Source organism: Rhodamnia argentea, chromosome 2 (assembly GCF_020921035.1).
Source record: "Rhodamnia argentea isolate NSW1041297 chromosome 2, ASM2092103v1, whole genome shotgun sequence".
In the NCBI taxonomy this organism is placed as follows: domain Eukaryota; kingdom Viridiplantae; phylum Streptophyta; class Magnoliopsida; order Myrtales; family Myrtaceae; genus Rhodamnia; species Rhodamnia argentea.
The window spans coordinates 31,536,724-31,597,671 of record NC_063151.1 but is presented as its reverse complement, the minus strand read 5'-3'; the positions used below and the strand labels follow the sequence as shown (position 1 = coordinate 31,597,671).

Here is a 60,948-nt window from a genome sequence, read left to right as displayed (position 1 = left end):
TCAAAAAGAATAAAACATATGTTTAGCGATACAAAAGTCATTAAACATAAAAAAAAATTAATTGGATCATTGATTTTAAATGTAATTTGAAGTAAACTTATTCGTATTTTTGTATGCATTAACATACTTTTATAAACAGGTTACCATATTCTGTCATGTCAAAACCCTGACCAGTTAGTTATGCATGTTGTGTGGTTCGCTCTATTAAAGTGTGCTTATATTGAGGAATTCGTTAGATGCTTTGTGTTTGAAGAAGAAACAAATGAGAGGAATGGAACATTTTCAAATGCTTTGTCAAAGAAAATTGACCAAGAGATAGATCCTTAGAAAGAAATTCTCTCTAATTGCTCGAAGATGAGAGAAAGGATGCGATCAAGCCGAAAAGGAATAAGGCAAGATGGATGAGAAAACAACTGCAAAATGCTCGTTGTGGACCTATCGTCTTCCTTTGGAATTTTCTCAAGATGCCACTTAATGAACTTTGCAGTGATGGAGATCGATCGAGAGAAAGAGAGGAAAAATATGGCTTCCACTTGAGGTAGTACCAGAGCAATTCTGATTCCATGGTATTAGATTCATTCACAGGAGTTAAAACAAAGATAAGACATCACCAGCTCGTTAAGTTCATTGGCAGATTAAAACAAAGAAAAGACATCACCAGCTTGTTAAGTTTATTGGTAGATCTATGGCTCAAGTTTTTGTTTAGATCATGAGAAAAGTTTATTTTACAACAGAGTGAGTTTTGTGGCAAAAAAAAAAAAAAAACAGAGTGAGTTTATTTGCATAAGTAATTCGACGTATGTATGACCAAATTTGCATTTTGGATTTTGACAAATTCACGTTGCAAATAACAACATACTTCTGTTTTGCCCATTCCTTTGGCCAGAAAATTCAATTGTTCCGTTAGTATTTTTCTCTGTGCTGGTAGATTTCTAAATCAGTTGACAAGCCTAAAAAAATTGCAGATATATCGATCACCTGATTAACGGATAATTTTTTTGGTTATTCATCAAGACTTTTATGCAATTATTAATCTTTTTGATAGTTTGCAAATTATCAAATTTTCTTGTCTTTAATAAATATTCGTTTTTCTTTTACCAGCGCCTTAAGTTTGCCAACTTCTATAAGAACGTACTGTCTTTATATGAGTGACTCACCAACTCTTTTCTGATAAAATTTTGAACTAGTTTTAGGGTACTACTGCTTGTTTGAGATACTTATTAGCGTTTTTTTACTACTTTTAATTTCTCAGCCTTTTTTACTTTTATTTACCAACTTATAGTTTTCTTTCTTATGAATGCCATACATTTATCAACTCTTGTATGAATTTTTTCAACTTGTATTTGTTTGACTTACCATTTTCTCTCCCATTAGGTTACAAATTAGTTCTTGTTTACCAAGTCTCATTCAAATTGCTTACCAATTAAAAAAACTCATTGGGAATTATAACATCAATGAATTTAAAAAAAAATCGGATGACTATCGATAATGAACTCAAATGAAAGTTAGTAACTCAAAATTAATTAATAACTTAATTGTTGGCAAGTTAATAAATTACTAAATTACATTTAGCTTTTTAATATAAGAGTTGATAAACTTTAGGTGTAATTAAAAAAGGTAAATCAAAATTGATAAAAGATAAATAGTAACTTCAATAAAATTGAATTTGGTTAGTAGCTTAAGCGAGAATTGGTTAACCCAAATTGGTTGGTAACATAATCAAATAAAACTTAGTAATTCAATTAAATCAAGGTTGGGAATTTCTTTAAAAAGTTGGTGAATTTAATTAAGGTGTTGCTAAAGAATGCGAATAAAAGTTTGTAAATGATGGAAAGCTTGAGAAATCAAGACAAAAAATAAATAAATAAATGGCAATAAGTAACTCCAATTAGAATTGGTAATTTAATATTAGGGAGTTATTCAATGGGAAGAAAATTGACGAGTCATGCTAATTTAGGTTGATAATCCTAAGAAAGACCTAGTAACCCGTAACGGGTTGCTAACCGAGGCAAATAAAAATTAGCAAATCAATAGAAAAGTTGGTAAATTAGGAAAAATATATTAACGGTTGGTAAGTAATACAGATGAGAATTGACAATAAAAAATAATTAGTAATTTAATCTCATTTAGATTATGTAAATTTATTCGAGAATACTTAGGTAAATTTGATTAAAATATTGATAATTTAACAATATGTTACCTGTAGACAAGCCACTGGTAATTTTCACCAACGATTTTTTGACGCTAGTGGAAACATGCCGACATGGAAAAAATGCATACTTGCTTTTTTTGTTTTCGTGGAACAATCTTTGGCTTTACACTTCTTCATTAAAGATAATCTATTATATCGTATCCTAACTATGCCTCCTAGATATAACCCGAACTATGTCTAAACCTGAAAATGATACACTATGTATCACACTATCAACATATTGAGCTCATTTTTGTCAAAATGAACATTGATTTCCAAACCTAATTTTATATGCACAACATAGTCATCCACGAATCCTCTTCTTTTATTCAGCTCCACCGAGTCAATTTGAAACCTAAACCCTAAACCCATAAAATTTCTAAAGCGTGACATCTTAAGTTGTGAAATTTTCTACAGCACGATACCTCAAGTTGCGAAATGTTTCATGATGGATTTGTGGAAAAGAATAATATATACAAAATTTGCAGAAAGCAAGCTTTGGCTTAATGGGTTGGTGGTGAACTTTTTTTTCTAGAATTTTTTAATGTGTATTTTTGGTCTGAAAATTGAAGGTATGTATGCTTGGAATGAGAGCCGTTCGTTCATCTTGTCTCATTAGAGTTGGGCCAAAAAGGAATCAAAAGCTTTCCTTTGCACCATGATGGTAGGCTATTTCCAGAAACTTTTAAATTAAATTATAATTAGTAGCTATTTTCTGCACCTTTCAACTTGTCTTAACGCCACGACAGTGGCCTTTTTTAGGTATTGGTTGTCCACCATTGTCTTTCTGCTGAAAACGATAACGAACATAAATTTTGTACCCACCACGAGTTTGTTCATATCTATGAACCCCATTGGATAGCAAAGGAGAAAACTAAAGTTATTTTCTAGTTGATGCATAAGCACGAGTTGATCCTCATGAGCCTCACGTGTCGTCCTACGTGATGTCCAAGTCAGCCTCGAGTGGAGAGTCTTGCTGGTCGATTTCATAAAGCGACTGTTTAATTTGATTTATTTTGGGAAAATAACTAGTTTATAATGCAAGAGGGTGAAAGAGGAGTAGAGAAGCGTCGCGATGTGTCGGGGATTGAAAGCGTCTGAACATCTGAATTACTTTGAAAGGCACGACATGTTCAATCTTTAGAATTGGAAGACATAAAAGGCCGAGAAAATTATAAGAAAAAAAAAAGCCATGGGATTAGAAGATGCTATTAGCAGCCACGGCTTAATGCATTGCATTAATTATGCTGCTTCTTTTCGTAAGATTCATTTTATTCTGTTGATAACTGTGAAGGGCTTTCAATTTTTTTTCCCTTTTTTTTTTTTTATTTTTTGCAGAGATTTCATTTTTCTAGCTTTCGACCATTTTTCCCTTGATGGTTTCTATTTCTAGAAACGGCAAGTAAATGTCCTGTTGATATTATCAGGGAACAATGCTTACCGTTGCACCAGTTGTGAGAACGACCGATGGTCATTGGGTCCCACTACAAGAAAATCAAGTCAACCTTTCTCCCCCCATTGAACGGTGGAGGCAAGGTCAACGCTACAGTTGTTGACCCCACCGTCAGAAAATCACGTGAGACACAGGTCGACTATGTCAGTTCCTCAGTGCGTTTTCCGCCTTTCATCACGGCGGGCAGATTGACCAACCCCAAGGAAAAATCAGGATGATTACATTTCACATTGTTCACTAAACGAATGCCCCGTGGCATCGCGTGCTAATAATATGCTAATCCATCCCATTACTCGTTTTAGTGCTCCATGAAGCATTCCCTCCTCACGTATAAGTCAGTAGGCTCGTAGATGAGACGTAAAATAATTGTAAGTTGACCATTTTTTTAGTCTCCCTCACCAAAGAGGTTACAGCTTATCTTATGCATTTAAATACCCCACTCGTCTTTTAGATTAATGGGAGAATGCTTTAGGTTTGCAAGCTCGATTACGTACTAATAGATATAATTGAGACTAGTAATGTCTACAAAAGGAAAAACCAATAACGCGGGTGGCAGAAATTAAGGCGTTAAGAATTTAGGCCAAAGCCATCATCAAAGATGGGAAAAAACGCATGTAGACTCTCGAAAAAGAACGTGTGGAATCGAGCTTACGGCCTTCTGAATTTAATGTGATCATAGAGTTGATGGTGGCAAAATGTTTCTTCTGAATTAATTCTTACACTATTGGAAAAAAGACAGAATGTTTTCCGCGTATATGTACCGCGATCATCGAGTTAAAAAGATTAGATTTTTGGAGACCGGCATGTGTTATATTTATATGTTAATAATATCATTAATTAGTCCTCGGTAACTCGTCGGTAGTTTAACAGGCCGACCACAGTAACAGGTTTGTTCCTTTTTAAACCTGTTTGCCGGTTCTGAACGGAAGGCAAAAACCCACTTGCAAAGTGGGCACCGCCAAGTGCCAACATCTCCAAATTACAGTCGTCACACGTGCGGAGGTCGTCGGTAGGCGGTGGCATTTCAGACTCCGCGTTGACTCACGCGGCGGATCGGCGGTGGTGGCGGTCACTGGGGAACTCAGTCTCGCGTGTCCGTGGACTTGTTTTTTGTTTTTGGTCGTAGTCTGTGGACTTGTTGAGTGTGTGTGACTCGTGTTGTCTTTTGAAGTCTTTCCTGCCGCCACATTTTTTTTTCCCTAATTCCTCCGGATTTAAATGTACGAAACATCTTATAATTAGACCCGTCAAACGGATGGGCCGAATCGAATTTGGGTCGAGTCAAATGGTTCTATCCAAAGAAACCTATTTAATTCGTTTATTATCCATTTATTGCATAGCAAATCTATGACCATACACAATTCGTATTCTTAAAATACTTCCGTATTTAATCCAATTTAGAATAACTCTTATTCAAACCGAGGTGAGAATACAGAGTCGGTGAATCGAGATTGAATGAGGGCGAGAGAAAATGAAGCTAGAGCCATAAAGGTGGGCCTAGTTTAAGTAAGTTATAACCCAATTTATGACTAATTTAACACTCGTATTATGTTTACACCTATTTATAACTCATTTATTGAATATAACTAACCATTTAACAACTCAGCTCATATATATGAATTAAGATATGAGTTAATGATCAATTTATTGAATATAACTAATTCATATAACAAATCAAGACTTGTGAAACGATTGGTCGGGTCGGATCGTAAATGTCTTGCCCAAATCGACCCATATAACCTATTTATAGCCCATTTATTGCAATACAAATTCATTGCCATATTGCTAAAGTACTTTCATATTCAATTCAATCTAAGGAAAACTTAATTTTTTTAAAAAAATATATATTGCTAAAACACTATGGACAATTTTTAAAAAGTAAAAAAATAAAAAATTATTTTATTTTATTTTTTTCCTTCTTTTCTTGTCTTTTTTTTCTTCTTCTAAGTCTAGCAAGGGCCGCTTGACCATTGCCGACCACAACCGAGGGCCGGCGCGAAACCCTTACGGGCCGTGGGCGAGGGCCGCAACCCTCACCCGTTGCCGACAAGGGTCGTCAGACCTCGCCATATTTCTTTGAAAAAAGAGAAAAAAATGAAGTACATATTATGACTCACTGAAAACACAGTTAGATGACTCATTTAAAATCAATTTACGGCCTATTAAGTTGGTATTTAACTTATTTATAACCCATTTAAGCTTATTTTTAAAATTTAAGACAATTCATTTACGACATACACCATCATATATGGGTTAAAATATACGTTCTAGATCCATTTTACCACCTCTACCCATCATATATGTGTTAAGAAATGGGTTTATGACACATTTCGATAGGTTTAGCTATAATGTAGGCAACAAAAAACAAGGACACATATACTCTTGGATCAAGCCGAAAATTTTCCCCCAAGTTTATAGTAAAATCTTTTTGGAATCGGCGTCCCCATAGTGAAAATACGAGTATATGGTAGAAACGTATAATTTGCTCTCAAAATTTGCATGCAAGTGGTAATTAAGGCCCACCGCATTCTCGCCAGGCTTGCTTATTTTTGAATTAGCGGGAAATAAAATGAATGGAACTGTTTGGGCTCTTGTACATTGGAAATTGATTATGTAACAGTCTATTTTTTGCCACAAAATATAAAAAATTATTAATTAAAAATTATTTTATGGTCCATTGTTTTAAGAATTTTATGGTTTACAAAATATTGTTATTCTTCCAGCCACCCAAAGACTGTTATACTAGCAAAATCCTTATACATTTAGTCCTCTATGTACGATCAACGGCTATTTTGCATGGACTAGCCCAACCCACAGCCCACGGCGGCATTAGGTGGTGACCTTGGTTTGACTCAAGGCGGCAACCAGGGGGTGGTGATGCAGACAGGTGTTAGAAGGTAGTCGAGTATGGTGAGATCACACTGTTGCAAAATTCTCCGCTCATTTTCATGACTTCACGAGACGGCATTTTTATTTTTACAACGAGCATTATCAGGTGACACGTTAATGAATGATTTGTAAATGCCATTGGCGATAAGATAACTTATATACATGAGATGATGACACAAATGGTTCATAAACTTTGGCCCAATGTATAATGTGATCCTTTCACTTCATTGAATATTTTCATAGAGTTCAGAAAATAAATTGAACATTTACTAAAATTTTATGGATCAGATTGAATAAATCAAAAAATCATGAATGACATTACACTTTAAGCTAAAGTTTAGAGACTTATTAATTAAATTTAAATTTAGGGATCACATTATATATTGGGGCAAAATTCAAAGAGAATTTGTGTCATTTACTCTATACAAGTTGGAAAAATCTTTTGGGCCCCCCCTTATTAGGCCCAACTCATCACGAGACAATTAATCTACTTTATACACACACACATATATAATCAGTTCTAATAAGAACTTTTGAAGTGTGTCTCAAGCTCCTACGTTCAGTTTAATGGACTTGCTCGAACACTATGGGATTTTTTTTTTTTTTTGGACAACGAACACAACTTATTAGGATTGAGCGATTCTAAGTTCCGTTCATGTTTCATTTGAAACATGAAATATACTGGTCGGAACACGTTTTTCATTTTTTGGAAACTGAAACCTACTATCATATATTATAACCTAAAACCTACCTTGTTATACGTTTCAAGGTCGGTGCCAGGGTCTATACAAGTTCCACCTATATTTTTAATTGAGCAATTGTAATAATACATCACATTTAATGACCATCATTTACTAATTCAATTCATCGACTACTACTCATATTTAGACACATGAGCAAATATGAAATATTAAAGAAGTAAAAGTTTTAGTTATAAATATAGCCGAAAATGAAAGTTCGGACTAGTAATTCTAGATTACACACTCATCATCAGACGTCATGGAATACCGTATGATCGCGTGAAGAGATATACCAGGAAAATACAAAAATTGTTACAGGCTACAAACCTAGAACCTAGAACTTACTTGTCAAAACAGGTTTTGCAATTTTAGGAATTTGGAATCTATCCTCCATACCGTGAAATGTGGAACCAGGCAGGCTCTTCACCAGGCCTATTCCAAGTTCCAGATTCTGCCATGAAACCATACTTGTCTCTACAGCTTATTCACAGGCAAGCTTCCAAATCCTACTTGTGGTACTTTATAATAATCGTATCGTATTGCATAAAATATTGATCATATATTTACAAATAACACTGATTTATTTTAAGAACAATATATAACTATCTACAGCTTTAGCTAACAGAGGATAGACTTTCATTCATTTTAGTTTTAAATTGGTCTAAAAAATTAAGATCGAACCGAGTACAAAGTAAGTCGGTCCGTATTCATTTCCGGTTCCAATTATCAGTGGCCTTACAAGATAGAACCAAATCTTGCGGTTCGATTAGCGATCGGAAATGATGGTTATCTTATCCTTTTTTATTAGTGAACTCATACAAGTTGAGAAACACTTCCAGATACTAAATATCAAATGAAGACCACTGAGCACGATTACTACCTAAACTTTTGGAGAAAATTACAAAAAAGTCCTAAACCAATTGCATTTATATCAATTTAGTGCTAAACCTTTTAATTTTGCCAATTTAGTTATAAAATTTTTTACAATTTGCCAATTTAGTCTTATTGACCGAAAATCACTTATATGTATATATTTTTTTTTGTAAATTGGATTTACTATTATTAATTGTTAATATGACCTGAATCAAGTTTTTGGTTCGGATTATATTTAGTTCGGTTCAGTTCAAGCATTCATCCCAACAGCCCGGTTTGGTTTGGGTTTCCAAGAAATCCGAAATGACACCCTACCAATTATAGAACCTAATTCTACTCAGGAGATAAAGATTCAAGTGAAGCACGATAATTTGTGATTTTCGAAGGAGCATGGTGGATAAATAAATCTTATGATTCTCGTTTTTAATTTTCTAAGTTTCTTGAATTATAGTTAATCTGTTCGTCATTGGATTTTTCCTTTATCAGATGTTGCAGTGATGGTATCGCGGTCCTCACCTCATCAATTTTCTCTGTTAATATTATCTGTCCTAATTTTTCTTCTCACGTTTGGAAGTGAAAATCGATATGTTTCTGAGGGATTAATAAAGTCCATGCTAACTAATGTAATAGCAATTTCGATTGTTACTCTGATTCTAACATGTAAACTGGAGCTTTTTAACAAGTGAAATAGTGGCACACAGTTATACAGGTGCAGAAGTTCTAGGTACAAATTAAGGACATTCTTCATATTGTGCAGTCAGCAACTTTAGCCCGCAAATTAAGCATAAAGACCACGCTTTTTTCTTCACTTAAATGAGGTACTAATTTCGATTATATTCTCAAATTAAAGCGTGCACATAAAGAGAAAAACATACCGAACCTTAATGCTTTCGTGAAAGCTTATATAGGCCGCGCTATCCCTAATCAAATCGCATCGTTTGCTGTTGACTAACAGGATCAGTAGGCATGGGAAAACGGCACAGTGGGCACATATGACTCGTGCTAAGCCATCGGCTGATACAGTCATAGTGAAACACGTGCCTGCATGGCATGCGTGCAACTTCCACGTCGAGCGCGTTCATCTCTTCCAAGCATATCGAACAGGGCTCTGCCATGTCACCTTCGCTTGGACTCTTGTCCGGTCTCGTCTTCTCGAGCAGGTCGATAGCTTCTCGAGTCGCCGGTATCGCCCCAAAGTCGGCGTTGTCCATCGACTCTTGTAGCGCCTCGGCCAATTCCAGCTGCTCGGTCCACCATATCTCAATCCGGAGACTCATACAGATTGGTATCTTCGTGAGGTGAGAGTAGTTGTTGCTCGCCAACACTTCCTCTAGGTACAGGGCTGCGTTTGCAATGCCGATGTCTATGTCCGACTCCGTCATCCTGACGAATTCACCGGTCTCATATGCCACGACCCAAGAACCCTCGCCGAACAACCTCTGCCTCATCAACGAGAGATTGTCGGCGGTGCGCGGCATGTTGTCTCGCTCGAGCATGAAGGAGCGGGCTCTTGTGACCCGGTCGAAGCAATCGCGACTTTCCATTCCGTCGAAGTCGTCCGGTACCGCATCCGCGTCTTCTCGTGGACAATGAGCATGGATTTTTACACTTTTTGCTCCGAGTCTCATGGTGAATTGATATTTGGAGAGAGAGAAAGAGAGAGGAGGGGACCGCCTTTTGCGATGCAGCAAACGAAGACGCTAACGGATGAAGAGTTTCGTCGCAAAAACTCTTCTGGGTCACGATCACGACAACGTTTTGGGAATCGACGGATTGCTATGGTATTGTCGCAAGACAAACACAAAGTTATATACAAGATGTACTCCCGAATTCGACTTAGTTTCTTACTTAATTTGCTTTACCGAAGCCTTTCCTAGTTAGGAAAGTATACAATCTGAGTAATCAGTTATTGAATTATGAAGCTTGTAGTGATACCCTGTATTTTGTATCACATGATTTGGATAATATCATCCGTTTGGAAGACAAATCTACTCATGAAGATATCTTCTCCAGATTGATAACCATGGTTTGAATTTCAATTCCCTACGCGCCCTCAAAAATCAACATCTACAATAGCAAAAGATGTGAAAATAATGATGTAGATGAGTAGTCTCAACTCAAATTAGGAAAACTAGTCATTCATTGGATTATAAGATTGTTACGCCTTGTCTTTTGTATCAGTTGATAGTTCTGATATCATTAATTTATTCTCTCAAGATATTCTCAAATTATTCTGACTATTTCAATTTGCGAAAATAAATTAATTAGATTTTGGAAAAAAAAAAAAACATTACAAGCATGCCATAAATTGGATATAGTCATTTTGACTTGATAGTGTTGGGAAATTTCATCAAGAATGAGATGAACAATAGAATCAGATTTTGAGGTGTGATAAATCTTTAAGGGATATATTTGCCCCACAACGTTGCTAATGATTTTCAACAAATATCCTCTAGGATACTACAAAGTCTCAATGAGAATTGCAAATGACAATTCTGATATTTCTCCAGGATCTCAGGGGAAACAATTGGAGAAGAAGGTTGCATTTCCTTTAGAAAAAAGAAATTGAAAGTTCTGAAAATTGAAATACTGAATTGAACAGAATTGCTCAATATATAATGGTCGAAAGAATAAGCTGTCTCGTCTGAAAAATTGCAACTCTTGGACATAAATAATTAATTAAAATTCAAAAATAAATTTAATAAAAATACACGCAACTCTCACGTGAACAGTCGCATCGTTTCGTTAGGAATCAATAGTTTATTTTTATTATAATTAAAAAAAATTCAAATAAAAAATAAAATGATTGTTGATTAGTGCCAATAATTATTCATGACCACGTAAGTGTGTAAAGTGCGTTTGATAATCGCGCAACTACATGCGGGTATAGTATGGTCTAGCCCACTAGCCCATTTCTTTATTTTGGAAGATCATAGTGTCCTAACTAATAAAGAGACTTACACTCTTTATTTCATCCTAAATAGGATTAGAAAACGGCACATTTTGTTTGTTTTGCAAATAAACTTGAAGATATTTTGTCAATTTAAGACCACATTTTTCATGGGAAGAGATGGACGCCTATCTATTGTAGTTTACATGTGGGAATATTCAATTCGAGACATTACAGTTTTAGTAATAGAGAAAATAAAAATAGATGAATTTCTGCTTCCTGGTTAAGCAGGCGGTGTTAAGGAACATGGGAAGATTAGGTGATGAGTAATTAGGATTTTGAAACTCGCATCTTTTATGAAAGGAATGTGCAAGTAACTGCAAATATTGTCACATCGATCTGTGATGGTATGTCTCAGAACCTTAATCAAGTAGTGTAACGAAATTTTTTGAAATTTAGCTTCGTACTCGTGAGTCGTGACGTTTGAAGTAAATTCTACGCAGAAAATTTTTATTCGATTTTGAAGCACCTTGACCACTAGAATTCAAACTTACAAGATTGCCATAAAAAGGGAATTCAAAATTGAGTCGTGAATCCCATGAAAATATTCACGAGCCTATTGAAAAAATAAATTCGCAAAACCTAATCTTCAATATCTTACGTGGACCATGATTATATTTAGAGGAAATGCTTTCTTGATAGTATTAGAGACGGTACAATCTCGACCATAAATCCACACACCATCAATACGTATTTTGCTTAAAGCATTCATTGATTAGAAGATCATGTGGTAAAAAATAACTGTCAATACGATCAAATTGTCATGCTAGTAGTTCCCTAAATTTAGTCAACATCACTCAACCTCGCGGGAATTGCGAAACGGCACAAGGGACACAAATTGCTGATCTTTAGCCATCGAGCGAGGCAGTCTTCATGGAACTCGTGCTTGCATGGCGTGCATGCAACTTCCACTTCACATAGATTCATGTCTTCCAAGCATATCGCGCAGCAATCTCCGGCGCCACCATCCTCTCGCGATCCATTGTCTTGAGCCGCCGAGCCCACCCTGGAATTGCCGGGATATTCCATCGATCCTTGTATTGCCACCTCCCGTAACAATTTCAAGTTGTCTCTCCTCCACATGAAGGCTTCGCAGGTCATCTCGACTGGCATCTTCTGGAGGTGCGAATACTGCTCGCTCCTCAACACGTTTTGCAAGTGCAAGGCCGAGTCCATGAAGATGCTGTCTATCGATTGCCGGTGCAGCGTCATGTAGGGGTTGGCCGTACGATCGGCGATCACACTAAAGGCCTCGCGGAGCAATATCTCCTTCACCAAGAGGAGGTCGTCCAGGCCGCGTCGGAAATTTCCTCGCTGGAGCATGAAGAAGCGGGTTCGCGTGAACTTGTCCAGGAGAAAGCTGCTTCGCCAGCTCTCGCGGTCCTCCGGCAATGTGCTCGCGTCCTCTCGAGGACAAAGCACTCGAAGGGTTATGGTGACGTCTCCAAGGGCATCCATGGCGAATCGAGAACCAGTAGTCGTGGTGAGGAAAAGAAGGAACTTTCTGTGGATTTCTTGAGAATGGAGGGGTTCTGTGAATCAGACGAAGTGCCGAAGGTTTGTTGAATTTCACACGTCGTACGTCCAAATTTATATTACTCTTTATCCTACGTAGATTCGGAATTCTCTTTTCCTTGGCCGACTAGGATTGTACTTAACCCAGAGCACGGGGAGGACTACTTCCCAACACAAGCGCAGAAAAGTCGGCCCATCAACAGACCACCACAGCGTTTTTATATCCTTAAAAAGTTGTGGTAGTTTCTAAAATTGTCATCCGACATTAGAGGGCAGCCACTCCGTAACGAATCACCGAATACGAACATAGATAGAATACAATCCAATTTAGAAACTTCCAATGGAGAATGCAAGGCAAATTATTTACATCTGCACATTTTAAATCTCCGAGTAGGCGACACTATATATTTCTTGACTCGACTTGTTGCTAGTCGCTCCTTTTAGCATGCCCTCGATACTTTCCATCCATTCATGAAGCCTCATCTCCAGCTTCGAGTTATCATCCTCAAACCTTTGTCGCGTTTCGTCTTCTCGATCACATCAATGCCCGCTTCAATTTAGAAGCTTCCAATAGTGAATGATGTTTCTTAATTGAAAATGGTGCTTGGCGACGCCAAATAAAAAGTGCTTATTTAAGAGCATTTTCAATAAACAACATTTGTCAAGTTATAATATTTAAGGTGCCATTGTCTTTCTTTTTATTTTATTGCCCCATAGTAAATTTGCACTCTTAAGATATAATATTACGGTACCGTTTTAATTTATTTACTTTTAGTTTTGTTCATGATAAAAAAAAAAGGATCTATTTAGTTATATAGATTTTGAGTCATAAACCTTTTGAAAGTATAATCAAGTCATAAAAATTGTTAAATTGATGCAATTAAATCTCTCCACTAATTTCGCCAATTTGGTTAACCAAAAATGCTAGCGTGATTTTTTTGTTTTTTGTTTTTCTCAAAACAAGTTTTGGCGATGTGGCGCACATCAAGTGCTAAAAATAACTAAAGGGGGAAAAAAAAAGAGCGTCGTTATCCGAATCTTCAATTTTCAACCAAGACATGACCCCATCACAGAGAGTAGAATACCTATTTACCTACTCACAAACCGCACTCTGCATGGCGATGGTGATGAGGACGTCAAAGTAGACGCATACCGCAAGCTGTCGTAAATGGAGTGGGAGATCTCAACGTCTACTAATCACTGAATCTAGTGATTGACCACCCAAATTTTACAGTGACAAATTTGTTATGAAGGGATGAGAATGTGTTTCTAACTGTAGATTGTGCATTGTTATTTGCATTTTAACTTTTGTTTTGTTTAGAAGTTGTTTGGAATTTGTTAGACTTGGAAAATGTAACTGTCGAACTATTATTATGATATGAATTGCATCTTTCTTTCGATCCAAAAAAAAAAAAAAAAAAGAGCAACTCATTACACTTGTGGTCAATGTGATAAATAAATTTCTGCTTGAATTGAATGAATTCTAAATGAATTCAAGAGGATGAATCTAATCAAAGTACAATATGACTTCATGTGTGTCGATCCGCTTAAGCTAATCTGTTACTGTTGATCGTAATCAAGACTATCAAAAGGTACTTAATCATTTGTAGAACAATTCCTTTTTCCGGGAAAAAATAATTCTCCAACATCTAATCAAATAAAAAATATATAAAAAAATTATAAAGTATTCTCTAAATGTTACCTCTAAGTGTGCCACCTATGATTATAAATTGCTGGAATTGAACTCTCCTCATTGAAAAGGTTTTGGTGCTTTCTTTGCAAATTGGCAAAATTTATGTACACTAATTTATCGTCCCTCGTTCTTATCCCCTCTCTTCATTATTTTACCATTCAATTGTAACTCATTTGCACTGAAGATATACGATTATTCTTGCATAATAGCAAAATTTTAAGTTTTTCCCATAATAGTTACCTGACGAAAGCTTCTATTGTTTATATGGATTTCAAAGATGGCGCAATATTGTGATCCAAAATACTTATGTAGTAGTTGTGAATTTTTTATTTTTATACCAATCATCTGTTTTATATTTTGATAATTTAATTGCGTGTGGTTTTGATAATATGACGTTAAATATATGCTAAGATTATGTTCTATCCAATCGCAACTTCCATATTTTGTTGGCACAAGAAAACAGCATAGCGGACACCAGGGTCCCGTGCTCCGCCACAGGAATTCAAACTAACAGTAAAATATGTTGTGCACAATAGGTTCCATATCATGCTCAACTTTTTGAATCGATCGCTTCTCTAAATTGTGTAATGGGTGTTAATATCTTCTCCCGAGCAAATAATATTTATCCTTCACAATACATACTAGGAAACTTACATTATACAACTTGGGTGCCTATTCTGGTGCGGTCGTTTCCAGTAGGAAAAAAAAATCTTTTTCAATTAAATGTTCACTTTTCTATAAATTTTTGGGGCATACTTCATTATTCTCAATTTGCAGAGCCTTGTGGGTTTTCTATAAAGAAAAAGTTTCAATGAATGACACTATTACTTTGCCGACTCTAGTTTGAAAACAGTGGAAAACACTACTTTGCTCCTTCTTTAGACCCTTAAAAGTCGTCGTAATTTCTAGAGTTGTCATCCGGCAGCATAGACAGCTATTCTATAACGAAGGATCCCATACAAAAATAGAGAGAATCGAATTCATTCAGAAACTTCAAATAAAAAAGGAAGGGGATTTATTTAAATTACTATCCCTAATCACTCCTTTTAGACATATTTTCTGTTAGATATTTGTTTTGCAATTTTAATTATATTTCTAACTTTGATGTAACATTATCTATATATTATGCTTAATTTCCTTATAGAAAATTGGAATATAATTAACAGTATGTAGGCAGGTTATAATTTCTTGAAAATTTACGTAACTTTTATAAAACGAATTGAATTACTTGAATGTAGATAGTAATAGCATAGACAACAATTTGTTCGATTCTTTCGGTTCTAAATTAAGTTAAATCAAAGTATCTTTGGCTAAGATTGCACAAAGCCATGTCTCTTTATCAATTTTCTAAGATTTGTTCGAAATGTTACATTGAAGGAGAAAGTTGTAGCCCAACACACTAAAACTCATGAAGTTTATCATTATCATATCTTTAAAAACTTTGAAGTCAAAGGGAATTTACGAACTAAATTATTTCGATTATTGTTTTAAACTCCAAATAAAATGTTAATGCATACTGCTTTTAAATGAAGTTTGTCATTGGTTTTGTTAAATATGTCTTGAATTTTATGTACCCGGTCCGGTTCATCACCCGACTCGACATATTTTTGTGCGGCCCAAAAGTGGAGAAAAAATTGAGATTTAGTTCGTGACGCAGAGAGTTGAGCCGATAGGCCCAACTCGGAGCAAGTGAACAAATCTCCATTGCGGTGCGAATAGATCTCTATGGGGGTTCGGGGGCAACGCCCTCGAGAAATTTTTTTTGGGCTCTATTTATACTGCGGCTAGGGTTTTTTCGTTGGGTATTGAGAATTTTCTTTACATGAGAGACTTGTGAGTTGTGTGCTTTTGTTCGATCGATAAGACCGACTTCCGTAATCTGTACTCTCTTTGATTATAGTGGAATCTTGTTTTGCCTCGCCCGTGGACGTAGATCACCTTGATCGAACCACCTAAACCCTTATGTTCTGTGTTCGCTTTCGCATTTGTTACAACAGGTTTTGTAATTTTGAAGATATATTGCAAATTGAAAAGTTTAATGGATGGATTATATGTGCTATTCAATTTTCATATAATTGAAAGCAAGAAATTGATTCACCGAATTGCACTACTATAAAGTAGATCATACCTTAAATTAACAAAAGTATATTGAATAATAAGTAATTTTAATTTAAGAAAATATCTTCCTTGGAATAGTTTTCTGCATTTGAGGAAGACGATACTTCTTTTTATGTATGTTGGGACATTCAAACCGGTAAATATAGAAGTTTGTGACTGGCAATTGGCAAATAAACTAAATCTCTGAGAATAAAATTGAAAATTGTCTCCTAATCCATATCATGGTATTTTAAACTAAATAAGAAGTAGAAGTATGGAAATAAGAAATCAAGAAGCGAATGTTATTACTCGTACGTGGACCATGAGGCAAAACTATGCCATGTGCCTTGCCACGTGGCAACCACAGAAGCAAAATCAAGTGTCACATGCTGGACATAGGAGAGAACATTTTTCATTTCTGCTTTAACCATAAATAGTGCATTTGATTTCATCTATAAGGTAAAATGAAACTGGCACACTTGCTTTTAACTTATTTGATAAGGTCAAAGTGCTAAGTACACCTTCTTCTTGAGCACAAGCGTAGCACGTGTAAAATTAAATTGATATGTAAAAAATCGATTTGAGAGTAATTACGAAAAAGGGAAAATGATAGTTATCTTGTAAGTGGAGATATTATTCTTTCAGTGGAAGAAGTGGCGTGTGAGTGGTGAATGGAGTTTATTTGGTTGGAATGTCATATTCACATGATAATTTGCATAACAGTCGAGTAATCGTCCGGTGCTTAATTCGATCACAATCTTCAAATTTTGTTGAGCATAGAAGAATTGCATAGCGGACACAAGTGGTTCGTGCTCAGCCACTGGACTATACACTCACAGTGAACATGTTTGCACGAAATTGCATCAAAATCATGCTCAACTTTCACTCGATGGATTGATTGCTTCTTTGACTTGTATAAGACGGCGGGTTAAATTGATTAGTTTTTTCCCCAAAGATATAATAGTGACCTTTTCACAGTAATTTATAGGGAAGACGTTATATATCTTGGGGGACTATTGTTCTGTGATTGTTTCCAGGAGAAAATAAAGCAATTTTAAATTTTTTGCATTGATTCTTTTGTATAACCTATGGTTTTTAATATTTGTTTTGTCGTCCCTAGTACTATTAGAAGAGAATATTTTTCGATAAATGGCGGTGTTATTTTGCTGACTCTAGTTTGAAAACAGTGGAAGCCTATTTTCCTGCTTGTTTATACCCTTTAAAAGTTGTCCCTAATTCATAAAATTATATAATTCAGCAGCAGACACAGCGATTCTATAACGAAGCACCGCATGCGAAAAATAGACAGAATTCAATGTAATTCGGAAATTTTAAATTGAGAAATTAAAGGAAATTATGTAAAGAAGAATGCCGATCGACTTGTCTTACATGTTGACTCGACGTTCGCTAATCTCTAATCACGAATTACTCGAGCTCCATCTCCAATTTCATGTCATCATGGTCCAAATCCTCACTGCGTTTCCTTTTCTCGGTCACATCAACGGCCGCTTCAGTCTTGTGAACAGGACCAAAGTCTGAGAAAACCGCAGACCCCGTCGTCGCTTCCCTCTGCCACGGCTGCCCGTACCTTGCCAGAATCACCTCACAAGTCGCGACAAAGGGAATCTTCTCACGGTGCGAGTTCTGCATCATCATCCTCTCTACACGCCCGGCTATGGTTTGGATGACGTTCTCAATCTGGGGCGGATCAAGCGAGACATAGCAATCCATACTGCAATCGGCAACGAGACGTGAGCCGTGACGACACAACCTATGCTTCAGCGAGAGGAGATCCTCAAGGTAACGCCGGTGGTTGCCTCGCTCGACCACGAAGAAGCACATCCGAGTGAACTTAAGATAGCCATCGCCGCTTTGAATGAACTCTTGATCATCGTATGACACATTGCTCGTGTCTTTGGAAGATGCAAATACGTTCACGCACAACATAACTTGACGAGCCATGATCAGATTGGATTTTGACTAGACAGAATTGTGTGATGACAAGAGAGACAGAGAGAGAAAGAGAGAGATTTTGAGGAAGTAAGCAGCTTCTTGGATCGTATTGAAGTGGGCGTCTTACTGTCTTGGTGAACAAGCGAATTATTTATATATGGTTCTTGAGAATTACTTGCTGTTCCACATTGGGAAGATTTTCTAGAATCAAAGTAGGAACCGCCTCAATGACGAACACGCTTTTAAGTAAAATACCATAATGATGATATGTTTCATGATTCTTGGAAATATAGCTGAAAACATATTCTGAAAGATGTTGTGGACAATATTTAACTAGGAATACGAAGAAAATAACGGAGTGATAGATGTGAAAAATCAATTCAAGAACATCTTTTCAGTATTTGTGGATGTCAAGTTGAATAATTTGCTCACGTTTTGTATTTCGATCTGTTGCATGCATGGATCACTTCCAGCATAGAAAATCAAAAGCAAATCTACTAAACTTGATATTTAGTTGACTTGTGAGATAAAAATGAAAAGGTTGTACCACAAAAGACTACATAAACTTGGTCCTCATCAATATATTGGAAAAATTGTTAAATTAAGTGAATCTTCTAATTATATTATTATAGTTATTATTCCAGATAGTAATTCAATGTAGATATGATGGTCTAAAATAAGTTTTAAATTTTAAAAAAAATAAAAACTGTTTTGAAACGCGGCCGCTTCCCCCCACCACCACCACCGCCACTGCCATCGCCACTGCAGCGCACTACTGCACCGTTATCATGTACGCACACATATGTCACTGACATACAAAACAGTCTGTTTCTTTTGGTTTAGCTCTAAATTAAGCCAAAGAATCTTTGACCAAGCTCATGCACAAAACCGTAAATCTTTGTCGATTATTTAGATTTTTTTTTTTTTTTGAAATGTTAAATTGAAGAAGAGCGTTGCAGCCCAACAAACTAAAACTAATGAAGTCTATCATTATCCACATCTTTGAAAAACTTTGAAGTCAAAGTAAAGGAATTTACAAATTAGATAATTTCATTTATTTTTCTAAACTCCGAATAATATGTAAAATCCGTTATGCATTAATGAAGGTTTTGATTGTTTTCTATTTTTCAATTTTATAAATTTATTGCAAGTTAAAAATTTGATGGTAATGTTGAGGTAAAAGGATTGTATGCACCGTTTGAATAACTTATAATTGAAAGCAAGAATTTTTTTTACCGAAAAAAGCAAGAAATGGATTTACTAACTTGCACTGCTTAAATAAGCCACATTATGATTTGGATTAACAATCATTTGCCGAATACTTAAATATGTAATTAGCTTGGGAATGTCAATTGGCAAGAAAACTGTATCTTCGAGAATAAATTTGAAAATTTCATGTCTTTATTTTGACCTATAATCTCAATAAGAGATAGAACTATGACAATAGCAAATCAATAAGTGAACGCTTATTAATTGAACGCGGGCACGTGACAATCAAGTAAAATCAAGTGCCTCATGATAAATATTCGAGCACATTTCTCAGTTATGGCTTTAACTATATTCAATGGATTTGATTTCATCAATAAGCTAAAATTAAATTGATTCACTTGTTTTTGGCTTACTTAAACATTTCTTAGTAAAAACTAATATATTAGTATGAATGGTTAGTTAACCTCGTCTTTATTAAGCAATGTTTTGTCAAGTCCAATTGCCCATTGTTTATTTTATTTTATTGCCCCTGGAAACCTTTCGCTCTTAAGTTATGCTACTGAAGATGTCATTTAGAGATATTTGTTATTAGATTTAGTTTATAATTAGAAAGGTTAATAACTTACTTTTGATTTATCTAAACGTTTCCTAAAAATAATATTTGATTATACCAATTCATGATTGTTTTGAAGATCACCATTACAAACAATGTTAGAATAATGTCTCAGTGCAAAATATCTCATTTTATCGGGCACGCATTAGGCACGTGTACAAAATTAAATAAATGCGTAAGAAATTGATTTGAGAGTTATTACAAAATTAAGTTTCTCATTTTCAAAAATAGGAAGATTAAATGAAACTAAATGCCTTCTAGGTTTATTTCTCCTTTTTAGTATGTGGTACGTAAAAGAAAATTGTTACGTCAAAAGTTATATAAAGAAATCTCTTGAATAATTTAGTTTACTTTCTGTTTGAAAATTTGCTCAAAGGATCATAACCACGAAAAGATTTACATCGATTTTCATATTAGCTAACTATCCCCTAATTTCGAAAAAAAAAAACCATCCCCTAATTTCGAAAAACATAACTTTATATGGATAATTAGAGATTGGTAGCTTACGATCAAGTACCAATTAATCGTGTTAAGATATGGAAGTCTAGCAGGGAAAGAATAATCATACGCTTTGGTATCAAAATTAGAGGGATGAATCCAATTTCTTGCCGTTGATTGACTATAACTGTCATCCATACAATCATTCCGAATATTTGTGGGGAAACATTAAACCGTTGACCATGAACCTAATCAAATGTACTAGTCAATCACAATCATCTCATCATGTGGGCATCTGAAAACGACATAGCGGACACAAATTACTCGCGCTGAGCCACCGAACGATACACTCATGGTGAAACATATGCTTGCAGGGCATGCGCGCAACTTCTCCATCGCTCGAAGTCTCATCCTTGCAAATCACGCACCCATCATAGCCGGAATCCAAAACCTCGCGGAGCTTTGTTTTCTCAAGTGCGTCAATGGCCGCTCGACTCGTCGGGACTGTTCCGAAGGCATCGGAAACTTCCATCGATTCCCTGAGGGCCACCTCCATCTCCTGTCGCTCTCTCCGGTGGACAGAAACCTCCAAGACCATACGGATCGGTATCTTCCTCAAGTGCGAGTAGAGCTTGGTCCTCAGCAATCTCTCGGCTTCCACGGCCGCTCTTATCACGAGGCGGTCCACCTCGTGCCGCTCCATGGTAACGCGATGACGGGTTTCGCCATCGCTGAAGATAACATGATAACGTCGGCGGAGCAATCTCTGTTTCAATTGATGTTCGAGGTTGCTTCGAAAGTTGAATCGATCGAGAGTGAGGTAACAAACTCGGGTGAACTTATCAACGGTGTCGCCTCTTTGCATGAGCTCGTGCCCTCCGATTAATGCTTCCCCGTTTGCCCTCCGACGGCAGATCTCGGCATGGACGTGAATATCTGTGGCCATTGGTTGAACGGAGCGGAAACTTGCAGATTTTCTTGGTTCTTGACGATGGAAGGGTTAGTCAGAGGAGTTCCAGCGTTTGGGTTCTGTTCTTATATTACTTATAGTCTCACATTGATCGGTGATTTGTTTTTTGTCCAAGGCCGAGTAGGATTCTCACCAAAATATTTTAAGACTTGATGACCACACTTCTAACTGCTTTCCTTTTTGAACTTCTTGATGTGCCACTATCCTACTACGAGTCCCAGGACTTGAAGAATTACATCCTGCATTAAAAAAAAATTTATATGGCGATATGTTTGAATCCTTTTTGAATTTTTTTCTGTCTATCGTTGTGTTCTAAGTAGGATGACCTTCGGATATTTTTATTTTTTTTTGGGTTGGTTGATTTCATCTTAAATGCGCAAAAAATGAATTGGTTTGCTTTAGCTTAATTAAAGGCTTCTTAATTGAATATGGTGTTTGGCTATACCAAATGAAAAATGCTTATTTAAGATCATTTTCAATAAATAACATTTGTCAAGTGTAAATATTAGTTACACCGGTGCGGCGGTGTCATTTATTTTATTGTATTGCCGCATAGTACATTCGAACTCTTAAATTATGATATTGAAGGTACCGCTAACAAGATTATCAATTTATTTATATAGATTTCTCGGTAGAAAAATTAATGTTTGATAATTCTTTTGTAAATATCACCATTACAATCAATGATAACTACGTAGTTTTCATTGAAATAGAAATATCATCCAATGCAGCTAAAATAAAACTAATAGGTAATTCAACCAGAAGTCTTAAAACTTATTGAGAAAGTGCAACTAAGTCATAAAACTTTCAAAAGTATAATCAAGTTCTAAGAATTGTTAAATTGGAGTAATTAAACCGCTCCATTAATTTCTCTCAATCTGCCTAATAGAAAATGCTGATGTGGCTTTTTTGTTTATTTTTTTTAAAACGCCTCTCGCCGATGTGGCGCACATCAAGCGCTAATAAAAACAAAAATAAAAAATAAAGAGTATAGTCAACCAAATCATCAATCTTCAACCAAGACACGACCCCATCACAAAGAGTAGAATAGACGTGTTTGCCTACTCAAACACCGCAAGTTTATAGTATTTCAAAGAAGAGCAATCACACTCAAATAACACAAATACTTTTAGTATTTCACAACTCCAATAACATTCAATAACTTACGCAGTGTTCAGCCCAACAATTCCTCACGAAATAATCTATCTATCTCACGAAGGAATTAAACGCAAAACTTATGACAAGATTTAATATACTTCAACACTTGAATTTTTTATGTAATTCTATGCACAAAACCAACGAAAGTAAACCCTCTCAAGCACTCGATGGTCAGATCGCGCTTCAAGACGTAAAAGTCTAAATTTCGGAAAAACACACACATATATATGAACTCTAAGTCTGATCGAACCACAAGGTTAAATTCGATGTCCATGTTTACATTCCCATTCTGAACGTGACTTTCACAAGAAGAAAAGAATATTTGTATTAGGCACAGCTGAAGGAATCCAATAACAATCGAAAAATTTCCATATCTTTTAATTCTTCTTTTCCTTTCTCTAAAAGTAAACTTTCCTCTTCTTGTCCTTTTTCATGGTCAAAGTCCAACACATCTCTGGACCCCACCGTGTAAATATCATTAACCGACTGCAACCCGGAACAACTTCCGTTCTCGAGACTTTGGATTACACCGAAAGGGAAATATGATTTTCATGGTGAACGTCCATAAATATTCAACTTTATCTTGAGTCGGATTTGAGTTCAAATTTGAAACATATTTTCAACATTAATACTACCCTGAAGGAGATTTTCTTTGTTTTCCATTTTGCTAACTTTGCTCTAATTTAAAAAAAATAAATTTATATGATTAATTATAAATTGGTAGCTTACGATCAAGGACCAATTTATCATATTAAAATACGAAAGTCGAAAATCATACACTTTGGTCTCGTAGTCAGTAAGATGAATCCAATTTATGCCCACTGATTGACTGTAACTGTCATCCATTATGGGGGTAAAAGCAAATCATTGACAGTCAACTTAATAAAATGTTTAATTCAATTACAATTCTCCCGATCTTATGGACGTCTGAATACAGCATAGCGCGGACACAAGATGTTCTCAGCTTAGCCACCAGACGATGCACTCCTGATGAAATATACGCTTGCAGGGCACGAGCACAACTTCTGCGTAGCGCAAAATCTAACATTTGCAAATCACGCACCCGTCATCGCCAAAATCCAAAATCTCGTGGCGCTTTGTCTTCTCAAGGGAGTCAATGGCCGCTTGACTCGCCGGAACCACTTCAAAGACCTCGGAAACTTCCATTGACTCCCCGAGGGCCGCCTCCATCTTCCGTTGCTCCCTCCTATGGACAAAAACCTCCAAGACCATACGGATCAATATCTTCCGCAAGTGCGAGTAGCGCTTGGTCCTCAGCAATCTCTCGACTTCTGCGGCCACTCTTAGCATGAGGCGGTCTGCCGCATGCCGTTCCATGGTAACCTGATGACGGGTTTCACCGTCACCGAAGATAATGCGATAACTTCGGCGGAGCAATCTTTGTTTCATTTGATGTTTAAGGTTGCCTTGAAAGTTGAATCGATCAAGAGTGACGTAACAAACTCGGGTGAACTTATCAACGGTGTGGCCTCTTTGCATGAGTTCGTGCTCTTCAAGTAACGCATCCCCGTTTGCCCTCGGACGGCATATCTGGGAATGGATGCGAATGTGTGTGGCCATTGGTGAATGAAGTGGAAACTTAGAGATTTTCTTGGTTCTTGATGGTGGAAGGGTCGTGGACTAAGAGGAGTTTCATTGTTTGGGTTCTGTGGAATTTTGGAGGGTTTTACGAGGATGGACTTGGGTCTTATGTGCACAGACTTATGTTACTTATAGTCTTACATCAATCGGTTATTTGTTGTTGTAGGAGGCCAAGTAGGATTCTCACTGATTCTTTTTTTTCTACATTTAAGAGTTGATGATCACATTTGGATTGGTTCTAACTACTTTCCTTTTTTGAAACTTCTTGATGTGTCGCTAATCGCTATCTTACTAGTACTAGGAGTCCGAGGACTCGTAGAACTATAGCCTGCATTTCGAATCAGTCGAGATTGTCCTTAGCTTCTTTACAAATAACCCTGTTGGTTATTTTGGCTTTAAATAAAAGATTTTATTTTCCACCTATCATAGAGGAATTTAATATATGGCGACCTGTGTGCATTTTTTTTAAAATTTTTTGTGACTTTGATTATTTTGTAAGTAGGGTGTCCTTCGGATTTTTTTTCTTCTTGACTTCATCTTAGATACAGAAAGAAAAGAATTGATTTGTTTTAGCTTGCTTAAACAATTCTTACTTAAGAATGGTGTTTAATTACACCAAAGGGAAATTGCTTATTCGTGATCATTTCAATTAACATCATTTATCAAGTGTAAATGTTAGTATAACTTTTGTTTTTATATATTGCTCCATATTACTTTTTAGGTCATAAGTTATGATATTTAAGGTGCCGTTTGAATTTACTTATTTCTGCTCAATTTTGTAATCTACCTACGTTAATGTTTGTTCAGAAAATTAATGCTCGACTATACCAAATTATAGCTTTATTTAGATATTGCTATTACAAACAATTACATGGATGTGTCAATTATGCTCGGCATAACTCTAATTGATGTCATTTTCATATCTCGGAGTAGTCGATGCCTTCTTTTTGAGAAAAATCCTTTACCACAAGTCTCACCTTGTATCCGATGCTTCATTTTTTATCTTGTAGAGCCACTTGTTTAACAAAGCCTTGTTACCAATGGGCAACTCGGTTAACTTCCAAGTTTTGTTTCAAAAAAACGAGTCCATCTCGTCTTTCGTAGCATGCTCCGATAGCATGTGACATGTAACTTTCTTTGTCTCATCATAAGTCTCCGACTCAAATTTGTATATAAGACATGGTTTAAAACAGTATTTGTTGATGGATCAAAAATTACCTTTGTCATTCTCACATGTGTAGACCTCCTTAAAATAAATACTTCTGGGTTGTTAGAATGATTTTCCCTAATAGGATACGATTTTCCTTATATTTATAGACTAGGTTTTCGGAACACCACATTCTATTGAACCGCGTGCTTATTAATAATAGGTTCATCTCGCACTTCTCCTTCAGGTGCAGTTTGATCTAATGGAACTATCTTCACGGGCATTGTGTCTAATTCAACATATTTTGGTTCTATTGCCTTCTCATGTTCTGTCAAATGATCCTGGTGCATATTTTCTTCATGGAATAACACATTGCGATTGTGGATGACTTTATTATTCTCATAATTCTAAAACCTATAGGCATACTCATCGCCACCATATCCGATAAAGACACACTTCTTGGACTGAGCATCAAGCTTCTTCCTATCCTCTCTATCAAATCAAAGCACATGTAATGCAACAACCAAAAAATTAAATATGAATAAGTTACATTTTTACTTGACCACTGTTCTTGTGGTGCTTCTTTATCTAGAGCGCTAGATGGAAACTTGTTGATCAAATAAACAGCTACATCAATTGTAACAGTCCACAAGTGTAGTGGGGAGACCCACACATAGCCTCACGCATCTCTTTGCCTCCAAAATGGTCGTGTTCATTTCTCAGCTACACGGTTCTCTTGAGAATTTCTAGGAAAAGTCTTCAATCTGTGTATGCCTTACCGGCTCAAATAGTATGCAAATTTCTTACTTGTGTATTCACCACCATTATTAGACTTCAAAGCTTTAATTTGATAACTTGTCTCTTTTTCTACCATGGTCTTCCATATTTTGAACATCTTAAATACTTCTGATTTTTCTCTGAGAGTATAGACCCAAGTCTTCCTTGTTGCATCAGCAATAAAAGTGATAAAATATCTCTTACCACTATAAGAGAGTTCTTAAGGCGGTCCCCGCATATCGGTATGAGCCAACTCTCGCTTTCGACCTTTATTCTGCCGTCCATTTAGTTGAAAACTAACCTCTTTTGATTTTCCATAATACAACTCTCACAAAAACCCAACTTAACTTTTTGCAAACTTGGAAACAACTTCGTGAATGTAATTGCTTTATACCCTTTTCACTAAGATGTCCCAAACAATAATACTAAAGAGTAGACAAATTACCTACAGCCACATCTAATCATCCCTTAAATGTGGGGATGTCAAGAATCAATTAGTCGAGAATTTGGTAGCCGGTTGTTTCCCAACAAAGACAAACAAACGATTATTTCCGGCAAACATAAATGACGAACCCTAAATTTGCCCAAAGTCAAACTTCAGCAACAAAGAGAGGGGGTAACGGAGGGAGCCACGTCAAATTTTTCCCAGTTAAAACGAGGTCGTTTCTCTTTCACTTAAATTGCATGGTTTCCACGTCAGCTCCATTTGTCCACCGTTATCCACATCAATCACCATATAAGATTTTTAACTGTGATCATTCACGAAACCTTAACGGAGGACAAATATGTCACGGGGATAAAAATTTAGAGGTTTTGATGTCACAAAAAAAAATTAGGGTAAATGTATCACAGTGAGTATAGTGTGGGGTTTGTGGTGGCATTAACTCTATTATTTATCATTACATGTATTTAAAAAATCGGAACCTGTTTCCTGCCCCCTCCCCCCCTCCCCCCCCAAAAAAATCATTATTAAATCATGCATTGCATTTCACATTTCCGCATATCATTGGTATCGTCATGTATAAAGCTAAGTTTAGCAACATTTCGGCCATTAATTTAAACTTGGAAGGGCATATCAGTCTTGAGGGTATTAATCATTCGAAAGCCTAAGGTTGTTTGAGTAATGAGAATTAGCCGAAGGTAGTCCAGGTCGGGCCCAACCATGGCGCCGGACAGACCACGGGCCAGGGCATGGCCCATCCAGGCCCAGCCACCCCCGTAGCCATGGCTCAATCACGACAAGGCCTTGGCCTGATCCTGATCCCGCCATCTTTTTCTCCTCTCTGCCTTTTTTTGCTAAGTCACATGATGAATAAGGAAGATGATTTTTGACACAAACTTTGCCCATCCACTCTTTCCTACTTACTGCACATTCAATCTCCATATGAAAGATCTTAAAAATGCAAAAATGGCATGTCATTGCATTCCGTATTTATGCATCACCTATAGTTAAATTGCCCATTTTGCATGCATTTACTTAGGAAATCATAAAAGATTCGGATTTATTGATAATATATGTCCCTATTTAGAAAATTATTTTTCGAGTATGTGATTCGTGCATCATATAGGATAAGAAAAACCTAGATTTAGGTCATCGCATCCTAGACATTGTAGGGTATTTTCTTGAATTCAAAATGAGAAAAATTACATATGCATTAAGTTGTTTGAATATGTCAAAAAAAAGTGAGTACTTGAATTTAGGGGTGTGCACTTGTCCTGGTCCAATTAGGAACCAGACTAGACTAGATTGAAGCGGACCAAACCGAAGCAATCGGTTCTTATTGGTTCTCAAAAGGACGGTTCGATTCCCTGTTCCACATAAGGAACCGAAAAGACAAATTGGCCAAGATTTCTTTATTTATTATTCTCTTATTCTGAAACAAATTCTAATTAGTAAATTATTATTTTTTAATGTTGGGAAACTCTCACTTCGAGGGAGTAGAAGAAATAAAAAAAAAAATCATCAATTTCAGGACCTACCTGGAAGAGGACCAATCCGGTACTTGGTGAACTCGTTCTCGATTCCACAAACCGGCAATCGACCATGTCGGGTCCGGTTTCATAATCCAGGATGGGAACCGATCACCTCTACTCGATTTGTTTTGATAAATGCATGGACATGTAAATACATGCTAGGAACTGAACTCACCCAAAACCACATGAAAAGCTTTCATAAAGAAAATAAGTGCTGATCGCCGGGTGTTAAGAGTAAGGTGACCTCCGATGTCTTATTTGGCTCCTGGCGAGTCTAAAATTGGTTAGTGAAACTCTAGAGTAACATCAATTCAATCAGAAGAAAGCATGAAATTAAGTGTTGATTGGTAAGGTTTTGGAGAGCTCGAGCCTCAAGCTATGCATAAGCGCCACCTCGGAAGAGGTTTAATAATGCCCACCTCACAAGGGCTGCGACAAAGATCAATTCTCATCTTTTCGATATTTCAGAATTCTTCACAATAATCACAAAGCAGGATGAGCAAACCTGCCTTAAGATCAGTGCAAAATCAACCTAAGAGACCCAGTCATCTAGGCCGCAGTGTACATTAAAGCTAGTACCAAGCTTATATCTAATCAACCCCTTAGGGTGCGCATGAAATCAATTCTGTCCAAGAAATCAACTTCCGATCAGAAATTGATTTCTCCGCTTCTCCTCAAAAGTAGAAGTTGATTTTTCTACTTCTGCTCTAGATTGACTTCTGATCAGCAAAATTCGTTTGGTAACGGTTGAAAATTTCTATTTTTGAAACATTATTAACAAAATTTTCGGCGGCGATGGTCGACGGCGGCGATGGTTGGTGGCGGCGTCGGTGGTTGGCGGCGGTCGGTGGCCGTCGGCGGCGGTCGACGGCAGAGGTGGTCCGCGGCCGCGACGATGGTCGGCGGTTGGCGGCGGAGGTTGGTGGCCAACGGCGGTAGGCGGCCGGTGGGGGCGGCGGTCGAGCAATGGTTGGCGGCTGCGGCGGCGGCCGGCGGTGGCGGGTGGGTGGCTGCAGGGGGCGGCCGGCGAAGGCGTGTGTGGTCCAAGAAGTAATGCTGGAACCGAGAAGTTAAAATTTTTTACTTCTCAAAATTGGCAAAAAATCTTATCAGAAGTAAAAGATCTTGCCATAAGTAAAAAATCCTACCATAAGTCAATTTTTTTACCAAACAGATTTCTACTTCGATCGGATTTTTATCAAACACATTTGTCTGCAGGATGGACTTACGGCAGAGAAATGAGAAATCAAAAGTGATTTCATGCGCACCCTTAATCTGATGAAGGATTGAAGTGGAGCTAGAGCTACTAGCCACGGTGGAATTGTCAAGACAACTAAGACTGGCAACATAGTAAGAGAGCTTGAACAACAAATGAGGGAATGCTTTGCCCTCGCCGCTGGTTCTTGTTTTTTTTTTTTTAATTATTTTAATTTTAGTTTATTTTTCAAATTAATTTAGATAAAATTATATTAAAAAGAAAATTTGAATCAAAACGACGTCATTTTAACCACATTATCGTCACATGAGAGAGAGAAATATTAAAAAAAAGTCACATCAACATTTTTTGTTAGCCAAATTGGACAAAGTTAATAGAAGGACTTGCTTGCACTAATTTGATAAATTTTATGACTCAATTGCACTTTCGTAATAAGTTTTAGGATTTCTAGTGAACATATCCATTTTTTGTACAAGGAAAATATTTTTGAAAGAATAACTTAAATACAAGTAAGAAAATAATATTTGAGTAAATTGTGTATAATGCATACATCAACAACAATATTTGATGTTTGAGTAAATCCTCGTAAATTTGTACCAAAAGTCGAAGTTGAAGAATTCACAATCACGAGGATAATCTAGGGAAATTAAGTGAGCAATTTGTATGTACAATTAACATTGCTTTGCTATGATACATGACTAGTGCTTGCTTAGATTATAATAATGAAAAATAACTAGCTCTCTTTCTTCTTTAAGTTTAAGGAGGTGAAAACAAAAATGATGCTTAGCTCTTCTTTGGTTGATTTCCAATTTGGAGAGTAATGGGTGTGGAAGAAGCGGCTAAGGTGAAAAAAAGTTGTTTAGAAGGGATGTAGGTAAATTTTTCTTTTGGTAAAATTGTAAAGAAGAAGAAAAAGAAGAAAAAAAGGTCAGAAATAATCTAAAATCAACAATGAGATCCGCAAAGATAACATAGTCAATTCAATAAACAGAGTGTCAAGAGCCAATGAATGATGAAAATAGCGTGAGCCTTTTTCAATTTAGTCCTAAAAACCTTAGTCCTTCCGATCAATTTGGCTTGCAATGCCAATTGGATGCATGTCGTCCTACATGGCATGTGCAGTTCTAACGTTGATAATCTTTGCAATTTTTTCAAAAGAAAATTCTGAATTTTTTTTCTTTTTATCTATATTTTCATTTTATTTTGTTTTCTTTTATATCTCTTTTTCTTATTTACCTGCTCGTTGCCAGGGCCTCGATGATGGCCAACACCCGACGGAGGAAAAGAGGGAAAAAGGAAAGAAAAGAAAAGGAAAAAAAAATGAGAAAATCTCTATTAAAAAAATTACAAAAGTTGTCCACGCCAGCATAGATCGAACTGCTACGGCAATGATTTCCGCTCAAAATTGATTGAAATGATTATATTTGCAAATCGTGAAATGATTTTCTTAGAATTTATATAATAGAAGTGACATTTCTGAATCTCCACATGAACAATCCCGTTACATCAGAAACATTAGAAATTATGTGAATAGGCAAGAGGTAACGTCAGCAATCGCTTTCCATTATTTTTAAAAGAAAGAGATTTAGTGTCCACCTAATTATATTGACTTATATGCTCCACCAAAGTAGCTGTGGATTCCTACTTCTTAGTAGAGGTGGCAAATGGATAATATGAGCTGGGTTTAGATAGACCATAAACAAGTTCAATCCAAATTTACTCATTTAACTCATATTGACTCATTTAGGTTTTATACAATTTAGAGAACGAGCATCTCCGCCCCTTCCTCCGCCATGGAGACCACCCTGAACAGCCGCAGCGCCCCGATCACCCCCTTTGTCTGCGGCGCGCGCAGGCGTCGCTCGATGCTCGTCCCCTTCTCACCGCCCTCACCCAAAGCACCAGCCAATCCTTTCCCCACGTCTGCTTCAGCCAATCCTTTCCTCAGCTTTCTCATCCTCTGCAGTCGTCTCCAATCCACGATATCTGCAACTTCTGCCTATTGTGAGCCGGCGTGACCTCCATCCACGGACTCAGTCCTCCGATTCCCTTCGCCATACCGTTGTGTCGCGTTTTCCGATTTCGATTTGAGAGGTCAGCATTTGGTCGAGGAGAAAAGCTCGCTTGGGTTAGATCCGGTGGAAATCCCTAGAAGAAAGGCCAATTCCACATCTGCTTTGAGAGAAGTGGAGACTTCGAGAGAGTGATTGTTTGGTAGTTGGAGAAATCTGGTGAAGGGAATAGCTCGAAGTGTGAACGTTAGTTAGCTTGGGGTGTGAGCAGGTGGCATCGTAGGTCATAGGGAAAATTTTAAAAAAAGCGCCCCAAATCCTTTTATTTTCTCAAATAAGTATCTGAAATTGATATTATTTCAAAGAAATGCATGAACTGTCCTCATTATTCCAAAAAAGGGCATAAAGTGAGTATTATTTTAAATAAGAGCTTGAAGTAGCCATACCAAGTATCAAAAAGAGCCTAACTCACCATTGAATAGGGGCATTTTCGTGATTTTCTTTTTCTCTATTTCTCTTTTTTTCTATTTTTCCAAAAAAAATAATAAAATAAGTAAAAAGGAAATACAGGCGAGAGGCGGTGGTGGGGCGGCGGCCACAGGCAGTATCTCCCTTTTTTTTGTTTTTTTTTTATTTTTTCATTTTTAATTTTAATTTAGTTTAACTAAAAATCAGATTAAAATTGTATTTTGGAGAAAATGCCCTTGATAGGTTAGAATTTTTGGCCAGTCGGCGGGCCGGCAAAGCCAATCCGTTATTTGAAACAACTATGGCTACTTCAGGTTCTTATTTGAAATAAAAAAGACACTTTATGTCATTATTTGAAACAATAACCACTTAAGACCCTTATGTGAAAAAGCGAGATAACCGAGGGCCCTTATTTGAAATTTTTCTTAAGTCGGAGGAAGAATACAACGAGCGAAAGAGAACAAAGAGAGAAAGATAAGAGAAGGACTTGTTTTTAAAATTCAAACCCATTTTGACCCTTTTTAAAATTTTAAGTGGCTCATATTCAACCTGGCTCTCTTAAAATAAGTTAATAAATAGATTTTGCGACTTAGATAGTTGCCCCAGTGATAAAGGGGGTCATATATCTTCCACGCGATCAAGAGTTCAATTGATGTGTTTAACAAACTTCTAAATGGTTTGTGCTTCGTTGTCTAATCACGGTGCATCTCATATCGAGAGACTTTCCGATTAACGGTATATTGAAGAGACTGCGGTGCCAACGAGGGGCTTGCCTATCTCGGACCTTTGAGGCGTAGATGGTGCGGTATTGCTATGACTCGAACCAAACATCTCCGGGCGAATCTAAATGACAATATCCAGAGGGAGTTGCTAGTGCTGATCATCTCTCTCCATTCTTGTTTGCCCCTTAAAAAAAAAAAAAACTTGAAGTTCCATTCAATTTAAGAAATGGAACCCATACAAACAAAAAAGAAAAAAAAAAAAATCTCCACTTTTCACATGTAAAAAAAAAAAAAAAAAAAAACACCCACCACGGGCATGGCGCGTTTGGTGAGCTTTGAGCTCTTTGGCCCTAAGGCGCAAGCTGGTCAAAGGTTCAAAACCCTCCCAACGCGTTTCTCGGACTTAAGTGGGGGGCCCTTGCTGGTGGGCTGCGGGGCTAGCCTCCCTCCGGGTATAGTCGCCGTCGGAAAGGGTCTTCGCCGCCCTTCGGGTGGTGGTGAGTTGACCCGATTACGACCGGCGGATCCTGGATTACCAAAAAAAAAAAAAAAAAAAAAAAAAAAAAAAAAAGCCAACTTTTGCTCGTGAGATAAAAATATCCGCAACTTACCTTTCCCATCGAGTCAAGTTAATTTGACAGTTAGCATGGTAAACGGTAACGACGTGTACAGATGACATGTCGTCTAAGCGAAAATTCGAGTGGCGAGGTATACGAAAAGCCGTCATTTTGTCATGGATTCGAAGTTCAATCTCCCGTTCAACTTCTCAGTTTCAAAATCGGCACGGTTTGGTACATGTCGCCACTTTGAGTTTCTCTCCGACAACACGTCACTCGTACACGTCCTCATCGTTCGCCGCGTCAACAGCCACGTAAGCTCACTCGAACGAACCAACAAGACTGGTTTTTGTATACTTTTCGAATAAAAGTCCGACAAAATTATTAAGCATTTGGTCGTCCGTAGGGCTAGGGGTGATGCATTAGTTAGATGAAAGTGAATGAGGCCAAACAGGCCGAGGAGAGGAGTGACCGCTGAAGGCCATGGTGCTTTTGCATCCGACGTTCCAACCTACCACCAACGCTGCTTCCCATTATGCACCCACCTAACTTATCTCCCTTTTCATTTCTTCTTGGGTCAAAACGAAAGAGAAAAAAATCAAGGCATAAATTATCAAAAAAGGCGCCCGACCCAACCCGACCCAACCCGACCCTGCCCATTGACACCCCCAGGTATAATGCCTTGGTAAGTGATCCTCCCCTACTTCAATTCGGAGATTTTAGCTCCTGACACTTTCCTGTTCAATGGTGATACGATGGAAAATACCAAATTTTATGTCTAAACAGTAATTCGATACAAAAGAATTTTTTTTTTTTTGCCGGAATCTTATTATTCGTGGTAAAAATAAGCCTTTTTTTTAGTAGCATGTACCATCTTATAAGCCTTTTTTTTTTCCTTTCACGCGGTGAACTATACTCTCGAGTTGAAATTTTGAACTTTGTAGTGTAAGTAGGCTGAGACACCTGATAATAGCACCGAAGCACTTGAAGTTTGTATGTCTTGTCGAGGGGTTGTGTCGAAAGCATAATTCTTGAATTAGGGTTGTCCAGGTTTCTCTTGAAGAATATCGGACGACCCTCACCGTGCAAATTTTAATAATATTTTACTATTTTATTCATTACTAATTACTTTTTAATAATTTTTTCTGTCTTTTTTTTCTTTTTCTTTTCCTTTTTGGTTTGGGCTTGCAGGAGGCTACGATCGCTGGGCCCGCAACCCTCGCCCAGTGACTGGCGGAGATCGTCGGCCCTCGGCCAATAGCTGACAGCCTCTTGCCGACCCAAGAAAAAAGAAGAAAAAAAGACATAAAAATATATAAATACTTAAAAATAGAAAAATATTAAAATATATTTAAAAAATGTCATGTTAGCGCCAGCCAGCTAAATGAATTGAATTGATACGATTGTAATAGGTATATGATTTTTTTTCCGGAATCCTCCTCTTTTTTTTCTTTTATACGGTGAACTATACTCTCGTGATGAAGTTTTTAAACTTTGAAGTACAAGTAGGCCGAGACAACCAATAACTGCACCAAAGTGCGTGCAGTTTGTATGTCTTGTCGAAAATATAATTCCTAAATAGTATCGAGGTTTCTCCCGAAGAATATTGGATGACCCTCACCGTAACTTTAATAGCCACGTAATTAAAAATTTACCAAAAAAATTTAGCGGGAGGACCAAATTCAATAGAAGTTAAAAAGTTCGGGGATGCCATTAAAGAATGAGCAAAATCGGTGTCGCTACCCCTATCTTTCTTATCGCGACAATTCGGGATTATCGATAGTTATTTTCATAAAATTGTAGGGATAGTTCAAATCACAAAATTGAATTGCAAAATTATATCGGAAGCTCACAAACAAGTTCTCTTCTTTTCTGAAAGCTCTCATTATACATGAAATTATGAATAGCTTCTTGCCAAATACAATCCACCATAAATAATATTGATTGGAGCTTGTGAAACATAGTGAATTCGGGTCTTACATATCATTTTAATCTTATTGATCATGAACTATGCTCGAATTGGAGTGCCATTGATCTTTTACCTTTTTTGGATTTGAAATTTAATATCTAGTTAAATGGAATTATCCAAACCCTTTCCGGAAACATATAGATATCGATTTACTTCTTGTTCTAACAACAACAAAAAAAACATATAGATATCGACATGTTAATGTCATCCGAAAGTCAGCGTTGATCTTTTAAATTCTCGTGCAAGCCAAAATAAACGTGAGCCGTCAGATCACATGAACTCGTCAAGGATTCGTTGAAATCAACGGCCCACGGGCGTTGGGTCGCACCATTAGGGCGAAAAACTAAGAAACACAAGATCGTAGAGTAACATGGTTCCAAGGTAAGGTTCGTGTTTAAGTTGAACTCAGATGTAACTCGCCTCCGCAAGGTTCGTCCATGAAGGGTGAGTATCGATCAGAGCGAGTCACGTGAGGCGGAGGCGCACGCGATTCAGATGGGGTCGGCAAATGCGATCCGTTAGATCATTGATCTCTTGATAAAATTTATTGAATCTGACGTTCCACATGCATCGGGGTCAAAGGGTGGTGGATGGGGATGGCGAGATCCGAACCGACGCACGTGGACAGTATCTACCCTCCGTCCCTCTCCCTCTCGCTCGCGCTCCATCCATTAATAGAGCCCCCCAAGCTCACTACTTCCCACACCACGTCCGCTCGCTCTCGCTCAAAATTCGCGTCCTCTCGCTCCTCCGTCGACAGTGCAAGACCTCACCGAATCAGTAGCTAGCAAACGATGACACCACCTCCTTCCGCCGCCGTCAGCGAGGTCCAGGTCGAGTCCGTGAAGTTCCCGCCGTCCGTCAAGCCGCCTGGCTCCTCCAAGACCTTCTTCCTCGGCGGCGCAGGTGCTCCATCAGATTTCTGGTTTTGCCCCCTCGTTGATGTTTCTATATCTCGTTCTGAAAAGGGAAAGGAAAATCATATTTTTGTTCGGTCGGGGGGATGGGTGCAGGAGAGAGAGGTCTGGAGATCCAGGGGAAGTTCATCAAGTTCACGGCGATCGGCGTCTACTTGGAGGACGCGGCGCTGCCGTCGCTCGCCGCCAAGTGGAGCGGCAAGAGCGCGGAGGAGCTGGCCGACTCCGTCGAGTTCTTCAGAGACATCGTCACAGGTCAGTGTCCCCACTCGCCGGCGCGGCGCGATCGAGCTAACTATTTCCTGCAATCATCTGCAAAAGTTCTTGACTTTTCAAAATTTCCGACGATGGGCTGAGTTCTTTTTTTTCAATTGAGCGGATCCGACGATGATGCGCCGGATCCTCTCGCGGTGTCGGAGCAAATTCTGATCTGCCCGTCCATCGCACTCGTGGTTCCCACAAGTATTTTTTTCCTAAGGTATGGAAGTCCCGTTTCTCGTGCAGACCTAATGGCGAGTTGACTTTGTCGCCTTTGGTTCCACCTCACGCGACGTCAGCTTTTTTTTCCTCTGTTTTTCATTTTTTTAACATTTCCAAGAGACAGAGGTATTGGTTGGGTTCGAGTTTGAGCCGGATTGAATATTTCATTTAATTCGTTTTAGTCTATTTTTATGTTGTATAAATCTAACACATATACCAACTCTTACTAAACGCGACTCATATTATCTAAACAAATTTTCATATTTAATCTAATTTAGCAAAACTTGTGAGTAATTAAAAAAAATTATATTATTAAAACATTATAGACAATTTTTACAAATATTTAAAGAAACAAAAATAGAAATAAAGTAATAAAAAATCAGAGTTCTTTTATTTTTATTTTTTCCTTTTCATTTTTTTATTTCTTTTTCTTTGTATTTCAAAGTGCCACAGGATGGCCGCCCGACCCTTGCCAATCACAGGCGAGGGCCATGGTCGGACTCGTCCAGAAGAAAAAAAAAAGGAAACAAAAGAAAAAAATCAAAATAAAGAATAAAAATTAAAATCAAAAAATATTTTTATGACTCACTTGAAATAGTTAACCCGAATCATTGACCTAGACTCTTTCAGTTTATTAAATAATTCCTTTATGACCCATATTTTTAAATGTGAGTTGACCTATTTTACCACCCCTACCAAGAGATAATCAATCTCCAAGTACAATATGTTAATTGCTATAGAAAATCTTAAGAACAATGTATAGCTACCGTTGAACTGTCTACCATGCAGGGAACTTTGAAAACAACATATGAATATATGAACCATTTCTCTTTTACCTTTAATCTTTTAAATTAAAACCGATAGTAAAGGAACTTAATGATCGAACAAACTGATGTGTAATATAATTGTAGCCTAATTACCCAGTTGCTTAAGCGAGTGCATGACCGGACCCGACCTGTCGATACCGGCTCGATCTGGTTCTTGGTCTGGTCTGAGCTGGACCATAAACCGGATCTCAGTCCCATGGGTCGGTTGCCCGTGTTACCCCGTTCTCAAGATGCTGATCTACACTGTGCTAGACCATCTGTATGTGATTGACGCACAGGCATGCACCGATGGATGGTTTGGTTGTCCATGATTCCGTGCAAGAAAGCTTTGTCGGCCTTACGATCGTCATGTAAACCTTGCTGGGGATACACAAGGCGTAGGAGGACCTTCTCTTCTTTCATCTGTCATTCTTGTGTCGTGCAGGGGACGTTTCGATTTAGTCCTCTGTCCATCCAACCTATCGCGAGATGGATATCTAACTCTTTGGTTCCCCTTCCGTTCTGCAATGTTCACTTTGGTTTCGTTAAGCTTGCTTCGATTTTAGTTTTTGTTACTTTGATTTCGGTTTCGTAGTTCCCTAACCTGAATTTTTAATTTGGTCAATGTGTTTCCTAAAGTTTAGCCCAATGTGTAGTAGCGTCCCTGAGATTTTAATTTGTTCATTGTGGTTCCTGACCTTTTGGTATGTATATGATTTAATCGCTAAACTATATGAAAATGTTCAATGTTGTCCCTAAACTTGAAATAGTGGAAGGATAATATTGAACATTTATATAGACGTACCAAAAAGTCCAGGCACCATATTGAATAAAATAAAATTGTAGGGACCACATTTTATATTTGGTCAAAGTTCAGGAGCCATTTATGTCGTTATCCCTTCCTCTATACGAGACGAAGAAGGAACAAACTAACTGTTCTGTGTGGGAAACAGAGAGGAGTTTTTCATACTGTACTTTAAGTTGCAGATTAGAATTAGTTCCAGTTTCACCATTCAATAATGCTAGATAAGTTGACGTTTAACACTGAATTCGCTCTCGTACTCATAGCTGATTCATTACGAAGGAGACTACGACCGTCTTCCCTCTTTGCACAGCTTACACTTAGGAATCAGTTTTTGGCTCTGTTTTCGTTGTCATTTGTTTAAGTTTGGATCGGGATGAATGATCGTTGTGGCAAATTCACACAGGTCCGTTCGAGAAGTTCTCTCGTGTGACCATGATATTGCCGTTGACGGGAGCTCAGTATGCGGAGAAGGTCACCGAGAACTGCGTCAAGTACTGGCAATCCGTCGGATCTTACACCGACGCCGAGGCTGCTGCGGTTGAGAAATTCCGTGAGGCTTTCAAGGACAAATCCTTCCCACCCGGAGCCTCGATCCTATTCACGCAATTGCCAAACGGGTCACTGACGGTTAGTGAGGATGCTGAAACTCCGACCAAGTTTTACGAATACGAAAATCTGAGTGCATCAAAACTGTTTGCTTAGTAGTGACTCGGCTGTCCTATCTTTGATCGTTGCCAAATCTAAAACAAGTAGCAACTTTGAGCCATAATGTAACTTTATATATCATTTCCTTTTCCTCCTCTGGGTTACAGATTGCCTTCTCCGAAGACGGATCCATTCCTGAAGCCTCGAACACAGTGATAGAGAACAAGCCGCTCTCGGAGGCGGTATTGGAGTCCATGATTGGCAAGCACGGGGTATCTCCTCAAGCTAAAACGAGCCTAGCCTCGAGGATTCATGAACTCCTGAGGGACTGCGAGAAGAAGGCGGATGAAGTCGACAAGAATGTGGCCCCGACGGCAGCCGAAGTCAGCGTGGCATAGAATGGCGGAGCAGAAGAGGGCGGAAACAAGCTGGGTGTGGCGGACGCGGAAGAGGAATCAAGTGGCAGAACAGTGGCACCTGCAGTTGTATGAGGGTGGGAGATGCAGCAGTTGTTTCAATAAGGGAAAATGACATTAGTAACCTATATAATGTGAAATTTCAGTAACACATATAATGTGAAATCTCATTTTTGGATCTTCAGTTCGTTCAATGTGGTGTAAAATTTCGTTCTTGAGTGGGCACTTGAACCATTCCTAAATATTCGATATTGCGTTTTTGTTTGATCAGAAGTCACAAGTCCTCAAACTTTTTGTTGAACATGCAATCTAGTCCTGAATTGTTGCGAAGCGTGCAACTTAATCCCTAAATTTTCGATATGTTCAATCTAATTCCTCAACATTCCATCCATGATAAATTAAGTCAATTAGTATGTCTTATTCACAAGTTTTCATACGATTGACAAAATTTTAGGACACTTTCCATTCCAATATATTTCTACAAAACAAACATATGAAGCTTTTGTTATTTTTCTGTCTTACAAATATTATGATGGTTTCATTTAAGAATATTTTAGTTTATAATCTCTATAATAGTAAAGTGTAACCTCATTCAGAGTTATATCTGGTTGAATATTTTCTGATATTTTAATTCTAAGTATTTTCATACGGATATCTATAAACAATACTAATTTATCCGTAAAAAATCGTGCTTATATTGATCTACATCTTGTTTGTGCTTCTATTTATTATTTAGGGTAAATCTGCGCGTTTTATTTCTGCGAATTTTTTTTTATTTTTTTGGATCATTAATTGTAGAGCTTGAAAACGCAAGAATTGACTAATTTTAATTACGAAAAAATGAAATAAAGAAGTTTGAAATGGTTTATAACAAAAAATATGAACGAGAGTTAGACTAATGGAAATAAGAGAATCTTTAGATGAATTAATATTGTTTCTAGATATCCTAGAAATCACCTACACTTAAACTAGCAGGAAATATCAACTCAGATAAATTCTAAATTAGGTTATTTATAGATTATAAGCTGAAATACAGTTCAATGGAATAGTGTTTTTTTTGGGGGGGGTGTAAAGAGTTCAATGGAATAGTTATGATGTTTAAAAAACCAAAGTGGTAAAAAGATACTAAAACATAGCATATTTTTGTGGACTTAGGAAATGAAATGAATTGAAAAGACATTCTAAAATAAGGGGAATATTGTAATTATTAAAAAGTGCGAATACTACCAAAGGACTTATTTAATTTTGTCATCGAAAATTAAGAGACTAGATTGAACAAAATAAAATTTTAGGGACTAAATTGCACGTTTTGCAATAGTTTATGAGCTAGATTGCACATTTCGCAATAATTTTGAGATTTGCAGTGACTTCTCTCACTTGATTGATCAAACAAAAAGTTGACATTGAACAATTACATTGAACGAATCAAAATTCCAATGATGACGTTACCCATCGAGTCAATGTTTAGGGATTATTAGTTTCATTTTTTCTGCAAATAAAAGCAATGTGCATTTAAGGCGCTTTATAAGGTGACTTCTCCTAGTAATGCTATAAGATATGAATATTAGTGCTCAAACATGTTACATCATTAAAAGAATCTGCTAAGGTGGTCCAAATGTAGGTAGCTTTATTGACAAGCCGTATTGAACTGACCTGAAACACAGAAAAATTGTCCTACTCTTTTGACTAAATGGATCATCAATTTCCATCTACTTTTGTAGATCTTGTAGTCATCTTTGTTAGGTGGAAGCATTGATCCGGAGCGAGTCTTGCATGTATTTGGCGCCCAAGATTTTGACATATTTGAATCAAAGGATCGGTAGATATGCTGGTGAATCATCTGAATGTGTACTGATAAGTTCAGAGTCATGATATGGGGTCATTGTGTTTGGTTAGGAATAGCTTCTAGTACCGAAGTTTAAAGAGATGGGATATAATGAAATCTATAGTCAAATATTCTCGCTGAACATCAAATATAAGCTGTTCCTTCAAATGTTAATTTGCGGTATACACTGCATAGAATTTTTAATTTATAGACTGGTTCGGGTACTCTAATTTTACTTGTTAAGAGAGATATCGCTTGATAACCAAGAGCCTTCACTACTAGAACAGAGAGTGTGCTCTGCAGCAAATGGGAATTGAGAGAGGTCTTGACATAGTCACGTTCCCTCTTTGTGCATGAACAGGTCAAATCAAGAGGATTAAGCTATTCACAGTTACCAAGCACATATGTCATCGCCAACTTCTGCGCAGAAGTGAGCTAACTATATGGAGGAGATAACAGCACCAAAGCAGAACGAAAAGGAAAAAAAAATAATCTGCCACAATATTTCATCACAAAGAAGCTACTAATCCTCCATACGACCCATGCAGCCGGGGAAAAATCAACTGCGTGCACCAGAGTACAACATCATCAGCGGCGAAAAATGAAATGACAGAACTTGAAAGAGAGGAGGGGGGGATTTACATTTCTGCGACAAAGAGTGGGGAAAGAGACAAATCCTAAAATCTTAGGAAGTGAATAGAGGATCAACTCTCTTCGACGACCAATGGTGATAGGGCAAACGTGCTTAAGAGTTGCCATTGAGCAACGGGAAGGAGAGGTTCCAACAGAGCATTGGAGCACAGTGTCGTCATGGCTAATAGACATGATTGTGGAGAAACTCCAGAGGTATCGAGGGAGGGCAATACTTCTTCGCCACGTATTTGTACTGAAAACAGAAACCCACATATAAGTTGAAAAACCATACTAATGCTTTCATTTAGCATGACAACATTAAAAGTCCACATTTTCAGAACAAAGAGATGACAAGTAAGTCTTGCTCGTTCACCTTATGCTGGCTGTACTTCTCCCTGATTGCCGGTAAGGTCGAACCATGGCTGTTCAAACACAGCCGATGCAGATCCCTGACACAGTTTCCCATATCGGAAGGCCGGTAGAGAGTGTAATGCTGCAATGTTGGGTCCTGCACAAAATCGCATAAGTAACCTGAGCTAACTTCGTACCCAGTTCATAAGAGATGAAAAGATAATGTCAGACCAATTTCCTGCTGATTGTTAGTTCACTCCAGATAAATGAAGGGAAGTTATTCACACAGTTAGGGTCATACCCATGGTCTCTTCGAAGGGGTAATTATGAATTTGGCCAGAAATATAGCTGATGCAGCTACAAGAGAAGGAGCATAACAAAGCATATTGTACTCTAGTAAAGAGAGTTCTGCAATATAGTTGGCCATGCACTCCAACTGCAAAGATGGAACCTGGAAATGGAAAATAGCAAAGCCAGAAATACCGAGTCTCATTAGCATTAAGATCACACATTCCTAATACTAACCAACAAGAGCCTATAGTGTAGATTTTTTAGTTCATAAGAATAATAGTGTTCCTAGAGCCCTCGTCACGTAAGGCCAAGAGTTCTGCCTTTCCTCTCTGTCAACTCGAAGTCTAAGGCAAGGAACTTTCAAATAGGCTCTTTTCTCTTTGATTGAGACCAAATCGTCTCTTCTTTCAAAAGAGTTCCCACCTACCGCTATTACTACTAACAAGAGACTAGCAGCGGCAAGAGAGCTATTCTGCTTAGAAGCAGAAAGGAGAGGTGGGAAAGGTGAAGAAAGTTACTGATTCAATGCTGAAAGAAGGCGAGTGCCATCGATTTAGCTGTTGATGGCGTAACTGCTCTTTATTTAAAATAATTTATCAAAGCATCAGAAGTTAAAAAAATACAAAATTTGTAAGCACAATAGCAGAAGCAAATGTATTGCACAACAGTGAATACAGTTAAATGACATGAGATTAAGTTGATGCAGAAAGCTGAAGATGGATACCTCATTCACCCCTTGAGCCGCACGAACAAATCGTCTACATCGCATTGCCGAACAAACAGTCACCACCTCATGAAGCAATGCGAAAAAGAAAACTATGGCAAGTATAATTAGCACGAACATACCTTAAAAAGCACTTGACAGTGGGGGCGGTCAATTCAAACTTCAAGTAATTCAACACAGAAGATTCCATTTGCAATACCTACATATACATTAAGCTCCACTGCATTAATAAAAGTCATAAGAATAGAAACAGGGAAAATCTTATCTAGCGCCTACTGCGCCAAAATTTCAGATGCAAACCTCCTCCTTGAAGTATGTATTGTCGGTAATGTAGCAGAACTCTTCTACCTGAGGTGCACAGATCTCCTCGTACTTTCTGTCCATGATAAGAATGTGTACTTAATATTTTGGCACTACAAGAAGATCCTCGGCAACACTCGGAAAAGATAAATGCTTGTAATTCAGAAATCTGTTTCTTACGCAGCAATCATCATGCAAGCAACACCAAGCAACTGGAGACGTTGTCTATTCATCACATTTCCTGAAAGATACCGATCTATGTAGTTAACAGTCAGGTACAATGTATCAGGTACGAGCCTGTATTCTTCAGCCACCTGCAATACAACCTGGAACTTCAGCCTCCATGTATCAAAGCTAGGAACTTACTCTAAGCCAGGATAAATTAAATGCCACGATTACCTCCACAAGCCAATCAATTAGTATGGCACGCATGCTGGCAGTTATATCCTTTTGTACCTTACCCATAAAATCAGTGGAAGGCCTCTTCTTTGCCTGCAAAATATGCAAACTGAATGAATATTATGATAGAGAATCCTAATATGCCATTGATTTTTGTATATAACCTCGAAAACTTTGGTATGCACAGCCAACTTGGAGACAAACGAAATCCAAAGTCAACAGGATTCTGTCTAGCGATAGGCCCAGGCATAATAAGGTTTGGTATCTATCAGTTACCTTTTTATTTCCAAACATTGATTTAGTATGTTACATAGCCTGTGGAAACAAATGTCTGTTTCTGAATTTCCATGTGAATGAAATGACGTATCAAATAGTCATCATAAACCATCTGCTTACATCGGAAACATTCAAAAATTATGGAAAGGCAAAATCAGATTCCATTGTTTTCAAACAAAAATGATCTAGCATACCCCATCCCATTAATTTGTCCCATTATTCGTCAGCGGCATCAGGATTGCCAAGAACCTCAACACTCAACTTAGTGCAAACTGTACAATGAGATCGTCTAGCTTTAAAAGGTAGCATAACTCTATTTGTTCTTGAGGGGAGAGCGGTGAAAAAGAGTAACTAATGCCCTAGGCCACTCTGTCTCTCTAAATTGGACTCCATACCAACTTGACTTGAGCTGATTATGTACCCTATTATTCAAACCATAGATCCGACATGAGGAAGTGAAACTCATAGAAGGCAAATAGAACGATATAGAAAAAAATGCTGGACCTCGGATGCACGCAAGTGCTGGTAAATGTCACAAGCAATGGTTGCACAGAGTTGTGGATCTGAGTACTTGTTATCAACATTGACAATCTTCTCATCCGTTTCCATCTCCATGAGTGCATCTCTCTCGCAAATTGTAACCACTGGCCAATCATGAGTCTCCAATGAATTAACGTCAATCTGACTTGTAAGATAGTATGAACCATAGAACAACGCATGAAAAGCACACTAAATTTTACCTGCTTTTGCTGCACTATCTGAGATATAAAGATTGCTAAATGTCTTCCTGTCAATAGAATCAACCGCCGGAACGTCATCATTGTCGATGTACTCAACTTCAGGACTCTTGAAAGACTCGCAGGTGGACATGCTCTCATCCATTGAAACAGATTGTACATCTGATCTACTGGGTGAAACAACCATGCTGCATGGTACGGGATCAACAGAGACCTCTATTCTTGGAATGGAAGGATTAACACTAGGAAGAACTCCACTCGGTTTCGTGCTAGCATATCTCGGTAAAGTACTTCCTGAGAGGCCCATGTTTGAGCTGGAAGTAGAAGATCCCTTCCTCACCTTTGCCAGTTTTGTTACATTAGCCACCTTCAAAAATCAAAACTCAGCCCATCTTTTCCATAAAGAATTTAAACACAATGTTAGACCGGATTCAACAGACATACTATGGTCAAATACCGAATAGAGACATACGAGACTGCAATTGCATAAGACTTCCTACAGTTCCTAGGCATTCAGGCAGTCCTAGGAATTTCTCGAAAAACGCACAAGGAATCCCTCTAAATTGTGCCCACATTTCGAAACATCAATCAACATCTGCAATGGGATACCACGAGAACAGTATATGCAACTACTCGAGAATTACTAAACCAAACCACTTTAGAAGATCTGTTAATTTAGATTGTTAAGCACGACTCCTTACGAGCAGAACTGGAACAGCTACTGCACCGGTCTATCAGAGAATCAACTGGATCATTAGCGCAAAATGATGGTTCTCGGGAAAATGGAAATATGATCATGTACGTTCTCGAGACGGAAGCTAAAGCCTCAAGAAACTTAATCTTTGCAAAGCTTTCCATCTCTTAGCTGCATGATACACCAACCCTAGACACCCGGCCATCGACCATCCAAGAAAATTGAACGAGAAAAAACGCATCGCGAAGAGACCCTTATGAGCACAAACAAGTTTAAAAAAAAAAGAAAGAAACACGTCAGAATATTCTGAGGTTCGTCGAGAACAGAAATCCTAATTCCGCACCGTCTTCCGTGTCCCGCATTTCTCCAACCGCCAAACAGAAGGCAAGGCAACAACAGAGCGATCTCAAATGGAAAAAGGGCAGACGAAGCCAAAGACGAAAAGAAAGAAAAAAGGAGGCCCACCAAAGTGGATGGTGCGGACGAGCTTCGGGAATTGGCATCGCTGACGACGCCGCCCCTGAGGTTGGTCAAGTTAGCGAGAGGCGCTCGCTTCTTGGCCAAGTGCGAGGGGACGGGCGCGACTTTCCCCGCGTTCTCCGAGGAGGAGGAGGAGGAGGCGTGTCGCTTGGCGAGGGAGGACGTCGTGGACGACGAGAAGGAGGAACGCCGGTTCTGGGTGGACATTTCGAGCGAGACCCAGTTCAATTCTCTCTCTCTCGCTCTCGCTCTGCAACCCCTCCTCTGCTCCCCGAATCGATCACCGCCTCTTTTGCCGAAAGGAAGGAGAGAAGGAGAGAGAGGTTGAGAAACTTTTCTCGATTCTATTTTTCTGTTTTTCTTTTTTGGCAAATCTCGTAAAAAAAAGGGTTTCGGGAGGTTTTTATTCGTCGCACACGCAGAGCGAGAGAGAGAGAGAGAGAGTGAGAGTGTGTGCGCTCTTTTGAAATGTGATTTTAATAATTGATCTCATCGTGCGCCTTAGGCGGGGAGATTTTGAATTGCGGGGGACATCCTGGCCGTCCATCGGGGCTCGGGAATCGTTGGGGGAGGAGCGTAGGGGAGTGGGGCCCGCAGGAGCGATGTTTCTCCACGTCCACGGCGTTGAGCGTCGCTCCCGTCACGGACGAATAAGATGGTCGCTGCGGGTGGGTCCAAGCCTCAAAGGCGGAGGGAAGCCTGGGGTAGAAAAGGTCACAGCCCTGTCACTGAGAGCCGGGCTGCTCTTTTCGAATTCGAATTTGAAACGGTCACTGAACGATCTACTTTGTCTTTTTCTGTCACAATTTTTAAGCACGAGACAAACTTCCCAAGACGCGGACAAATCACTGACCAAAGATTGCAATTTTCCTAAAACTTGCCCACCTTTTTTGGTAGTTCTCATCTCACAAGGATAAAAGCTCAAAAGGCCTCTCGTTTGTAATATGTCTAGCTCGTGTTTTGTGCTTTTATGTTCCAATCTTTCACGACTCGCATTTCATTTGCGTGGGAGTCATTTGTCTTTACCGCCTATTCTTATCACGCGGACTTAGGGCGGTGTTTTTTAAGACCGAGCAAAAGCTCGCCTTGAGTAGGTAATTAGGTCAAATAAGCAACCCCAAATGAGAGACGTGAATTTACAAAAAGGTAATTGTTTCGAGTATTGAGTTACGAAAGAAAGTAGGTTTGTTCACTACGGTGCTCGCAATCGAGTGAACAATCTAATGGTTTACTTGGCATCATGTTCCAAGAGCATCCAAACGTAATTTCATTGGTTAACGACACATCTCATCTTTCAAAAAACAAAAAAATCCACAAAATAAAAAGAGAAAAGACAAGTACGATCATGGTGGTTGGTACAGTGGTCCAAGGCTCGATTTGAAAGTTTGATATTACAGGTTTGATTTCTCAATTTATGCTCCATCTCAAAAAACCTCGATTGGTCTATAAATTGTAATAGAATTTTCTTAATCACGAGGTTGATTTATGCTCTATAGTTCACTTCAAATCGTCTAGCTTATGCTTCTATTTTAGACAAGTTACGGAACGAAAGTTTATATAGTCCACAGAAAGATACAGTTAGTAACTTATCACATTTTCCACAAAACATTTAAAGGTAACCGCAATTATACGTCTATGATATTGTTACAAGAATAAATTCAATTTAAAAAAATTATAAATTTCACAGTCTGTTCGTGATGTTTAACTTGTCATTACCTTACAAATTGTGAATCACTAGAAATCATCAACTGACTTGTTCATAAAAAAAAGAAGAAGGCGTTTTTCATTAAATATAATTAATTGCTCAGCATTGCATGAATACGAGCTCGGTTGGGTAGAATAGTTATTTCAAAACGTGTCGTGGACCTGGGCTAAGCTGAAAAGCCCGAAGGTCCCTCCCATGGTTCGGCCTCTTTAAGGGAAGCCAGTCTCCCAACAACTCCTAATCACCATAATATATATATGGGATATTGCAGCTTCGAGTGGCTCAAAATGATGGAAAGTTTATTACTTGAGGGTAGTATACGTGGTAAATCGAATCCGGACAGTATAAACAATGTGGATTTTACGCGGATCTCGTGTGAATCCTATTAAGTCAGGCGGTTCAAATTCACTTTAGTACGTGTATTAGGTCCTCTTAAATATATTCACCGAAGAAATGGCGATCACAATGACTCGAAACGATCGGACGAGTAGTTGATATTGATGGCAATGTATGATACCAACGGGACCAGATGTGGCGAGGTCCGATAATGTGATTAGATGCCCAACCCTCGTCGTGGAAATTAGCTTAGGAATTTTTCTCTATTTTTCACAAACAAATCATGGAGTGCGTGATTAGCAATCTTGTGTTTGTGTATTCAGACAGAAAATCTCGAAACTTCTTTTTTTGGTCATAAAAAGTGGCGAATCTTGCACTGCACGTTTTTCACACATTCTCAGAGATTTTAAGGTTGGCACTACACGTGTCGCCTCCCAAATGTGCGCTACGTGTGATGTGGTAACACCATAAAAAATGTGGTCAAACAAAAAAAAAAAAAACGTGACCTCCATACAAAAAAAAATCTTCAACTTTAGCATATGTCCCAATTATATTAATTTTTTTTTCTATCTCATAAAAAACATTTCACTTTTACTTTTGTTTCAATTCTACCAACATAATACCCGAAATAAACTCTTAACTTTAGTATCTGTTTCAATTATATCCAAAAAAATTATCCCACAAAAAACTCTCAATTTTTATTTTTATCTCAATTCTATCACCTTTAATATTCCCTCCATAATCGCAGTAAGTTAATCATATGTGACATTTTCACGTTGTTAATGAATTACATCTCAAAGAAACCGGCTTGAAAAAATCTCGGCTTCTCTTTTTGTTGTCTGCTTCCCCCACTCATTGTTGGGAGATACAGAGCCACTCAAGACGGTGCGTTTTGGATTCTTCCCAGCATCAACAAACCAGATAATGGTTAGACGTGAAGATTTGATTATTTGGACAAACAATATCAAATATCATCGTCTAGGAAACTTGCTATTTTTTAATTTCGAAGATTCATTAATAAGTTCGCCGAGAAATTTGAGTCACTTAAGATAAATTAATAGTGATTATGGACGGAAAGTCGACGGCAGTAGAACGGGAGAAAAGTAAAAATTGGAAGTTTTTTTTATAGGATTTTTTATATAATTAGGATAAATGTTAAAATGATGATTTTTTTTTATATTAAACATGTAGAATTGGGACAAAACAAAAGTTATAAATTTTTTATGAGATAAAAAATAATTTAAATATAATTAAGACGGATATTAGAGTTGAATTTTTTTTTTTTTTGGTGCTAGGCCAACAAACGCGAGACTCGAGATAACAACATCTCTACGTTGCAATCTACGACGTAAGGTCAATGTCAATCTTATCTCACTGACAATCGCTGAAAATCCTACACAAACAGCCAACGTAGCTGCTCGACTCATGACCAACCTTTTCTTTTATCTAATTTTAAGGTTCCAAACAGTCAACGCGGCTACTCGATTGATGACCAACCTTTTATTTTATTTAATTTTAGGGTTCATAGTAAGAAAAATCTCAAAACTTGTACACATCTGACAAATTTATTTGGAATTAATTTTTTGAGTCACCAAAAATTCCAAACCGTGTACAAGCATGACACATGTACCTTTCGTTAGTTTTTCCGTCAAATTTTACCGTGAAATTATTGAATTGGATGATACTTGAAAACAACTCAGTTGACATGGCAAGTGCACTGGAAATCCATGAATCTCTCTTTGTTTCTTTAATTAACCTTCGTTTGAAAATAAATAGGGCTCAATTTTTGTCTTCCTCCAAGCACGACAAACCCTACATCGTTTTCCGATGAACTTTGTTAATAGAGAGAGAGAGAGAGTTATGAATTTTCACGTGAATTTACAACTTCAACTGAGTTATTGTCATGTGTTATCTAGCTCACCGATTTCAAGGTAAAATTTGATGGAAGCTAACGAAAGGTAAATGTGTTACCCGTGTACCAATTTGAGATTTTTAGTGACCCGAAAATTAGATTGAGGTAAATTTATCACATGTGTATCAATTTAAAGTTTTTGAAGATCCAAAAAATAATTTATGGTAAATTTAACACATGCATACCAATTTTTGTGTTTTTGTGGTATTTAACTTAATTTAAACCCATCGTCACGTCCATCGGCGTATCAACATACGGACAACCAATGCTACAAACCGTGTTCTCTATTAACAGTGGATTTTAACATCTAAGTCGAGTGAAACTTTTTCCAATTTAACATACAAACATAACCACAAAAGCAAAAGTTGTTGAGGAGCATCGGAGCACGTCGCGAAGCATATCAACTAGGATGGCATCGAAGATTCAATAAAGTTCAATTGAACATCGATATAAAACTCGAGATGTATCTACAAACAACAACACTCTGTTGACACCTAAATTTTGGCTATTCTCTTTAGTCATGAATTTTTGCATAAAAATTAGGGACTAACTTTAGTCCCTAGAAAAAATATTCAAATCATTTTTCATATAGGATAGTTTATTTTATGCATTACGTTTCGAAGATGACAACGAGAAGGACAATGTCGAAGGTTTCTTGACGTCCGTGGTGAAACTGAATGATAGGAACTCCATTAGCGGGACGGTAGTGAGGAGGACTGGTGGTGATAGTTTTGAAAGGATTCAACCAAAGGAAGTGAATCCTTTTCTTCGCAGGGACATGCAGGGGCTAGGTTGGCCAGTAGGATATCTTCTAAGGTTCATATGGTGTTGTTTATAAGGCTAGAGATAGAAGAATGTCAGAACTTGTCGCCATCAAAGTGATATAAGTTAGAGAAGGGGAGATTTGGTGAACCAGAATTGATTTCTCCAGAATAGATCTTAAACAGAATAGATTTCAACTTGCAAAGCGGGGGAGGTTTTCACACGTCCAAATCCCAAAAGATACGAAAAAGAAAACCGAACAGATTGCAAGGTGAAAGCACGAAATTCTCGGAAAATCCTCACATATCAAAACAGCTCCAACAGCTTTGTACTTTAGGAGATACATAGAGAAATCTGATCTGTTTTTGAAAAAAAAAAAGCTCAAGCTGTCTTTGTCTATAAAAGGAACTCACGTCCTTCTTCAATCGGGACTGGAGAGCATTATTGTGCAGAGGGGGGGGGCTTCGTTGAAAAAAGAAAGTGGGGAGCTTCACAGGATGATAGTGGATTAAAGTGAGGAAGGCTTCGTTGAAATGAAGTCAAAGGCTTCGTCCAAGAAGAGTGAGGTCTAGACTGAGGGGGACGAGAGAGCAGAAAAAGGATAGAGAGGGAGGGAGAGAGTTCACGGGTCCTTCATCCACAATTCACGTCAGAATTTTGACGTCAAAAACACACATGTGAAAGATGGGATTGGAATTTTCTAAAGCTCTACCGTTCGAGAGTTTTTTTTTTTTTTTAATCAGAGTCCATGTTTTGTCGTGAAGGAAAAAGAGTCAGTCTACACTTGAGTGCTTTCCCTCATCTTCCATGCCACCTATCTCCAAATCATCCATAGTAGCTACGAGTCCTGATAACAATCACCAACGCTGCGATATTCGCGTGCTAATTCAGTGAACCATCACGATCACGACCTCTCATCTTCATCGTCGTTGTCTGACGCCATCATTGCCTCTGGTTACCAAGGTGTCCCGTCGTCGACGCCGCCATAACACATCCGCGGAGCTGCTACTAGTGTCCCCTGTGAGCAAGCCTTGCCAAGCCGTTGCTCCAAGTCTGCATGATTCCCAAACCGAGCGGCAATTCCCAAGCCGAGCGAAATGTCAACGAAAATTGATCTCATCTGCAAATTCTCTCGCTCAAGTGGGGAGCGATAAATTTGGAATTGTTTTCCAAGTAGGTAAGAATCCGATCCACTCAGATTTTATTTCTTATTTTTCATGTGAATTTTGGATGATTTTTAGTTGGGCAAATTTTATCTACTGATATTGCAGCACGTGATAATTGCATATATTGATATCTCGAGCATATACTTTTAGGCTTAGAAAACCGTTTCGAATTAAGGGGTGATTCCCTACCGACAACGTGCAAATTCGGACTAATCTCAACCATGAGATTTGTCTCGATGGCACGGGGATCGAGATATCTAATCTTAACCATCAGATTTGATTCCTCGATCCAATCCGTTACCTAATTCGAATCGGAAGATATTTTCATAAATGATCATGCATGATTTGATTTGTTAAAAAAAAAAAAAATAAAAAAAATCCATTCAAAACACCAAAAATATCTCATTCATGTAGATTGCATATAGTTTAGAACATTCTATCCAGGTAGATTGAACACATTCATTTTACATATGCACGTTGTTTAGGCCTAGTCGCATAACCACTATGTCATTTTCATGTCGCATTGATTAGTCATGTAATATATTTTGCCACGTCATCAAAGTTTGACATATCATATAGTTCGGCATGTCATTTCGTCATATTATTTTTTTACGTGTCGTATTATACGTTATGTCATGAATTTGATAAGTCATTGATGCCATGTCACATTCATACGTCATTTAGAATAAGGCTCGTTCATTTTAAATTAGTAGATTAGTCTAGTCTAATATAACACGTCATTTAGATTAAATTCATGTCATTTTTGCATAACATGTAGGTTAGAATTCATGTTGCTTTGCATGTCATTAGGATTCAAAAACTTTTAAAAAAAAAACCATCACGCATTCATGTCGTACTAGGATAGCCATCATTTATCAAGTCATTAGAATTGTGTTCTTAAAATACAATTACATTCATGCATTGCATTGCATCATTCATTTAAAAAAAAATAAAAATTACACCTTTGGAACTTTAAATCACAATCTTTGAAAGTTGCCGACTCAGATAATTTTCATTGAAATGAAAGGTACCGAAAGGGCGTTAATAGAAATATTAGCGTAACCAAGTTCCCGAACTCAATGAATCTCCGGTTCGTAGGAATAAAGTATTTCTCCCGATACTTTATTTAGGTGACTAATCAGCCTACCATAAAATGATTAGTGGCGACTCCAATTTGAAAATCTTTTTGCTTGTTAAATAGTGAACCATAAGTTGCGACTTGGTATGGACTTGAGAGAGTCCGAGTTAAGTTAATTAGATAATTAGCTTGATAATCCATTAGCCTAGAAACCTGATTTTTAGGTCGCGACAGCTTGGCGACTCCACTCGGGAGAATGTTTAGAATTTTCAAACAAAATTTTAAACATAAGTGAACTTAGGCCCGAAAAGATTTTTCATGAAGAATTTTTCGGTTTGGCAACTTTGATTGGATTCTAATTTTTTAGGTGTTAAATGTTTTTGCGTAAGGGAGTTATAAGGGGAGGAGTGTTGTGGCTAACCTCTTGTTTTGCGTGCCTCGGAGTTTGGAATTTAATTTCTGTATATTATTGAAGTGGTGTTTTGATGTAAACTGTTATGCATGTTGTAATTAAATTTGCATTGCACACACTCACGAATAACCCGCTGCCGGACTCGGGCATGCACAACTTAGGATGGTACTAAGAAGGGATGATCTAGCTAAACCCATCTAGCTATGAAAGTCCGCGCAACACTAGTTACCACCATGTAACTTGAGTCGCACTTCTTATGTCCCGAAATTTCTTTCAAAGTTGAGATTTGCTACCCATCCGTGAACCACGCAGATAGATTCGTAACCTTTCGAATCGCGGGTTGCTACTCGACTAGCCGGGATCACGTAGCATGATTGAGCTACAACCCTTTAGCTTCAATCTATACACTTACGTGGTTTCATTTTGTAAGCCTATAGATGTCAACTTTCACCTTTTCATCTGCATGTCTATGTGGTTGACATTATTGTCGATATAAAGTAAGTATTTTTCCTTGCTTTATTTCGTAATTTACTTCTTTTGATTTTTACTCGGGTCGGTCCATGAATTAGGTCAATTGTTGGTCTTGGTCTATATACTATGGGAACGGCCGGCGTTCAGATCATAACCGCCCCTAAAGAAGATACTGAGGGAATGGCTTGCATCCGGATCATAATCGCCCCTAAGGAAGAGTTGAGCCGATGGTACAACAGACTTGATGCGACGGGCCGTTGTTTTGTCCGACCCAGGATTGGCTGTTTGCTCCCCTTGCTAGAAGTACGAGTCCGAACGGGTCTTATTCAAGCATTGGCGCATTGCTGGTGCCCCGCGACCACCACATTCATCATAGGTAAGCATGAGCTCACTCCGACTTTGGAAGAATATGGCATGATTATAGGAAAACCTCTAGATTCGGATTTGATTAATCCACCGATTGAATTTGATCATATCGCAAGCCTAGCAGATTTCTTAAACAAAGAAAAAGATACTGTTGGAAAAATCTTGAAAGCACACCATGGCGGCTGCCCTTTTTCATTTCTCAAACAATGCTTTGAAACTTCTAAATCTTCATATGATATAGGCAAAATTTTTGTGCTAACATTTGTTGGGTTCATAGTCTTCCCTTATCGGAAAAATGCTATTCATCCACAAGTAATCTACATTGTGCGACGGTTTGTTCCAGCAAAAATATTGTCTCTACGGCACTTGCAGAAACCTTTTTGTCTCTCACTAGATTTATACAAGGAAAAGAAAAGGTTTTACGTGCATCTTCCGAATTATTACAAATCTGGTTCCTTTCCCATATAAAAAGAGGTGATAGGCTATTCACTTTGGCCGAGACCGGTACTTCGGATAACCCAATCTTAAGTTTTAAAGAAAATCAAGAAAAGGCTCCAGATTATCATTATTCGGAATGGTTGGTTTTTATGAAAAATCCGAGTCTTAGGGGTTTCATATGGCATGCTAATTGGTTCCAAGTTAGAGAAGCTCGTATTACATGCCGAGAGTTCGGGCCCATTCCTTTGATGGGTTTCACTGGGGCCATTGAGTACTATCCATCCGCAGTAGCCCGACAAGATGGTGCCTTACAAAAAGCTACCGCCAGCATTACTAAAAGACCCGGTCTTGACAGATTTTTCCGATCATAGCATCGATCACGAGGAGTCTATTGCATTCGTCCATTCGGTGTGGAAGGATTGTCAGCCAACAGAATTGAAGCTACCAGATAGGCCACCGAAAGGTAGAGAAAAGATGTATCATGCTTCAAGGGAGTACATCGATCATCATGTGATTCCGGATGCTATACGGCCGAAGATTCCCCAGGTTCCGGTGAAGATTACACAACGTGCCGAGATTAAGCGCCTCAAGAAAAGAGCCCAAAGAGCTGCGGAACGAGCTTCGAGGATATCCAAGAAGTATAGGCGGTTTCGAGATGACGTCGGCACCCATATGTATATAGATCGGGCCAAGTGAAGGCTTGAATCTATCTTTTCCTCATTAGTACATTTTGTTTAGGAGTCTTGTTTTTAGTTTTATTTCGTCGTACTTTGAAATAAGATCCCCAGTATTGTCGGATTCTACAAGAGTTTTAAATTGATGGGTGTATCACTCAATCTTTGAGCATTGTGTGAGTTTTATGAAATTTTCCGGTCAATTTGAGCCATTCTCCATTTATGACTCGGACAAATGAACCAAGATATCAGAAAAAGCCTCACACATGTTTTATTCCACATTTTGTCACTAATTGAGGGAGCTCTTTTGAAAAAATTTTTGAAAATTAAAAAAAATGTAGTGAACCGGAAATATGGATGGAATGGGATTTGAGTGGCATGTCTACACATTGTTGTCATCTAGATGTCGTCATGGATCGACCCACTATCCGTGTTTGGTATACTCATTGTGGTATTTATCTTTTGTAGGTAATTTACTACGGATCCTCCACATTCTTATAACACTCGGTCAGTGACAAAGAGAAGGATGGCCAATCAGCCTGAGATTGCGGCCATGATCGATGAAAAGCTGAAAGAACACATGAATGCAATGAACGAACATGTTGCAGCTACCATGTCCAAGATGATGAATGATTTTATGGCCAAGCAGCAGCAAGTTAATGTTGGCTCTCGGCCAGAGATTCCACCTCCAACCCGTCAAGGTCGTCGGTCCGACAAGGCTCATGCAGTGGATACCGACCCAACTTTTCACTTGGATGATGTCATTTTGACCGATACTAGTATATCTCCACCAGCCCATGTTCATCATCCACTGTTAAATGATGAGAATGTCAAGTTACTGGCAAAGCTCGACCGCAGATTGCGAGAAGTGGAGGGAACTCAAAGTGTTCCGCCCGTTGATCCGTCCATTTTTGCCCGAGTTCAAGTGCCTGAAAAATTTAAGATGCCGACTTTTGATAAGTATGATGGCACCTCAAACCCAATTCAACACATCGAGATATACCAGGGGCACATGAGCAGATATATGTCTAATGAACCTCTAATGATCCAAACTTTCCAAGCAAGTCCGAAGGATGCCGCGATGAGGTGGTATACTAACCATCAAATTAACAAGAAGGACTCGTGGGAAGAGGTGGCGAACCTTTTCGTCAAGCATTTTAAGTTCAATCTCGATGTCACCATTACACGGGAAGATCTAGAGAGAGCTGAACAGAAGAAAGGCGAAACTCTAAAGGAGTATGCTACTCGCTGGAGGAACATGGCGGGACAGATTATGCCCGAACCTTCGGAGCGAGATTTGATGAAGATATTTGTATCGACTCTTCCACACGCAATCCGTTCACGCATGCCGATTACGGTGGTCCGAACGTTTAGTGAGCTCATTTCCATGGGAGAGGAAATTGAGTCCGAGCTCAAGAAGGGGTGGTACGGTGAGTCGGGTGCATCTAACAAGAGATTTTCCGGTAAGAAGGAGAAAGAGTCCGTCCCCGAAGTCAACATGACTTATGCACAGAAGGCACCAGCTCGGGCCTCGAAGTTGCAATTCACCGCCCAGCAGCCGACCTCTTATGGGCAACAAAGCCAGCAGAACCCACGCCAGCAACGCAAACCTCGCCAGTTTACTCCACTTCCCGGGACATTATCTCGAGTGCTTGCGGTAATGAGGAAGAAGAATTTGCTGAGTTCTGAGCCACAAAGAGCTAATGCAGCCGGCTATGCGAGGTACGATCCATCAAAGAAATGCGATTACCACAGAGGTGAGGTAGGACATTTAACGGATGATTGTCAAGTGCTTAAACATCGAATACGGGATCTACTCGAGACTGGAGTATTTGCATTCCAGCCGACCGGTAAGCCTAATGTCCAGAACAATCCACTCCACGATCATTCGGGAAGTGCAAATGCAATCCTTGGACCGGAGGTGAAGCGAGTTATGGGTTTCGGGGTTCCTTTCAATGATATGTTCGATGCTTTAGTTCGAGCTGGTTATTTTTTGACTAGCGAGGTGGTTTCATATCATGAGGTAGAAAAGAAGGTGGATGAGCTGATTAGAGATGGGATGATCGGAATGACTGATGAGTTTGGAGTCGTGGCTACTATATCCCAGGTCATCATTGACTGGGATGAAGAATTGGCGATAATGACCGAAGATCGGGTTAAGTTGGACCCCGAGTTAGGCGATATGCCTCCCCTCGAGGATGCTTTTGATGATGATCTTGGAATTGTTGTAGCCGATGTTTCGGAGGAGTTGGTACTAGCGTCGCCTCAACCTTATCCTTACGAGAATGATAAGATGGTTCCCTGGTCATATGACATTGATTTGATAACAAGGTCGGGGCGTGCTTATGCCGATAATCAACCCGCCAAACCAGATTCTGAGAAAGAGGCAAAAGAATTCCTAGCCGTGATTAAGGCTAGCGAATATAGTGTGGTCGATCGGTTGAGGAAGCTGCCCGCGCAGGTTTCATTATTGGAACTCCTCCAAACATCCGAGAAACATAGAGGTGTCTTGATGAAGGTTTTGAGTGAAGTCCATGTGCCCGAGACAATCGAGGAAGATAAATTGGAGGGCTTTGTCGGGGCAATTCTTCTTAAGGAACAGGTGGCCTTTTCCGATGAGGAGATTCCGATTGAAGGACGGGGTCACAATAAAGCACTTCACATTTCGGTGAAGTACAAAGAAACTCATATGGCTAGGGTGCTCGTAAATAATGGATCGGCTCTGAATATATGTCCGTTGGCTACTCTTAAGCGGTTGGGAATTGATCCATCCACCATGCAAGTCGCCAAGACTTCAGTCCGAGCCTTCGATGGGGTTAAAAAGAATGTGATGGGACAGATTAACCTAGAGCTACAAATCGGACCTTCGGTGTTCGATATTCTTTTTCGGGTGATGGATATCCCTTCTGCTTTCAATTTTTTGTTGGGTCGGCCATGGATCCACAACGCAGCGCAAGTGCCCTCCAGCTTGCACCCGAAAATCAAGTTTGTGGGTGAAGCAAAGCTGGTGACGGTTTATGGGGAGGAGGATCACCGAATCTTCAATGCAACATCGGTCCCTTATATAGAGCCCGATCATGTAGAGGAGGATAGCTATCATTCATTTGAGATAGTTCATGTCATTCAAGCTTCTCTCGACACTCCTTTACCCTTTCCCGAGGTTTCTAACGCAGCTGTCATGGTGGCGAAAGTTATGGTAGGGAACGGTTTTGAGCCGTGCAAGAGTCTTGGGAAGGAAGGCCAAGGTATTCGCCTACCAATCGAGACGAAGGGACAATCCCATACAGCTGGTTTAGGATACCACAAGCCCGGAAGCCGTGGACGAGGCCGTGGTCATCGTGGAGGCCGAGGAGGAGCAAGTCGAAGTCCTTTACCACCGCCCATCAATCATACCTTTCACTCAGCTGGAGTAGTTGGGGGGTTCGAGCCATCCGAGCCGAGTCCAACCGAAGATGATCTCGGGCTAATCTTTCCCGAATGGCCCCAGGCCATGACTAGTCCGCCTAAGAAGAAGTGTAAAGCAATTCGGGTCGCCTTATCTGATGATTCTGAAGACGATCGGCCGTCATGTGTCTTCAAGAAGCCCGAATCAAAGGCTCAGAGAGCAGATGCCAATGATGGCATACCCTTCCTTCTTGGTTGTTTTGCTGGAATTTCCATTGACACAATTATTGGAGGACCACTGGAGGGAATGGGGGTTAGCCCTCAAGAGTAATTTCTGCATTTTCCCCTGCATGGGAATTTGTATTGTTTTCTAGGATTTCCTTTTCCGCTCTAGGATTTTTGATCCAATAAGATGTAATTAATTGATTCGATATCAATAAAATTACAGAAGTTTTTATTACGATTTTGGAATCTTGTTGAGACATACCAAACTAGCCCGATGACAATAACCAACGATAGAATAAAACTGTCATCCATGTTAAGAACCGAGGGCTGGGCTTCTTCAAGACTTCTTGTTCCACGGTCTTCGAAAATAAAATTCTTTAAACAAGATAAACGATTTTCGAAGCTCGTGTTTGTTTAAACCCTATTTGTTTTTCCGATCCCGCCACTTTATGTTTCAGGGGCAAACACGAGGAGGGAAATGCGGTGGATCCAGATATATGCCATACCGACGATTTGGACGATCTCCAAGAATCCGATCTTGATATTGAAGAAATAAGATTGAATTTTGAAAAGCACGAGACGGCCAAACCTCTGACCGGGGAAGAGACTGTTTCAATTAACCTCGGTAATGCAGAAAACCCCAAAGAAGTTAAGATCGGGGCAAACCTTCCCGACGATATGGTTGAGCGTCCGACTAAACTTTTGAAGGATTACCAGGACATCTTCGTCCGGTCCTACGCAGATATGCCTGGTCTCGATCGATCGATCGTCGAACACTGTTTACCGACCGATCCTTCACCTGAACCCGTGAAACAAAGGACACGGAACACTAAGCCAGAGTTGGCACAAAAGATCAAGGAAGAAGTTATGAGGCTTCTTGATGTGGGATTTATTGAGACTACCCAATACTCTGATTGGGTTGCTAATATTGTCCCGGTACTAAAGAAAGATGGTCGGGTTCGGGTTTGTGTTGACTATCGAGACTTGAACAAAGCTAGTCCTAAGGATGATTTTCCACTTCCGCACATTGATGTGCTTGTGGATAGCACAGCCGGGTTCGAGCTATTTTCATTTATGGATGGCTTCTCGTGGTATAACCAAATCCTTATGAATGTGAATGACAAATTGAAGATCGCATTCACCACCCCGTGGGGAATATTCCATTATAAGGTGATGCCCTTTGGCCTTAAAAATGCCGGTGCAACCTACCAACGAGCCATGGTCACATTGTTCCATGATATGATGCACAACGAGATTGAGGTTTATGTCGATGATATGATCGCGAAAACTAGACGTGGAGAGGATCACGTCAAGACCTTGACAAAGTTGTTCGACGGACTCCGGAAGTTCGGGTTACGTCTCAACCCGGCCAAGTGCGTCTTTGGTGCCAGCTCGGGTAAAATGCTTGGGTTCATTGTTAGCAATAAGGGCATTGAGATTGACCCTTCAAAAGTGAAAGCCATTTGTGAAATAAAATCCCCCTCTTCGGCGAAGGAAGTTCGAAGCTTAATGGGCGGATCGAACTATATAGCTCGATTCATTTCTCAATTATCCGAGACGGCCAAGCCTTTCTTTAAACTTCTCAAGAAGAATGCGCTGGTTAGATGGGATGAGGAGTGCGAGCAGGCATTCAACAAGCTTAAACAATACTTGATGAACCCATCGGTGCTTGTTCCGCCGACGCCGGGGCAACCTCCGATCCTCTACCTTACGATTCATAGCGAGTCTCTAGGTGCCATGCTTGCTCAAAAAAGTGAAGATGACGGAAAAGAGCGTGCGATTTATTATTTGAGCAAGAAGTTCACCCCATCCGAGATGAACTATTCCAAAGCAGAAAGAACGTGCGCAGCACTCGTGTGGGTGCTTCACAGGCTGAGGCAATACACTTTACATTACCAGATACTGCTTGTAACGGAGTGTGATCCCATCAAGTACTTGCTCAATCAGCCTGCTTTAGTTGGAAAACCGGCAAAATGGCGGATTCTCGTATCGTAATTCGATGTTCGGTTCTTGTCTCAAAAATCGGTCAAAGGACGAGCAATTGCTGATGTCTT

General features: G+C 38.7%; 5 protein-coding genes across 6 annotated transcripts; 1 reads left to right on the top strand and 4 right to left on the bottom strand.

Moving 5' to 3' along the window:
- Positions 1-9,066: 9,066 nt before the first annotated feature.
- On the bottom strand, positions 9,067-9,690 carry LOC125313702 (RING-H2 finger protein ATL22-like). The gene has a single exon (XM_048273540.1). The coding sequence runs from the start codon at positions 9,688-9,690 to the stop codon at positions 9,067-9,069; it is 624 nt and encodes a 207-aa protein (XP_048129497.1).
- Positions 9,691-11,879: 2,189 nt separating this feature from the next.
- On the bottom strand, positions 11,880-12,554 carry LOC115736310. Its single transcript, XM_030667944.1, has one exon. The coding sequence runs from the start codon at positions 12,552-12,554 to the stop codon at positions 11,880-11,882; it is 675 nt and encodes a 224-aa protein (XP_030523804.1).
- Positions 12,555-20,897: 8,343 nt separating this feature from the next.
- On the bottom strand, positions 20,898-21,317 carry LOC115736292 (E3 ubiquitin-protein ligase RING1-like). The gene has a single exon (XM_030667919.1). It carries the CDS (start codon positions 21,315-21,317, stop codon positions 20,898-20,900), a length of 420 nt encoding a protein of 139 aa, XP_030523779.1.
- Positions 21,318-35,873: 14,556 nt separating this feature from the next.
- On the top strand, positions 35,874-39,612 carry LOC115736770 (chalcone--flavanone isomerase). Its single transcript, XM_030668616.2, has 4 exons — positions 35,874-36,092; positions 36,200-36,358; positions 38,598-38,821; positions 39,007-39,612. Exons 1-4 carry the CDS (start codon positions 35,981-35,983, stop codon positions 39,235-39,237), a joined length of 726 nt encoding a protein of 241 aa, XP_030524476.1. The 5' UTR covers positions 35,874-35,980; the 3' UTR covers positions 39,238-39,612.
- A 1,972-nt stretch (positions 39,613-41,584) lies between these two features.
- LOC115738626 (cyclin-A1-1) lies at positions 41,585-46,288 on the bottom strand. Of its 2 annotated transcripts, none has more exons than XM_030671309.2 (11): positions 45,951-46,288; positions 44,795-45,158; positions 44,559-44,695; positions 43,779-43,871; positions 43,560-43,693; positions 43,380-43,455; positions 43,202-43,278; positions 43,080-43,113; positions 42,366-42,515; positions 42,087-42,221; positions 41,585-41,966 (listed from the first exon to the last, which is right to left on the bottom strand). In XM_030671309.2, exons 1-11 carry the CDS (start codon positions 46,170-46,172, stop codon positions 41,895-41,897), a joined length of 1,494 nt encoding a protein of 497 aa, XP_030527169.1. In that variant the 5' UTR covers positions 46,173-46,288; the 3' UTR covers positions 41,585-41,894. The 2 variants fall into 2 exon arrangements, with proteins under 2 accessions (XP_030527169.1, XP_030527160.1); XM_030671300.2 differs by having other exon boundaries at positions 44,559-44,698; positions 45,951-46,287.
- Between the last annotated feature and the right edge of the window lie 14,660 nt (positions 46,289-60,948).

Coding starts and splice junctions, on each gene's coding strand:
- LOC115736770 (XM_030668616.2), top strand. CDS start 35,981: ATGACACCACCTCCTTCCGCCGCCGTCAGCGAGGTCCAGGTCGAGTCC. Junction 36,093..36,199: donor CTTCTTCCTCGGCGGCGCAG/GTGCTCCATCAG, acceptor GGATGGGTGCAG/GAGAGAGAGGTCTGGAGATC. Junction 36,359..38,597: donor CTTCAGAGACATCGTCACAG/GTCAGTGTCCCC, acceptor AAATTCACACAG/GTCCGTTCGAGAAGTTCTCT.
- LOC115736292 (XM_030667919.1), bottom strand. CDS start 21,317: ATGGAGCGGCACGAGGTGGACCGCCTCGTGATAAGAGCGGCCGTGGAA.
- LOC125313702 (XM_048273540.1), bottom strand. CDS start 9,690: ATGGAAAGTCGCGATTGCTTCGACCGGGTCACAAGAGCCCGCTCCTTC.
- LOC115738626 (XM_030671300.2), bottom strand. CDS start 46,172: ATGTCCACCCAGAACCGGCGTTCCTCCTTCTCGTCGTCCACGACGTCC. Junction 43,872..44,558: donor AGCACTTGCGTGCATCCGAG/GTCCAGCATTTT, acceptor CATATTTTGCAG/GCAAAGAAGAGGCCTTCCAC. Junction 43,279..43,379: donor ATACATACTTCAAGGAGGAG/GTTTGCATCTGA, acceptor ATGTATATGTAG/GTATTGCAAATGGAATCTTC.
- LOC115736310 (XM_030667944.1), bottom strand. CDS start 12,554: ATGGATGCCCTTGGAGACGTCACCATAACCCTTCGAGTGCTTTGTCCT.